Here is a 66,923-nt window from a genome sequence, read left to right as displayed (position 1 = left end):
TTTCTTTCTTTCTTTCTTTCTTTCTTTCTTTCTTTCTTTCTTTCTTTCTTTCTTTCTTTTTTAAAGAAAATATACAAAATAACTTTATAAGAACCATTAGACGACCTCCAGACAACAACATTTAAACTTCTCTATTTGGCAATGAGAAAGTCAAGATTACCTTTTCAAACCTCATGCTCTGCTGAATCATAATAGGGAACACAGAGGGAAAGCAGTCCGTCTCCAGGTACTGATTTAGGAGGTACACCCCAAGGTACACATCTTGTTTGTCAGGAAGGAATACCCCTGGGCAAGAAATCTTAAAAACAAATGAAAAATAGAGAACAAGGTTTGTGTGGTGCCGCTTTTCTAAACGGAGCTGTTTTTTCCTTAACCCCCACAGACGACGTCAAATCCCCCACCCCCACCGCGCCCCTGCCCCTGGAGCCCCCACACCTCCACCTTCCCCCGTCCTCTCCTTCCTCAAGTGCAAATTCCAGTTTCCTCCCACGTCTCCGCCAGGTGTCACAATCGTCCTCCCGCCCGCTGCTCTCCCCGCCCCTCCGGGATGGCAGTGCGGAAGCGGAAGAGGCTGCAGGGCCGGGAGCCTCGCGCTAGGCCGGCCGGCTCCTGGGGTCCGGGCCCCCCGCCGCGATGCCGAGCCCCCGGAGGAACGCGGACGGACGCCCGCTGGCCGCCTCGGCATCGAGCAGCAGCAGCCCCGGCAGCCCGGCCCACGGCGGCGGCGGCAGGTTCGAGTTCCAGTCGCTGCTCAGCAGCCGCGCGCCGGGCGCGGACCCCACCTGCGCCCGGCTCCGCGCGTCCGACAGCCCGGTGCACCGCCGCGGCTCCTTCCCCTTGGCCGGGGCGGGCCCCTCGCAGGCAGCCCCGGCCCCGCTGCCCGAGGAAGACCGCATGGACCTGAACCCGTCCTTCTTAGGCATCGCCCTGCGCTCCCTGCTAGCAATCGACCTGTGGCTGTCCAAGAAGCTGGGGGTGTGCGCCGGGGAGAGCTCGTCCTGGGGTAGCATGCGGCCCCTTATGAAGCTGCTGGAGATCTCGGGACACGGCATCCCTTGGCTCCTGGGGACCCTCTACTGCCTGGCCAGGAGCGACAGCTGGGCCGGGCGCGAGGTGCTCATGAACCTGCTCTTCGCCCTTCTCTTGGACCTGCTGCTGGTGGCCCTGATCAAGGGGCTGGTGCGCAGGCGCCGCCCGGCTCACAACCAGATGGACATGTTTGTCACCCTCTCAGTGGACAAGTACTCCTTCCCCTCGGGCCATGCCACCAGGGCCGCCCTGGTGTCGCGGTTCATCCTGAACCACTTGGTGCTGGCCATTCCGCTGAGGGTGCTTGTGGTCCTATGGGCTTTCATCGTGGGCTTCTCCAGAGTCATGCTGGGGCGGCACAATGTCACTGATGTGGCTTTTGGCTTTTTTCTGGGCTACACGCAGTACAGCATCGTGGACTATTGCTGGCTTTCGCCCCACAATGTCCCGGTCCTCTTTGTACTTTGGAACCAACAATGACACCATCTCATTCATTATGGCACCCGGAGTTCTGAAGGTTTCCTCATGCGATGAAGCCAGCGTAAGCCAGAGGCAATCCCGCTTGTCCCTTTAAGGACATTTCAAGCTTCGTTTGGGATTTCAGGTGTCATTCCGTCTTGATGGGTTGCTAGGCTGGAGAACATGCTGGCCATTATGACCACAGCCATATTACAGAAAGCAAAAAAAAAAAAAAAAGCCCTCTATTACATATTTATTCAATAACTGCTTATATCTCCAGGACAACTGCAAAGAAAACAAGCTGGGATGACTGTAATCATGCTGTTTTTTAAAACTTGACAAAAGTAAATTTGTGTTTTGTAGTAATCCTCTAAGTATCACTTGTAAAGTGAACTTTGGAAAAAAAAACAAAACCTATGATCTTCATTCTGTAAATATACGTGCAGATATGCCACCTACTAATACTAGGTTGAGGTAGATTTTAAACAGTATTTTAAAAGTCTAAGACATAGGTTTTTCTCATTTATTCCCTGAAAGTCTGTTGTCAGGGTGTCTTCTTAATCCTGATTTTCTTGATAAGCTTTCTTAGTCTCTTCCATCTTTGTGGCTTGGGTAGTGATAAGAGAGATTATAGTACATATCTTGCTTTCCTTTCCCTCTACCTCCTCAAAAACTCTTTAAATAGATATTTATTTCCCATTTCTCTCTAATAGTATTTTTTTGCATTTAGAGAACAAGCCAAGAACTTACTTGAAGAAGAAACACTTAAAGATGGGCATAACACAGTGCTGATAGAAAAGGAAGGATGGAACTATGGCCAAATGTTTAATTCTGTTGATGACAAATAGCGTGGCATGACAGAGGACAGAAAAGCTAACGAAGGCTGTCAGGAACTAAGAGTCTGGGGGTGGGCTTACCATATACTATGTCAGTGGGCCAGTATGGCAGGAGATGGGGCTCTGCTGCCCATCATCTCTACTGAATAAAGATTACCTCAACTGAGGTAATAGGAAAATAACGGTTCTTTGCAGTGCAAGGGCATAAACTTTCTCAGAGCCACCACAAGGATGACCCTGTATATTAGAGTTTTTCATATAGAATTCCACTTCCCTGTATACAGCACACTTCAGGTAACAGTATTTACTTGAAATTCACCAGGGGAGCCCACTGCTATACCAGGCACAAGGTGTAACTAACTCCTAAATTTCCCTTTACATTGACCTTCACATTTAAAGCAGTTTTTCCAGGATGCCTCCCCAAATCACAAGACCAAAGACCACCAAATTCAGGATGGACTTTACTCATTATTCTTTGACCAGGGAAGACCAAGAACGGAATGTGCTTTAAATGCTGTTCTACCTGAAAAATGAGAACTTTTGAATTACCTCTGGAACTGGTGTTTTCAGATAATGACAAAATTTTGACATGTATAAAGAGAGAGGATTATGGCCTTTGATCTATCAGGTAGAGGGCCACACAGGAATCTGGAGAATGGTGTGACATGTGGGCTCTGACTGGGTAGAAATGTGAACTTTCTCAGTGGAAGAGGCACACGGAAGAACAGCTACTCCTCAAAGTAAAATAAAACCATTTGTATTCCCATAACATCCTGAACACAGACTACCTCTTCTCTCGCTGAATCAAACTGTAAAGCTCTAAGTGATTTGCTTTATTGTTTAATCTTAGATCTTTTGTTTTAATCCAGCAATATTCAGGCTGGATCTTTTTGAAAGTAATGATACTTACTTCCTTTTGCAGTGTTCATAAGTCTGAATATTGGGGGCTCACAATTAGTTTTATCTTCAGGTTCCTGGTTATACTTCTGGAACTCCCTGTCTTAGCTGATGCGGACCTGAGTTTGCAGGCTTTTAAAGCACAGATAATTCAACTGATGTCTCTGAAACACTCTACCATAGAGTAGAAAATGATTTTACTGTAAATTAATTGTACACTGAAGAATGCCTTTTAAAAATTAAAATAAAATAAACCAGTAATGTTGAATGAAGTGAGATGAAAACTTGTTTGATTTTTGCCTTGATTAAGAAGAAGACTGCTTTATCACTCAGCTTCTCAAGAATTCCTTCCCCTTACCACAAAATTTTGAGGGTCAGCACTTGATGTAGCACAATTTGATAGAGTCTGGGCCTATTTGCTCTCAGCGAAATGGGACAAATTCAGGAAATTTTTTTTAAAAGACTTTTATTTATTTATTTGACAGAGAGAGATCACAAGTAGGCAGAGAGGCAGGCAGAGAGAGAGGGGGGAGCAGGCTCCTTGCTGAGCAGAGAGCCCAATGCGGGGCTGGATCCCAGGACCCTGGGATCATGACCTGAGCCAAAGGCAGAGGCTTTAACCCACTGAGCCACCCAGGTGCCCCAAATTCAGGAAATTTTTTTCTTTCAGAACTGCATAAATGATGAAGCCCCAGCACTTGTCTCTTGTATGGAGGCTAACCAGATTTTCCGTGACCGTAACTTACTGACATTGTGCTTGTAATCATGACTGGTAGAGAAGCCCCTATAGCTGGGAGTATATGACAGTCTGTCACCAACTTCAGATGGAAGCTGAATTCAGAGTAGTGACTGACCCCAAACAGGAACAATGTAATCATTCTGCCACAGCACCTCACTTAAGCAGGATTCTTATAAAACAGGTGTTGACTAATTGACCCCTTTTGCAATTAGCAAGCCAGAGCCATCTCTAGGGAAAATACTTAGGAAATATTCAATTAGGGGACACCTGGGTGGCTGTCGGTTGAGCATCTGTTTCCGGCTCAGGTCATGATCCCAGGGTCCCCGGATCCAGCCCTGCATTGGGCTCCTTGCTCAGTAGGGAGCCTGCTTCTTCCTTTGCCTGCTGCTTCCCCTGTTTGTGCCTTCTCTCTCTGACAAATAAATAAAATCTTTAAAAATATATATTCCGGGGCGCCTGGGTGGCTCAGTGGGATAAAGCCTCTGCCTTCGGCTCAGGTCATGATGGTCCTGGGATGGAGCCCCGCATGGGGCTCTCTGTTCAACAGGGAGCCTGCTTCCTCGTCTCTCTCTGCCTGCCTCTCTGCCGACTTGTGCTCTCTGTCAAATAAATAAAATCTTAAAAAAAATATATATATATATGTATATATATATATACATATATATATATATTCCATTAGTTCATAGAGGTGGCAACTTATTAGGAAGTGATTGGGCTTTCTGAAATTGAATTCTTATTTAAAGAAGGGTGGGTTTTTTTGTTTTTGTTTTTGTTTTTAATTATTTCACAAATCTTCATCCTGGAAAAATAATAAAATTCTTCTTGGACTTAATGCATGGTTATTTTAAAATAGTAGAAAATTTTACAAAGCTAACAAACAAGTCCTATGAGGGGGGAAAACGCTGAAAGAGGTTGGGCTGAACTAAAGGTGAAGAAATCAGGGAAGACCAATGTAGAGATCTTAGGGACACAGAGATCCGATCTGTCCCAAAAGATAATGATGTGTGTGGTGAGGAGGTGGTTTAAGTGGTCGCGACCATTTAGGAATCCTGGGGAAAGAGTCTGATTTAAAGCAAGGTGTGGAGATTCGTCGACTTCTCTTACCGCCCGGATCTGTAGTTCCACCACCACTTCCAGAGGCATCGTTCCCTGCGTGGGCGAAAGGACGGGAATGAAAAGATCCTTTTGTGCGGAGCCTTGGACCACTTTTCCTTAGTTTAGCTCACTCCCCGGGGCAAACGTTCCCAGCGGCTTCCCCTGCCCCCTTCGCCCTCGTCCCCCCATCTGTCCCCCCGGACTCAGCCCAGGTCCCTCGCACCCGGACGGGTCTCACACTGCGGGAGCTGGAGCCAAGGCTTCCAGAAGGCGGAAGCGCGGCGTTGCCATGAACACTCAAACGCGCAACCTTCCACCTGGAACGCGGGCGGCTCGGCGCACGCGCAGTCCCGAAGCGGCTTCCCGGGCTGGGCGCCGGCCGCACAAACACCGGGTGCCGCGGTTGGCGCTGCTGGCTCGCCGGATGCAGGAAGAGCTCCAGTTTCCCTTCCCATCACCTTCTTTAAGGCCCCCGTTGCTATGTTAAAATGTTTACAGCGTGCATTCTGAAAGGGAAATAGGATCATTAGCTCCGTTATCATTTAAGTGCTTCCCATTTTTAGTAGCTCTATGGCCACCGAGCCCTGGAATTTCTTCAACAATTCCAGTTAATAGAGTAGCTTGTCCCTGAAGGTACTCTCTTGCTTGTGAAATGTTAGGTCCTTGGGTTTGGTTTGGAAAACATGGCCCCTATCAATAAGAAACCAACATGTGTGCTAATTAGAAATACAAAGATAATTCTGAGATTAAAACTTTTGGTTTCCCATGTTAGCCACAATGGAAATATTTGTCCGTCTCTCTTTTCTGGCGTTTAGTTAACCTGAGGCAAGCAGGGAATTACATTACGTCCCAGGGGGTAATAGTTAAAGTGGTTGCCAAAGCCAGGGCCACAGTGTGAAAATCATCAGAGGTGGCAGGCAGAGCAAAAGTTCTTAACCAGTAGGGGACAATGCACTTTTGTCCACTCACTGTATTTGATAGACAAAAAGGAAGGAAAGAAGGAGGGAGTGGTTGCTTCTAGCCAATCTGAAAAATCTGGGAGGGCTAATGCTGTCTCCAGAAAGAAATCTGAGATTGTGATGAGTCATTCATTACTAAGCTATCGGAGGTTTCTGCATTTGCAGGAATGCAAGTGCACAAACATGCCCTGAGACAATTAGGCATTAACTTTGGTAATTGGAGTTCTTTTCCCTGGAACGGGAACACTCATGATGAGGGAGGGTATATTTTGTCCTTACACGATCCCTGTTGCTTTGGCTGTCTGCACACCAAGAGGCACACGCGTGCGTGCTTGGCTCCCTGCCACATCCAGAGAACTGATTCGTTGACTCACAACAGCTTGCTGGTATCCAGGTGAACGGTGATATACAGGAACAGGACCAGAGTCGACCCTCACAGGTAAGTCACCAAAACCAATACTAAGTCATCAAGGAGAGTAACGACCAAAGCAAGATGACTAAACAAGTGGACAGAGACATAGGGGAAGGGAGAAATCAATCTTGATTGAGAACCTGCAAAGCGCTAGACACTTTGCATATGCTCATTTATTTCATCTCCACAATAACTCTTAGAGGAAGGTATCATCTCTGTTTTACAGATGCAGGATCTGAGGCCAGACAGCCTTTTCCCCAAAGCCACACAGCTAAAGAGAAACAGCCACACTTGAATTCCGGTGTGCCCTGCCACCTCACAGCCCCTGTGGCATAGAAATCCTGTTGATGTGTACAGACACACTGTCCCATCTCATGCTCTTACTGGTCTTAACTGCACTCTCCTTGCTTGGCTCTTAGGGTTGGATACAAGTCTTATCTGGTTTCCCTTCAACCCTCTGCCCATTCTTTCTCTCTCTTCATCCTCCTCTACCTGGCTATGCATGTTTCTAGGTACTTTTCTTTACTTGCTCTATGCTCTATGCCCTTTACCTATGGTGGCATACGATGTTGGTAAGGACAAAAACACAGATCTACATATTTCACCTAGGCCTTTCTTCTGCTCTCCCTCCCAAGGAGGACTCTCCTGACTATGAATACATGTGTCTCTTCTTTGTAGCAACTATCACCATAGCAGTTTCACAATTGTTCCTATGATTGTTGATTGTCTGTCTCCATAAACAGCGAGTTCTGCGTGGCTAAGAGCTTGTATTCTAAATACCTAGCATAGCAGATGCTCAATAAATATCTTTGAAGAGATGTTAAATGCAGAGATGGTCAAGCCAGTCTATAGGGTTCAAGGTATATGGGTAAGTTGAAGAAGGTCATCAAGAGGACATGACCACTGGTTGACCCATAAGCTGAACCAGAGAAATTGGAAGCCTGTCATCCCCTTCCACTGTCCTTGGATATACGTTCTGCCCACCATTCCTACAACAGGAGTCATTTCAATAACACAGGCCTTGAGAGAGCAAAATGCTGTTGAGACCATCTGGATGGTATATGTGACTGAACCCAGTTAAGTCCTCCAGATAAACCTTTAAGTTTCTGGAGGGTGGGTGCAGAGATCTAGTCATCTTGTGGCTGCCTAAAACAAGTCTCCTATGTTCCTAAGTACCCTTGCTTATTAAAACGGCCACCTACTGGTCTTGAGTGGCCTGCCTCTTTCTTCAGTCTCTCACTGTCCTCCACATCTAGGAACCAGCTTCAGATTTCACCCACTGAAACTGCTGAGTTTGGGAATCAACACCACATCAGGGCAGACTAAATTTGCAGAATGAGGAAAGACTGGGTATAGCTACTACTCGTCTGCCATGGACGTATTAAATGAGGTGATGATGAATATTTATGCTTGTTCATTTTACTCACCATGGTCACCTGAGCTACCATGGAGTTGTAAAAGTTTCTACGTACACAAAGTACACAATGCCTCTGGCCCATATTGCAAAGTAGTGAATCACTGAGGCTGCCATCTGGGTGGCAGAAAACAAATCCCACTGACCAGCTTGTGTTCCCAGTGTTTCTGCAGGGCAGACTGGCCAGCAGTGATATCAGCACTGCAGAAATGACACATCAGCACATCCTGCTCACATCCTGGCCACTGCCAAAAAAAAAAAATGGCACATGTCCCACATGGGAATTTTCCAAACACTTAATTGGCAAAGAACAAAAGTGTAACAGATAATTATGGTTGCAAATTTTCCATTTAACCAAAGACATGAATGATAAGACAATAAATTGTAAACATTCCACAAATAAGGTAGAAAGGAGTATTCATATGGAGAGGGAAACTAAAAGAGAGAGAAGGCTCTAATGGCTTAAAATAAGACAAATCTTCATTTATTATTATTAGTTTTGTGGGTCAGAAATCGAACACAGATCTCACTGGGCTAAAGGCAAAGCTAGAAGCAGGGCTGTATTCCTTGGCTTTTTTCCTTTGTTTTTCCAGCTTCTAGGGGTCACTACATTCCTCAGCCAGGAGCTCCCTCCCTTCATCTTCAAAGTCCGCAATTTGAGCGAAGTCCTTATCACACTGCTATCTCTCTGGTTCTCTCTTTAAGGATCTTGGTGATTACACTGTCGGATCCAGATAACCCAGGATCGTTTCCCTATCTTAAGGTCAGCTGATTAGCCATTTAATTCTATCTGTAATGTTAATTCCCCTTTGCGGCGGAAGCTAACATATTCAAAGGTTCCAGTAATTAGGACAGGGATATCTTTGGGAGGCTATTATTCTGCCTTCCACGGACCTCTTTAGAGAGCAATTTGTTAATGTCTATCAAAATGTTTCATTGGACTCAGCAATTCCAATGCTAGGAATGGGTGTGTGGATATACTTTCACACATACAGAAGAATACAGGCTGCAGTATTATTTGTAGTTTAAAAAGATACGGGGGCAGGGGGGTGGGGGTGCCTGGGTGGTGCCGTGGGTTAAGTAACTGACTCTTGGTTTCAGCTCAGGTAGTGATCTCAGCATCGGGCTCCCTGCCCAGTACGGAGTTTGCTCAAGACTGTCTCTCCCTCTCCCTCTGCCTCCCCCCTCCCAAATTAAATAAATCTTTAAAAAAAAAAAAAAAGAGAGACTGGGGGCACCTGACTGGCTCAGTCAGTACAACATGCAACTCTTGATTTCAGGGTTGTAAGTTCAAGCCCCACGTTGCAGAGTTTACTTTAAAAAACAAACAAACAAAAACTAAAAAAAATAAAATAAATTAATGACCTTAATGGTCATTAAGTACGGTCAGATTTAATCAATTATGCTTAAGCCTTAAGATGGAACACTATGCAGCATGGAAAAAGAGTAAAGCAGAGCTGTACATCCTAGGAATAAATACTCTCTAAAATACAGGACTAAGGGGGGCAAAAAGCATTGAACGACAACAAAAAATGTGTTAAGTATGCTTCCATTTGGAAGAGACAGGGAATATATGTGCATACATGCTTAGAATATTCCTGAAAGGATACACTGGAAACTGTTAGTAGTGGATGCCTCGGGGGAGGGGCCCTAGAATAGAGAGAGAAGAAATTTCCTTTTCATTGAATATCCTTGGGTACTTCTTGAGTATTTCTGCCAAGTATTTCCATTATCTAGTCCAAACAGGAAAACAAATTAAAATAAGTAGAATAGGGGTGCCTGGGTGGCTCAGTGGTTTAAGCCGCTGCCTTCGGCTCAGGTCATGATCTCAGGGTCCTGGGATGGAGCCCCACATCAGGCTCTTTGCTCATCGGGGAGCCTGCTTCCCTCTCTCTCTGCCTGCTTGCCTCTCTGCCTACTTGTGATCTCTCTCTGTCAAATAAATGAATAAAATCTTTAAAAAAATAAAATATTCTGTAAAAAAAAAAAAAAACCAAACAAAAAAAAAAACAAAGAACAAAAACAAGTAGAATACATAAAAGACCAAAAAGGCCCAATCTGGCTAACTAGGGAGGGCCGAGAACGGATTCTGGAGCTTTGGGGGCGGCATCCTATATGCTGCATGCCTTGAAAAAGTTTGCTTTTCTGCTTCCAGTGCAGTGGGTCTTGTCCTGTGACCCTGGGCATCTCAGGGATCCTAAAGCCCCTAAAATAATGGGCAACATTTCCTGCATGTGTATATAGGCATTTTTCTGGGAAGAGAGGCTGTCGTTTTCACCAGAGTCTGGAAGGGATGGAGTTAGTCAAACCAGGTTTTAGATCCACTGTCCTGTCCTCTATCCTGACATTAGTTCCTCTCTAGAGGACAAAGAAGGGCCACGTGGGTGATCTGACAAAGCAGCAGGTAAGGAAAGAGGGGCTATTCTCTGCAGCACTTAAGTGCCACTTACGAGAGCAAACTGTCTCTCCCAGGGAAGCTGTATTCAATAATAAGTGAAAAAGACCTCCCCAGGTCCTGTTCTGGGACATTAGTTTATGTCTGGACTCAGACTCCTTTTTAGGCCTACAATCTTCTGAGATAGTGAATTATTCATTAGCACATGTAAACAATACCAGCAGATTAAGTTTCCAAAGTGAGCTGTTCATTAACATTTGTGAGAAATGCCTGAGAAGGAAAGATTAAAAAAAAAAAAAAGATCCAAGTACAGGAAACAATCCGGATTATTTCAGCAACAATGCATTTTCAGATCACTGATTTTTTTTTTTTTCAATTATTTATTTGAGAGAGCGAGTAAGTGAGCAGGAGCAAGGGGAGGGGCAGAAGGAGAGTGAGAAGCAGACTCCCCGCTGAGCAGGGAGCCCTAGTCAGGCCTCTGTCCCAGGACCCCTCTATCATCACCTGAGCCAAAGGCAAATGCCCAACCAACGGAGCCACCCAGCCCTGATTTTTTTTTTTTTTTTTAAAGCACAGACCCAGGGGCCCCTGGGTGGCTCAGCTGGTTAGTTGCCCGACTCAGTTTCAGCTCAGGTTGTGATATGGGGGTTGTGGGATCAAGTCCCGCATGGAACCCTGTGTTGGGCTCTTCGCTGGGCACAGAGTCTGCTTGTCCCTCTCTCTACTTCACTCCTCAATCACTCTCTCTTCTCTCAAATAATTTCTTTTTTTAAAAAGCACAAGCCTAGGCTTGAGACCCAATAAATAATTGTTTTATATCTGCCTTCTCCTAAATCTTTCTCTGAAATGTTCTTTTAACAGTTTAGTTTTCTCACAGTTTGATATACAGAAAAGTTCACCTTTCTCACTCTTACTATGAAAGTATAAAAAAGCTCAGTAAACAATGCTAGACTCTTTCCTTGATTCTCATAAACGGCATAAAAATGAAGTTTAGGGGTGCCTGAGTGCCTCAGTTGGTTAAAGCCTCTGCCTTCAGCTCAGGTCATGATGCCAGGGTCCTGGGATCGAGCCCCACATCAGGCTCTCTGCTCGGCAGGGAGCCTGCTTCCTCCTCTCTCTCTCTGCCTGCCTCTCTGCCTACTTGTGATCTCTGTCTGTCAAATAAATAAATAAACTTTTTTTAAAAAATGAAGTTTATATTTTTTAAAAAGTTAATGAACCCACTGATTAATCTTAACATTACTAAAGGTGGCATCCTGTCTCCCTATGTGATTCACAGAAAGGACCTATGAAACGCTTGTGCCAAAAAGGTGAGGTTGAATCTAACCAAGCCACTTGAGCTGCACTAACAAGACAGCTGCATATAGTTATTTACATTTAACTTAACTAAGACTAGGGGTGCCTGGGTGGCTCAGTGGGTTGAGCAGAGAGGCCTCAAGCAGAGGCCTTCGACAGGTCATGATCCCAGGGTCCTGGGATCAAGCCCCGCATCGGGCTTTCTGCTTGGTGGGGAACCTGCTTCCCCCCCTCTGCCTGCCTCTCTGCCTACTGTGATCTCTGTCAAATAAATAAATAAAATCTTTAAAAAAATATTAACTAAGACTAAATAAAATTGGAAATTCAGTTCCTCACTCACACCAGTCACATTTAAAGTGTTCAATAGCCACATGTGGCTAGTGGCTACAATACTGGCTAGGCAGGTAGAGTATTTCCAACTTCACAGAATCTTCTATTGAACGGTGTTGCTCTAGGGCTAACTCCACTTAAAGGAAAAGTGGAGGAGAGAGAAACATGTCCGTGACACAAGGAAGCACACGGACATACTGGAATATGCGACATTCTATAGAACAATTGATGCAGGTAATCTGCAATAAGTCAATGATGTTAAGGGATAAAAAAAAAAGAAGGGAAGGATCAGGGGAAATGCTCTATATTAAATAATACTTCAGAAATCGAACAACCAAATGTAATATGCAGCCATTACTGGGATGGGACCTTGATTCAAACAAACCAACTTAAAGAGAATATTTGAGATTATTGGGGAAATGTGATATGGGCATGAGTTAATTTTGATAGGTATGATAATGTCCTTATGTTTATGCGAGGTAAATATTAACTCTGTTTCAACAACATGTTTACGTATTAAAGTATGTAGTAGTAAAATGATCTGAGGTCTAAGATTTGGTTTTCAAATACTACAACAAATTAATAAAAAGAATGGATAAGGCAAATGTAGCAAAATCTTCATCATTATGATCTGGGTGATGGATATATGGTGTTTATTATAATTCTATACTTTCGTGTATAAAATAGTCATAACAATTTTTAAATGTTTAACATATACTTAACTAAGAAAACCAATCCTTATATCCAAAGTATCCTTATGTGAACCTCCTCCTGTCCTAAAATAGTCCAATAAGAGGACCCTTACTGGTATCACTATGAAATGCCCTTCAGTAGAATTCTTATAGACACTTTAAGAGAACACATGGTGGATCTACTTACCTCAAATGCAGATTAAGAAAATTATTGGGATACATAACACTTTCCAAGTGATTCAGAGGGAAACCCACTTAAGGAAGAAAGAAGCAGTGTATTAGAAGAGTGGCCTCTGCGTGCATATCCAACACAGGAGCTGGCAAGCTGAGTATTTCTGTAAGTGCACATACTTCTCCAGAATTTTCCCCAAGTATCAGGAAAGCATCCAAGGAAGGAATTAAATTGCAACTGAACAGCTTTTAACAATCTTGGAGTCATCTGGGATCTGGACTCACACATGGGATCTATTTCACAAACTTTATTAGAGTTTATGAGTCAGACTCATATGTTACTCTGGCTTCCACTTTGATTCACCGGCTTTTGTAGGCTCAATACTACACAGACCCTTCCACAAGGACTGCCCTTGGGCGTTCTGGACTACATAGTCCATAGCCTTTCGTTTTAAAGTAATTTCTACTAAGAAAAAACTAATTTGCTCCTTTGAGTGTCAGCTGACTAGTTCCATGACCATGGGAGCAGTAGGATAATTATGACCCAAAGCAGTTTCCAAAGAATTATATTTATGGTCCAATATAAGAAAGTGTAAGAGTCTGATTGAGTTCCAAGACTTGTAAAAAGTATCCACTGAACTCCAGCAAAGGATTTAGGCCCCATAGTCAGCAATGGCTAAGATGATGTCATTATATCCACCCTTTATTCTCCTACCAAAATATACCTCTTTCCATTCCTTTTTCACCTTTTTCTTTTTAAGGTTGTTGTCCGAGGTTTATTGAAGATATTACAGCACAGCAGAAAGATTTGAATGGCTCCACGTGGTGTTTTGAAATTCATCCCAAGTGCAGCCTGAGTGACCTGCAGGTTGGACGGGCTGCCAAAGTCCAAGAGTTTCAACATTTCCTTAGTGTCGGGATCTCCTGATCCAGGGCTGAGATCTTGGGAGTGTAATTATCCTTCCTTTCTCTCTCCTCTTCCTGCAGCTTGATGGAGATTCCTGTCCCCAGGGCCCCCCTGAATCTGCTTCATCAGGTGTGTGATAGAGCCTGTGATCCTGCTGAGCTCCTTGCTGGGCTTGATGGTGAGCTCCTTGCACATGCGCATGTTGGTGTGGAAGTCATGGCCCAGGCGAGTGTAGTACTTCTCAGTGATGACCTGGGCCACCTTCTTCATGGTTTTGGTACAAATGCAGCCCAGGCTGGCCAGGATAGTCTTCTGTCTTTACATTATTACCACACATTTCCTTTTATCCTTGTTTCCACTAATTCATTCATTCCTTATTCATCAATTCAGTATGTATTTATTGAATACCTACTGTGTGCTAGATACTGTTTTAGACAATCAAGGTACAAGGGTGAACAAAAAGACAGTCTATGCCTTTGTGGGCTTTCCATCCTAGGAGGGGAAGATAATAAGTGAACATAAGATAGTTACAGTATGATAAATACTAGGAAGGAATCCAGGTATTGGGGGTGAGAAAGAAATTTATAGGTTGGAGAAGGAATAAGAACCTAATTTAGACCCAGTGGACAGAGAAACCTAAGGGGATGACATCTAATCTACGATCTAACAAGAAAAGCAGGACCACTAGCAGGACTTTTAAAGTACTAGACAGAAGATATCCCAGTGAAGGGAGCAACAGAATGTAGAAGGCCAGGAGTCAGGGAGGAAATTGATTTGTTTCAGAAACTGAAAGGAGGCAAGTGAGCATACTAAGAGAGACCTGGGCAGGGGGCAGAGGAGGTTAAGAGATGACACTGAAGAGTTGGCTGGCATTAGACAGTATAGGAACTCAAAGTTAGAGCAAACAATGTTTGCTTACCTAATAGCCATTACCTAATAGCCATAAGCTTTTCTTCCTGGCTACTGGAGCTCCAGGTTTTTTTGTTTGTTTGTTTGTTTGTTTTTAAAGATTTTATTTATTTATTTGACAGACAGAGATCACAAGTAGGCAGAGAGGCAGGCAGAGAGAGAGGCGGAAGCAGGCTCCCTGCCGAGCAGAGAGCCCGATGCGGGGCTTGATCCCAGGTCCCTGGGATCATGACCTGAGCTGAAGGCAGAGGTTTTAACCCACTGAGCCACCCAGGCGCCCCTCTAGTCCCACTTATTGACAAGACTGTCTTTCCCACTGAATTTCAGTGGTGCCCTTGTTTTCCAATCAATTTCTACAAAAAATAATCTTCCTGGGATTTTGATTGGGATTGCAGTTAAGCATGTGTTCCATTTACTTACCCCCATAATCTCAGCAATATGAGACTTCCAATTCTATAACATGGTATATTACTTGATTGATATATATATCTTTAATTTCTCTTCTTGAATATATATATATATATATATATATTTTTTTTTTTTTTAATTTTATTTATTTATTTGACAGACAGAGATCACAAGTAGGCAGAGAGGCAGGCAGAGAGAGAGGAGGAAGCAGGCTCCCCGCGGAGCAGAGAGCCTGATGCGGGGCTCGATCCCAGGACACTGGGATCATGACCTGAGCCGAAGGCAGAGGCTTTAACCCACTGAGCCACCCAGGCGCCCCTGGAGGTCCAGTTTTGCTTGGGTGGCAATGCATCTTACTTCAGGGAGTGAATCATAATTTATTTAAGCCAATTCTGGACAATGAGATATAAGGGGAAATCACTGGAAGGTTCTGAGAAACATTTTTATTTCTGATAGTAGAGCCACAAGTAAATATAGCTGTTTGCCTCCTCTCTTCTTGCTTTGGCTGTTGTCCTGTTTTGCTGTGATATCCAGAGCTATGGCAGCCATCTTGCAACCATGACAAGCCTGAAGATGAAAGTCAACAGACTTAGGATGGTGGAAAGGATAGAAAGAACTTGAGTCCTTGAGGACATCAACAAACTGCTAAACCAATCCTGAGAACACTGATCCTTTTTTGTTAACACTGATCCTGAATTTGCTAAAAATAACTTTCCTTATAGTTTAAGTTTCTACTAGCTGGGGTTTCTGTTATTTGTATTGGAAGCATTTAATTGACAGAGCAGGTGTGTGGCATGATCTGATTCATATATATTATATATATATATATATATATATATATATATATATATATATATATATAAAGTCTCTTTGGTAACTGTGTGAAGAGTTATGAGCAAAAATGGAACAGAGACATTGAAGACTACTGTAGTAGGCCCAAGGAAGATAATGATGTCCTGGGCTAGGGAGGAAGCATTACAACTGAAGAGAAACAGATTCAAGATGTATTTGAGGGGCGCCTGGGTGGCTCAGTGGGTTAAGCCGCTGCCTTCGGCTCAGGTCATGATCTCGGGGTCCTGGGATCGAGTCCCGCATCGGGCTCTCTCCTCGGCAGGGAGCCTGCTTCCCTCTCTCTCTCTCTCTCTCTCTCTCTCTCTCTGCCTGCCTGTCTACTTGTGATCTCTCTGTCAAATAAATAAATAAAATCTTTAAAAAAAAAAAAGATGTATTTGAGTAAAAATAACAAAATTTGGGGGTGCCTGCGTGGCTCAGATGGTTGAGTGTCTGCCATCAGCTCAGGTCATGATCCCAGGGTCCTAGGATTGAGCCCCGCATGGGGCTTCCTGCTTGGTAGGGAGCCTGCTTCTCCCTCTCTCTCTGCTGCTCCCCCTGCTTGTGCTCTCTCGTTCTGTCAAATGAATAAATAAAATCTTAAAACAACAACAACAACAAAATTTGCTTAGGTTCAGACATGGGAGAGGAAGGAGGAGGATAAATTAAGGTTGACCTCTTTTGGGATTGGTGGTGGGGCCATTTATTGATATGGAGAAGACAGGAAAAGTTTGGGAAAGGAGTGGAATCAAGAGGGGTTTTTTGAAATGTTAAATTTAAAATATGTATTCAAAGAGAGATGTCGGGGCGTGGACATTGGACTCCACATTGGGTGCAGAGCCTACTTTTAAAGAGAGAGAGAGAGAGAGAGAGAGAGAGATGTCAAGTCCGCAGGTAGACAAATGAGTCTGAAGTACTTTAGGTCAAGGCTTGGATTTCAATTAGGAAGCTGTCAATACACAGATGTTATTTAAAGCCACAAGAACAGATAAGGTCCTCCCCACTGGCCAAAATTTGAGGAATTCTAAAATTAGAGGTCTGTTAGAAGGTGAGAAGCCTGCCGAAGAGCCTGAGGGGAAGTAGTGAGACAGGTAGGAGAAAAAACAATGAAACAATTACTTAACATTTATATAGAGCTTACTTCAAGCCAGGCACTGGTCAAAGCACTTTGTGCCTTCATGGAAAGAAAGAGGAAAAAAAGTGTTTTCCTTTTCTTCCCACCCTTTCTGTTTTAACTCCTGTGGCTTTCCCTAATCCCAAAGGTTTAGGCACAGTGCTTCTCAACTGTCATTTTAACTAATTATTAATTAGTTATTTCACTGAAAAATATTCAAACCATATAATGCACGAAAGCTAAAAATGGAAAGCAAAGAAACTCAGAAACTCTCCTCCTCGCCTGATCTACCATCATTACGAATTCTTGCTCACTCTCCAGGAATTTTCTATACACATGCACATATTTTTACACAGATTGGATCATTCGCTCTGATAGCCATAGATAGATATACACACAAATATATCTAATTCTGTAATTTTTAAAAACACATTCTGGAGATTTTCTCTATCAGCACATACATAACTACTCTTTTTAAAGACTATCGTATTAATATGCCATAATTTAAGTTCCTTTACTGATGGACAACTAGTTTCCTGTTTTTTGGCTGCAAACTGCTGCAATAAACATCTTTGTAGGTAAGTCATTGGATATTGTTACAAAACCGTTGGATAATTTCCTGGTAGTGAAATTGCTGAATCAAAGCCCTTAAACCACTGATATTGTCAAATCACCCCTCTAAAAAGGTGACACAAATCCCATTCTCTTCAACAGCATTTTCCTCACATCTTGTCAACACTGTGTATTGACAAACCTCAAAGTTTGTCAGTCTACGAGACTGGGAAAATGGCGTCTCGTTTTTATTCGGGTCTCTGTAATTATGAGCAGGGCAGCAGCGTGGTACTGCTGGATATACACGGTTTGAGGTTAGACCCTCGCATAGGGTCTGATATTAGGCTGATCGCATGTCTTCCCCTTAAACGTGTGACCTTGGGCACGCTGGGTGTTTCTTCTCAACAAAGGGCTCAACGAAAGCGCACGCCTTCAGGACTAGAGGTCCGTGGGATGCGAGCTGCCCGGGCTTGGACCGTGATCCCCCACCCTCGCAAGCATTTCCGAGCCGCGCTTGCTCGGGTCCTTCATCTTCCGCGCCCTCCCGGCCAACTTTCGCGAACTCCTGTAGCTTGGAGCTCGAAACGGGAGAACACTTGGCCCTGCTTTTCAAAATTCCGCCCTATCTTCCGCCCACCAATACTAGGCAACAAGGACTTGCGCCTAAGTGACTCGCAGTGCCCTGAAGGGTCAACTGGCAGCACTCAAACCTTTTAGAGAAACGCAAGCCCCAGACCCAGCCCCCGCCCCCGCGGGTGGGCGCCCAGACTTGCCTCCGCGGCCCCGCCCACCATACCGGAAATGACGATACCAAGCGAGTCCGTCTTCTTCCGCTCTCCGCGGCCCAGGCTAGCGCGGGGTGTGCGTCGGCGTCGCGGCCAGCAGAGGGATTCTGGGTAACGGCCCTGGCCGGCTGGGGAGGCTGGCTCCGCGCAGCAGGTTCCACTCACGCCAAGTCCGTTGGCAGTGGCGGTTCTAGGGCTGGGGGCCACCGGACATGGAGCAGCCGTGGCCGCCGCCAGGACCTTGGAGCCTCCCTCGGGCCGAGGGTGAGGCTGAGGAAGAGAGTGACTTGGACGTGTCCCCCAGTTCTCCCCGCTGCCCGCAGCTGCCGGGCGGCGGCGCGCAGGTGAGAGGGGTCCCGCGTTTGGCGAGGGGGATGGGGAGGTGTCGCCAGGCCCCCGGAGTCCCCTGTCTCTGCGACCCTCCCTGTGCCCTGTTCTGCGCTCCCATCTCTCCCGCGTGTCCGGAGCTTGATGCCATTCCACGGCTATTGTAGCATCTTCTGAGGGCTTCTAAGAGGTCTGGCCATATATATATTCCCAACCTCCTCCTCCACGCACACCTTTTCACCTTGGCTAATGCCTTCCCATCCGTGGAAGACGTTCCTCCCCCTCCCCCACCTTCACCCCACTCCTGACAGCACCCAGATTTGGGGCGGCTAACGTTATAACGTTGACCCTTTGTCCCCTTGTGCGTGTCTGTATCCGAGCGCGTTATTCTGCTGAAGGCTTTGATACTTGTGCGCGATTAACAGGAACGGTGAATGGTTGGTTGTATTTCAGTAATTCACCGAGCTTCTGACTTTAGGCAGATTTAGGACCCAATTTCACTGACTTCTGACACCTGAATAAATTCTGTAAACCTCACTTTTGGTGCTGGTGTAAATCTGTCTCTTTAACGTGACCATTTTTCCCGTCCAGTTATATTTTAAGTTTTGCTTCATATCGTTTTCCATTGACAACATACAGACACCCGTTTGCCTTTTCCTTCAGGCTTTTTCCTCAGATTCCTGGTGCTACTTGTGGTTTTCAGTCCAGCCTTCTTTCCGACACACCATTTAAGATTTTTCTGGGTCCTGTCTTAGGAAGTGCTTACATACTCTCATCACCTTGTCCTGGTGTTTCTCCTAACTTGAGTGTGTTTGGAAGTATATTTCAGGAAAACAGACTAAACACTAACATGTTCAGTGACATGTTATGGGTTTCTCTCTGCCTTCTAGGCTTCTTGCAAAACGGGGTCCCTAGGAGCTTAACTGAATTAGCAGCTCTTCTCTAGGCTCATCTTGCTAGCTGTTAGTGAATATGAGTTATTTACATCGTTTGCCAGTAAGTGTAAGGCCATCGGTCCTGTGCCCAGCTCACTGAGTTAGCTGGCTTCACTGAAAAAAACGCTGTTTCATAACCATAGACTGTACTTCGGCCAGCCAGTCTCTGGGAAAGTGCAAGACATTTTTTAGGAGGCCAGATTGAGAGTTGATAGGTCAGTAGTCACCCCCTAATTATGGATTGCTAGTGTCATCTTTATATACAAAATGTGTTATATGAGCATATAATGAATGTGTTACAGAGGGGAAACAATGAACAGCAGCTGCTGTTGTCAATTTTGAAGGCATATGAAGAGAATAAGAGGTCTCCGGAATTTCAGTGCGTTGTGGTTGAATCACGAAAGTCTAAGAGAAACTCTGAACTTAGAAAATATCTAAGCTGAATAATACCTGGCTGGCTAAGTCGGAGGAGCATGTGACTCTTGATCTCGGGGTTGTGGGTTCGAGCCCCATGTTGGGTGTGGAGATTACTTAAAAAAAACCAAAAAACCAACAACTTAAAAAAAAAGTACTTTTTACTGGTGCACTTGGAATTGTAAGCTTATATAGCTGAAAGTGATTTTATGAGTAAACAGGCTTATCTTCATTAAAAATGATTTCTCTGAGATCTTGTTGCTAGTTAGTGGCAGAATTAAAACTAGAACCCACTTCTGACTCCTAGTAGTGTTTTTTCCTACCTGCTGCACTTCCCATTCTGTGATGTAATGTAAAACCATATGCCAGACGCTACCTTTCGTGTTAAGATTTGCAAAGTGATTACTAATCCTGAATTAGTTCATGTGTTTAAACCCACTTACTTGTCTTGCTGACTTTAGGACTTAAGTTTTTGGATTGCAATATTTGGAAAGAATAAAATGTTTAATTAAAATTATAAATATTTTATAATTTTTTTTCAAAAACAGCTCTGGTTTAATTTTACTAGACATGGGAAATCTAGATCTCTTAGTGTCATATGTGATGTATAGTTCTGATACCCAGTTAAAGTAAAAGGAATTCAGAATTTAGAGATCCTATATGAGCATTTTTTTTAAGAGTTTATTTATTTATTTAACAGAGAGATCACAAGTAGGCAGAGAGGCAGGCAGAGAGAGAGGGGGGAAGCAGGTTCCCTGCTGAGCAGAGAACCCGACTCAGGGCTTGATCCCAGGACCCTGGGATCATGACCTGAGCCGAAGGCAGAGGTTTTAGCCCACTGAGCCACCCAGGTGCCCCTCCTGTATGAGCATTTTTAATATAAAGTATTAATAAACCTAATGCCAGCAGTATCTTTTTGAATTCATGTTCATTAAAATATTATTTTGTTTAATGTTCTTCTAAAACCTTGGTGTGTTCACAGGTAAAATGTGATTTTTTTTTTCCCCCTAATCATCTCAGTGTATGTTGGATAGTTTGCTCAAATGGCCAGATGCTGTCTGTGTAGTCTGTGGAGAAGAATTTAAACATGAATTATTTTTAGAATTTAGAAATAGGATTTCTTTGTTTGATTTGAGACATAAATATTTGTTCCCACATAATTTGAAAATGCAAGGTATTTTCATTTGTCCATATTGCTTTCTGAGTGTATCTTTGTCTTACAAAACAGATTTTATAGCTTCATTATTCTCCTTTTTCTGGCCTCTTCTTAGCATAGTTGGGCTACAGTTATTCTTGATCCTAACTAAGAGAGCAAAAAATAAAAATAAATATTTTACTTGGTTGGTTAGGGCCTTGTGGTACCTGGGCTCCAGACCTGCTAAACTAATAAGCCACCTGAATAACAACAATGTCCACATTTGCCACAACATAAATCTAGGATTCCTCTGAAAAGTTGAGGCCTTGCATGCTACTTGCCTCAGAATTCTTTGCTACCACTGGTCTGTTCCAAGAAGTGGAGAATCATTTATGCATCTAAGATTGATGGAATTCTAGCCTCTTGAGAAGCTGCTGGTTGAGTAAACAAATAAGCACAACATTCTGTGAAAATACCATTAAGGAGTATGTAAACCTTGGGTGGGAAGGGAAGGACTTGGAGGAAACTTAATGGAAGCGATGCCAGAGTCTGGAATGGAGATCGGAGTTAGGGGACGAGGAGTTGTCACATTGAAGAGTAACTAGAACTGACTCTAGAGAGATAATGGAAATGAGATCATGAAGAACCATGCCATGCCACAGAATTTGTGCTTTATCCCAAGATACTAAGAGTGTGTAGAATTATCAGATTTGTTTTTTGGAGAAATTACTCAAAGTCTAGTGGAGTGGAGAATGGCTTCAGATGAGAAAGATTGTATTTCCATAGCTGAAGTATGAAATTATAAAGGCTTGAGTAGTGACGCAGATTAGGGAACAAATCAAAGTAAAATTGTTCCAAATACTTAGTTTGAAATTGATACATTTTGGCTGAGAAGTCATAAAGAATGTGCCTTCGGCTTTTGTTTTATGGAGTTGAAGAATATAAGAAATTAAAGACCCATCACAGTACTGTCAGTGTAGTGGTTCAGTAAATATTAAAACTAATTACTCGGGGCGCCTGGGTGGCGCAGTGGGTTAAAGCCTCTGCCTTCAGCTCGGGTCATGATTCCAGGATCCTGGGATCGAGCCCCGCATCAGGCTCTCTGCTCGGCAGAGAGCCTTCTTCCTCCTCTCTCTCTCTCTCTCTCTCTCTCTCTCTCTGCTTCTCTGCCTATTTGTGATCTCTGTCTGTCAAAATAAATCAATAAAATCTTTAAAAAAATAAAAATAAAAATAATTACTCTTGCTTCTGAATGGAACAGAGTCAGTCATGAGGATGGTCCAGTTTTTGGTTTTGTTTTGTTTTTTTAAATAATTTTGCCTATTTTGATTAGGATTAAGTTAAAGAATGTCTGACAGAGTCAGTTGTGAACAGAAACTCCACATATAAGAACTTCTCAGATCACTAGGGATTGGGATAGTAAAGAAAATAGAAACCAAGAAGTAATTCCTCCAAATAAAAGGTTCTTTGCAGTGAGGAACTTCCAGAACAAAACTCTAAAGATCTGGTTTTCAGCATGTTCAGTTTTAAGGTGATGGGCTAGATTGAAGCTTTTGTTCTCATTCTGCTGTTTCAGGGCTAAGAAGCTATAAATCAAATATTCCTTGAGCACCAGCTATAGGCAGAACACTGGGCTAATTATCAGGCTTTTTGCTGCTGTTAGTTGTCAGGAGAGAGGCGTAGATTAACAAAGAAGCTTTTAGCGTCTAGTTGATGAAAGAAGACCTAGAATATAAAAGTATAACTGCATACACAGAAGGCAGAACGCGTGTGTGCCACAGATACCATACAGCAGTCCTTGACTAAAAGAAAACTGAGTTGTGCTGCATAAACATACCATTGCCTTCTTCATTTCTTCCAATATTGTTTTTTATCCAGATGTATAGCCATGGGATTGAACTGGCTTGTCAAAAGCAGAAAGAGTTTGTGAAGAGCTCTGTGGCATGCAAATGGAATCTCGCCGAAGCTCAGCAAAAACTTGGTAGCTTAGCCCTGCATAACTCCGAGTCCCTGGATCAGGAGCATGCCAGAGCACAAACAGCAGTGTCGGAGCTAAGGCAACGTGAGGAAGAATGGCGGCAGAAAGAGGAGGCCCTGGTACAGAGAGAGAGGATGTGTCTGTGGAACATGGATGCCATTAGCAAGGACGTTTTTAACAAGGTACGACTTTTTATGGGATTATAATGAAAGAAGAGAAAACGGAAGTGTTTGTACAAACCAGTTGTGCGCATTTGGTAACAAAGCAACAGAACCTGTGAACAGTATTCAGTTTTGACAGTTTTTGAAAAGTGTTTGTTACAGAAACCTGTCTCCCCGGTAGTGCCAGTGTGGGTAGTCGTTACTATAAATCTGTGACTGTAGCATAGCGCGCTGAATGTAAGGGTGGACTCTGGACTCACACTCAGCTTTGTCACATGCTGCTGGCTTTGTCACCCTGGGCAAGTCACTTAACATCTCTAAGCCTCAGTTTCTTCAGCAACATAGGGTGAGTATAAAGACTGAGCTAACTCCTTAAAAGCCCACAGGATAGGGCCAGGCACGTGGTAAAGCTTAGATGCTACAAGAGCTTTCCCATGTTGCTGCCAGCTTGCTGTCAGTTCCGTGACACTAATGTGTAAGTACTGGGTTTGTTAGAGTCTTACACCCTTGCTTACCAGAATGTATTTAGTAAACCTCAGGTAATAGTCCAGATTGGGCATTACCAGCATTACAGCACTTTTGCCAACTTAGTAGTTACTAAGAGTAGTTTCCAATTTCTCACTGGATTATGTCGGCTTTATTCTTTGTGCCGTATCTAAAGAAGAACTGGGCAGTGAAATTCATTTTTACTAATGTGTGAAGTAGCACTTCTATCTGTACTAAATTCTCGAAGCTGCAGGGAGAGATTGCTCCTTCTTGTCTAAGTCCACATTCGCTTTATCTTTAACCATCATTACTCTCTAGACTTCTCGGTCCATAACATTATTTGTTTCTGTCCTAGCATCTGCTCTCAACCCATCCTCTTAAGGGCTTTCAATTTCCTTTCCCTGGACCAGCCCTCGTTTGGCTACAGCAACAAGGAATACACATAGGTTAAATGTACAACAGCAGTAGCTCCATCAGTGCTACTTAAATTGAGAAAAATTATGAGTACAGCATGCTTACTGTAAAAAAAACAAGTATGTAAAATCAAATTGAAAGTCTTCCTTCACTTCCAGTTTCATTCCCAGAGATAACCACTGTTAACAGTTAGTTATATCTTTCTAGACTTTTTAATATGCCTGTGCCAGTTTGTATTATTTCTGCGCTGTGCACGCACACGCACCAAGATCATTCTTTATCTGAATGATTCACTGTATCTATATATATTGTTCCAAGGGGGCGTGTCTTCTTAGCACTTATTTCTGGTTTGCGTTTTTACACCATAACTACTTAAAATAACTTTTTTTTTCCTTCCAGAGGGAATGGTCAAAGTAGTGTTTCTTTGTTTTATAAAGTTAATGTCTCTTAACACAGTGGTCACAAAGGAAATATTTTCATTTGTCTGCTTTTAATTATTTTTATGTGTGTTGTTTTTTTTTTAACTTAGGTTCTAACCTAGCCTACATTTATACCACAAATTAATTAGGATTATCTTTATGTTCCAGTCATTTGCTCAAAATCGTACATTGATTTTGTCTGGGAGCTTGAGACTTGAGAGGACTGGTCTAGATCTGCGCTGTCCAACTCGATAGCCACTAGTCACATGTACTATTGAGCGCTTGAAATGTGGCTAGTCCGAATTGAGATGTGCTGTAAGTGTAAAATACACACCAGATTCTGATAACTTAGTACCAAAAAAAGTAAAATATTTCATTAATAATTTTTTTGTCTTACGTGTTGAAATGATCATATGTTGGATATGTTGGGTTAAATAAATGTGTTACCGATTTCATCTGTTTCTTTTTGCTTTTTAATGTGGCTAATACAAAACTTTTTATTTGTGACTTGGATCATGTTTCTATTGGACAGTGCTGGTCTAGATAGCAGGATATATAAAGGAAATGTTTCTATTTTGAAATATATAAACTTGTGTGCTTTTGAGTTGTAAACTGGCAGAGAGCTAGTTTGTGATTTTTGTTTTTGGCAGTGATGATCACAAGGTTTAAATGCAATCACAGAATGTTCTGAGAAACTGTCCTGCCAGTTTTTCTGGCTACATAAAAACTTCATCTTGGTCTGCTTTATGGCTTCTTAGCTCAAGATAAGCATCTACTTAATAGAAATCTGTACTTGATTTCAGAATCAAACTGACCTCTCCTAAGAAAAGTTTATGATAAAGGTCCATTTTAGTTTTATGTCTTAGCGAAGAAGTTATAATAAATACATTTTACACACTTTTGAATGTCTAAGTTTATTTCCAGAGAGAACTCCAGAGATTAGGCTAGAGTTGAAAATATTTAAAGGAAATGAATAATGTAAAATATATATTATGCATGTAAAGGATCTTTCTGTATACTTTGGTAGGGAAATTCCGTTTAACAAAAAGGTTAATTGGCACTTGGATTTTCTGGTATGATTTCTAAAATAATTCTATAATTTTCGCATGTACCATTTTAAAAAATAATGAAACTAATACAAGAAAGTTTTTATTTTTTTAAAAGAGTTTAACAGATGAATTTGATGGTATAATATCAGTATAATACTATACCACCTTTTTATAGTGTCTGTAGGAAGCATTGCGAGACATTCAGTATCTGAGAAAGAATATTTGGTGAATATAAAATCTGATTTTAACTGCAAGAATTTTTTTCTTAGAGTTTTATTAATCAAGATAAAAGAAAAGAAATAGAAGATGAAGATAAATCAAAATCATTTATGCAGAAATATGAACAAAAAATCAGACATTTTGGTAAGTCTACTGCTTAGTTCCCTTCTTTTATAAAGTGTTTGATATCAGGGCGCCTGAGTGGCTCATTCGGTAAGAGTCGACTATTGATTGCAGCTCATGTCATGATGTTGGGGTCGTAAGATTGAGTCCTGGGTAGGGCTCCGTGCTCAGCAGGGAATCTGCTTGAGATTCTCTCCCTCTGCCCTCCTGCTTGCTTGTGCTCTGTCAAAATAAATAAATCTTAAAAAAAAAAAGTGTTTGACATCATAAATATGTGTATAAAAAGTGTATTTATAAAATGGGCGGTCAAAAAGAAGATAAGTGGCAAAATTCCAGTTTTGTGGTACTTTGGCACAGTCATACAGCTCTTGCTGCAGACTGTTTTTGGTCATAAATAGATTGACAGTAAACTTAATTGAGAAGAGAAGCAAAATTCAATCTATTATTAATTAATGCTGCCATCTTAAGGCACAGTCTTTGCTTACTCCATAGCCTTTTTCCATTCCCCAACTAGTCTTTGCTTTTGTCATTTTCCCTCTTTGCTTCCATGGTATCTGATTATTTTATGGTTATAAGATTCACATTCATTATTTTCAGGGTTTGGATATGTTCCTATATAATTCCTGCAGATCCTTCGACTGCAACTCAGATAAACATAGTCACAGACAGACATATACAAAGTACTGAGAAGTAGTTTTCTCTATGGGAGAAAGATGGTGGGCTGAGGGTTGATGTGGTGAAGACTTTCCATAAGAGAGAACATCTGGGGCGCCTGGGTGGCTCAGTGGGTTAAAGCCTCTGCCTTTGGTTCAGGTCATGATCCCAGGGTCCTGGGATCGAGCCCTGAGTCAGGCTCACTGCTTAGCGGGGAACCTGCTTCCCCCTCTCTCTCTGCCTTCTTGTGGTCTCTGTCTGTCAAATAAATAAATAAAATTTTTTAAAAAAGAGAGAGAGAGAGAATATCTTAGCTAGATTATGAACACGTAGGAGTTCTACCTGTAGATAAGGGAACAGCAGCATCGTGTGCAAAGGCAGAGTCAGGAAACAACATGCTGTGATGGGTAAGCAGAGTGGTGCCGCTGGGGTCAAAATGCCACTGGAAAATGTTAGGGGCTAAGGCTCAAGGCGTAATTTTTTTTAGGCCAAGTAATATGCTAATTTCATAAACATAGTTTTTATTTGTAATATGTTAATAAGCTTATTAAGTGGCATTTTGAAATACACTCCCAATGGTGTTTTCCCCCCTAAGTATTTAAAATTTCGTTCATCCTTCAGTTTTAGTAAGACAGTAGATAGATTTTTTCTCCCTTTTTATATAGTTTATCCATAAAGGATTTATTTTTCTCATATTTCTTGTTTTAAAAAAAGCAGGCTGTGTATTCAGGTTAATTCAAGGATAGAACCCGAAGAAATGAACAAAGTTTACTTTTTTATTTTTAAAAGATCTTATTTATTTATTTGTGAGAGAGAGAGAGAGAGAGTGTGCACACACAAGCAGGCAGAGTGGCAGGCAGAGGCAGAGAAGCAGGCTCCCCACCAAGCAAGGAGCCTGATGTGGGATTTGAACCCAGGACCCTGGGATCATGACCTAAGCTGAAGGCAGCAGCCCAACCAACTGAGCCACCCAGGCGTTCCAAAAAAGTTGACTTTTAAAAAGTCTTTATTTAAAGAGTCTTGGTTGTGATAATGTGATTTGCCCCTCCCACCTGTAGCCCTTGCTTCCTACACCTGTGTGTTCCACTGCCTCCAGGGAATAGCATCCTGCAGGTGGTCATCATTAGCTGCCATTCTGTAAGCTTGTTGCTTTGGAGCCATGGGACACCTAGCAGGTGCAAAACAGTTCCCTCATTTTTGCTGTAAACTGAATGTCTCAATAAGAAACAATTTTGTGTGGGGAAAATAACCCAATCTCAACAAGGTGTTGTAACCCACCTGGCAGTGTAACTGTATTTAAGTCTTCAATAAAACATTTAACCATTCCATAAAATCTGCTTCTGGGTAATGATGTGTGTAAGACCATTGAATTTCGTGAGCCTGTTGTCTTCATGTCTTTTGCTGTAAAATGAATTTCTGGGTCAAGAACTAATGTGGTATGGTACTGAATAATTCATTTAGTAAGACCACAGATGTATTACTTGTAGAAGCATGGCAAGCAGGGAGGGCAATACCAGATCTAGAATGGGTTTGATCAAGTGAGGAACCACTGCTTTCTATGGGATGAAATGGGACCAAGATAATCACTCTGTTACTTGATGGCTGACTGGTCCATCCAGCATATAGTGCCATATTTAGTTTTCAGCACTGGTTTCTGCTACTGGCACATTAGGTATTCAGAGGCTATACTGGAATCTCTTAATGGGGAGATCCCATGCCGTTGAATCTCTGCATAATCTCAAGTCTGGCACCATGACCCCTGAGCTTATATTTTGCGAGCAGGGAGATGGCTGAGGAAAAGGCTGACTTGACATCCACAGGTGACTAAGAAACAGTGGTTTTGCCATTGCATGTTGGGGCCTTCCAGAGTCTCATCCTGTAATACTAACCAGAGCCTTCTGTCTTCAAAGCCAACCAGACCTGATAGCTACTCCCAGATTCACGTTGTGCCTATTTCTTAATGGAAATGTACACTGGCTTTTTACTTTGGAGGAGATATCCTACTTGCCACAGCTTCTTGTATCCCCAGAAACTTCACTACAGTAGTAGGCTCCCAAAAGTTCATGTGTATTTTTTCCCCCACTTTCTGGCATGAGTGTATCTTACCAGGACACCTGGATACCTGCTGTTTCCTGCTCACCAAGTTCATCAGTATGAAATGGGCCAGCTGGTAATCACGTGGGATGATGATAAAAAGTCTTTGTGGACTAAATTGTGGCACAGAACTGATAGACCTTAGGCGAGATAGTGGAAGTTCAGTGCTGTTCTTGCTGTGTGGAAGCAAATGTTTCTGGTATTATATGCTTATTATGGTAAAGGGGAAAAAGCATTTGTCAGAATTATGACTACAATAATATACTCTGAATTAAACACATCTGGAATAGCAACTGTAATTAAAACTTCCATCTGGAGGCTTTCCAAACTTAGATTGCATTCCAGACTCTTGGAAGACAAGGGCCTGATACATGGGGGGCTGTAAAGGGCTCCAGGGGCTCAATACCGGTACTTCTCTGTGGTTTCAAGTGTACTTAACATTAACATTTCCATTATGGTATTTGTTGACTATCTTATGTTACTTACGCTCTTATAATTAGGTGGACTTTACCACTTAATGATAAATGGTATGAACATACCATGGAGTATTTTGAAGCAGTGATGTCTTGATTTTTCCCCTTATATTTGTATTTATTACTTTATTTAATTCATGTTTTATAAACATAACATATCAATTTAGCAACAAAGTCTTTTCTTTTAAATTTCTCTAAGTTTTAAATTTAAGTTTTAAAATTTCTTTTAAATTTCTTAAGTTTTATTCAATGTCATATACATCTTTGACATCACTTACTTTGTGATCATGTGAGTAGGTTTTTCATGATGTAGCATAGTTTTTCATGGTACACCATCTGTTCACTTCCAGCCAAAGTTAGCTATGATTTTATGTTTTTGAGTCTGTAGAGTGCTGTCACTGGAAATTTTATCAAAAACTGTAAATGTGGGATGCCTGGGTGGCTCAGTCGGTTAGGCTGCTGCCTTCAACTCGGGTCATGATCCCAGAGTCCTAGGATCAGTCCCCCAGTGGGCTCCTTGTCCAACAGGAGTCTGCTTCTCTCTCTGCCTCTGCCTGCCATTCTGCCAGCTTGTGCTCTCTCTCTCTGACAAATAAGTAAATAAAATCTTTAAAAAAAAAAAAAAAGCTGTAAATGTTTACATAAATACTATGATGGATCTTTCTCATTTGTATGGAAGGTGGATATTTAGTCTCCTCAGTGTAAGCACATACATACTGCTTTTCAAAAATACATTAATGTACTGTTTTTGAAAAACATTTACTATAAAGTACTCCTGAATAGAATGTGGAATGACATGAATAGAAAATTCATATGTATGATAGGATTCTAGTTTTTAAGTCATTAAAAAATAAGCCCAGAAATAAATACAATTCAAGTGTTAACTAGTTTTCTCTTATATGATTGCAGATGATTTTTCTGAATTTTTTCAAATTCTCCACAATGAATATACATCATTTTTATAATAGGAAGAAAATATTTTAAAGGGGTTTATCCTAAGAATTCAAGGATGGCTTAACATTGGAAAATTTACTAATGTGATTTACTTTATTAACAGTTTATGATAATATACCCACAGGACTTGGTGATCAGTTTGATGTGGGAGGCATGGAAATGTTTAGAGGAATTTCTAGAATTTTTGAGTGGGTGACATGGAGCCTAGGAAGCACCATAGATGGCAGGGAGGGAAAAATGGGCTTAGTTTCAAATAGATGAATTTTTGTGCAAGTCTGTGTAGAAATAGTTGGCTGGTGGTAGGTAATTGAAAATACAGGAGCCCTGGGCCTGAGAAAATACAGAAAAAGAGGTCATTTATCTTTCATTAAGAAATTTACAACCTGGGGCGCCTGGGTGGCTCAGTGGGTTAATAAGCCTCTGCCTTTGGCCCAGGTCATGATCTCAGGGTCCTGGGATCGAGCCCTTCATCGGGCTCTCTGCTCATCGGGGAGTCTGCTTCTCCCTCTCCCTCTGCCTGCCTCTCTGCCTACTTGTGATCTCTTTCTCTGTGTCAAATAAATAAATAAAATCTTAAAAGAAAAATTTACAACCTTTTGGGGAGATTTTTTGCAGATAGAGACATTAAAGTGATTAGTATAATTTAAAAGATTCAAATCTATTACTCCATAATTATAACACAAAGAAAGGGAAATCAGGAACAATGTGTATTGGAGGACCATTTCAGGAATTAGGTGGAGTACTGAGAGTCAATGGATGGATTGGGATTTAGATGTTGAGGAAAATACATAGGTGAAAGCACATAATGGAAATATTTTAATTTGTCAAAGTAAGGTTTTTCAAGCATTCAGAGATTGGTTGGCTAGTTGGAATGGCTAGATTAATCTTAACCAAAGTATTTGCTATTTAATGAAAGAATGAATTGTTTCCTTTTGTGTTGATACTACCTAATGGTTACTCTGCATCAGCCACTGTCCCAAGTGCCTTATATGTATTAACTCATTTAATTCTCACAGAAACCCTGAGTGAGATACTATTTTTTGCCTTATTTTATAGAAGAGGAGAGGGAGGCATAGAGATGCCTATCTCTATGGTAAGTGGAAAGGCCAGTTTTCGGACCTAAGCCGTTGATTTCCAGAGTTGACTTGTTTAGTCACCATGCTAGATTGTGCTACCCTCTATTTGTTTATAAATTTGTTTGCAAATTCCAAAATAACATTAGTAATTTCAGTTATGTTCTGTTCCACTAAAGCCATTCATTATCTTTAAGTGTTTTGTTCATCAGATTCCACGCTCTTTTCACAAAGGAATGTGTGGACTACCTGTAATCTAACCTCAGTTTCATAATTATCGATACACATTTTTGAAATCAAGTGATGACAGGTATTTCTCAGATAAAGAAAAGCTGTGGTCAGCCTCAAGTATTAATTTTGTCTTGGGTATCAAATGGATAGCTTAAAAATTGCAACATTTAATGATGCCCCTATGATCCCTGTAAGTGTCACTAACCATTTTATACTATCCTTCCTATAAAAGAAACCAAAATGGATAGGATTTTGGTGCCTCAGTAAGTGATGATGCTGCCGTGGAGAAGTAAAGAGAAGCAATGCTCTCTCTGTTGGGTGGTGGATAGAGTTGAAAATACTGCCTCTTCAGGAGTATAACAAAACTAATGCAAAATTGCTTCATAGGATTTATTTTATGGCTTCAGGTATAAGAAAGATTTATGCCTTCTTTAGATCTTAGCCCCAGAAGTTATTAGACTCTTTAAGTATACCTTGAGAAGTAGTTTTAAGTAACTTTGAAAATCATTGTTTCTCAGTATTTGAAGTGCCTTAATTGCTGTATCTAAAGTGTTGGGGAAATGCTTTATAAAGCTTGTAAAACTCTTTATGTGAAAATGCTAAAATGATTACTCCCTTGTTTTTTTGAATGAGGAAATCATTCACTTTCAGTTGATTCCCACGTGTTGCGCTAAATGTGTATTTCTCAGTAAGACATTTGTTCTCAGTTTTGTTCTTGTGTTCTAATGTGGAACTTTAATATATAGGAGTTCAGTTTGTGTCTAGAGGAAAGCCAAACTGTTGAGACCACCTTGCGAAATCTCTGTAATGATTCAGTGACATACAGACTTCTTTGGATGAGTCTTTTTTTTTTTTTTTCTTTTTAGTATTTTATTTCTCTATTTGAGAGAGAGAGAGCATAAGCAGGGGCAGAGACAGAGGGAGAAGCAGACTCCTCACTAAGCAGGGAGCCTGATGCAGGGCTTGATCCCAGGACCCCAGGCTCATGACTTGTGCCGGAGGCAGACACTTAACCAACTGAACCACCCTAGAGCCCCTGGATGAGTCTTAAGAATCTAAAGCTAACATAGTTTAATTGGCTCAAGTGTAAGGCTTACTGAACAAAATTTAAAGCTGAACACTTTGCTGGTTCCATGATGTCATTGAACTTTGCACCAAATTTCTTACTAATTTGGATAAAGATGAAGATACACCTTAAATAATATTTGGATTAGCTTGATATTTTGAAGCAAAATGGTATCTGCTTTCAAGTATACGTAACTGATTTCGTTTTCTATATGTTATAAATACGACTAAATGATTAACATGACTGAAATGGTTAAAGTATATTTACTATTATAATACCTACTGGTTTTCAGAAAACCTATTGGTTTTCTATGCTGTCAGTGTCTGACCATATCACCTTAGACATTTTATTTACTTTTATTTTTTTAAAGATTTTATTTATTTATTTGACAGAGAAAGATCACAAGTAGGCAGAGAGGCAGGCAGAGAGAGGGGGGAAGCAGGCTCCCCACTGAGCAGAGAGCCCGATGTGAGGCTCAATCCCAGGACCCCGGGATCATGACCTGAGCCGAAGGCAGTGGCTTAACCCACTGAGCCACCCAGATGCCCCTTTCTTAGACATTTTAAATAAGTTAGAGATAATACAGTTTTTCTATTTTAGTAAGTGTTTGCTAAATGCAGTTTCTTGAGGTTTTGCTTTCTTTGCCATCTTTCTAGTAGAAAAATTTGTATTCTGTGGATAAATAATACTGAGTTTCTTTAAATAAAGACTGTACTCAGTTTAGCTTAGGATGACTAGTCATCTCAGTTTGCCTGGAACATCAGGCATTTCCCAGATGGAGGGGTTTTTGGCTTTAAACCCATCACCCTACTTTAACCTGACTAATTATCTGGAATAAAACTTAATTTGTGAACTCGGGAAGCTCTTTCCAATATATTGGGTATTGCTTTAAAAGAGTTTTATCACCACACCTGGGTGGCTCAGTTGGTTAAGCGTCTGCCTTTGGCTCAGGTCATGATCCTGGAGCCCTGCATGGGGCTCCCTGCTCAGCAGGGAGTCTGCTTCTACCTCTGCCTCTCACACCCTGCTCCTGTGTGGGTGCACACGCGCGCGTGTGCGCTCTCTCTCTCTCTCAAATAAATAAGTAAAATCTTAAAAAATATATAAATAAAGGAGTTTTATCCCTCTTATTTGCTCTTTTATCATAAACAAATTGCTGTGGTGATACGAATTGTCTTTAAAGAGAATCATTTAAAATACCAGTTTCTTTGTTTATAAGAGTATTTGACAATTGTGGTTTAATTCTTTTTTTTTTTTCTTTTAGGTATGTTGAGTCGATGGGATGATAGTCAGAGATTTTTATCTGACCATCCATATCTTGTATGTGAAGAGACTGCTAAATATCTTATTTTATGGTGTTTTCATCTAGAAGCTGAACAGGTATTGTGTGAGTCTTGAGTTTCTGGAACCTTAGTGGAATTCTGATTTGCTCTTTTGGTTTTTTGTTTTGTCTTTTATGTTATTTCAAATGAAAGCAGAAAGGTTATTAAATGGTAATAATAAATTTTTTGTTTTTAGATCTACTTGAGTTTACTGTGGGAATATTTTCAGTTGTTTTAGTTAGCATATGGAAACTTTTCTCCAGTGTACTTTCTTTGCCACCTCATTTCTCTTGTTCCCACATACTATAAACCCTTTTCTTTTTTAACCTGTTGGAAAATCATGTTTTAAAATCCAAACAAGTAATCACAATATTAAATACATTGTCAGAGGTATTTCTCATAATTTTAATCTCTCTGTTTTCAGAAAGGGGCTCTAATGGAACAAATAGCACATCAGGCTGTTGTAATGCAGTTTATTATGGAAATGGCCAAAAACTGTAATGTGGATCCAAGAGGGTGTTTTCGTTTATTTTTCCAGAAAGCCAAAGTAAGTAACTATTTAATATTTTTAAATGGGAAGCTTAAGCCTTAGCTGAGACCTCTTTGGTCCATATACATCAAAGACAGCCGTCCAACCAGAATGCCACAGACTAAACTCTCCATAGATACTATAGTGGGAAAAATTATATTGCTGATTTCATGCTAATTTAGAGTTCAGGGAGCTCTGTAAGAGGCTGTACTGTAGCATGCACATGAAATTGAGGCATGTTTAAATGAATGTGTTCAGGGAAATTAGAGTGTTGCATCATTTATTCAGCCAATAAGTCTTGACTGTCCACTAATGCAAGGACTGTTTTCAAGATGCTGAGGATACAGTATTGAATGAAACAAATAGTGTATCCTCCATGTATAAAACTCACAGTTTAATGAGAAATGACTTTTGTAATGAAATAATAGGAAACCACCTAAAATTTAAACAACCAGAAGAATGGTTAAAAACAACATGTGGTACAAAGAATATTAGGACAACCATTAAAATTATATTTAAGAAAAAAAACTTTTTAAGATTTTATTTATTTATTTATTTGACAGAGAAAGAGATATCACAAGTAGGCAGAGAGGCAGGCAGAGAGAGAGGGAAGCAGGCTCCCTGCTGAGCAGAGAACCCGATGGATGTGGGGCTCGATCCCAGGACCCTGAGATCATGACCTGAGCTGAAGGCAGAAGCTTAACCCACTGAGCCACTCAGGTGCCCCTAAGGAAAATTTTTAATGATCTGAGAAAATGCTTTGCTGAAAGTCGAAAGAAGTGATATATAAATAGGATGATGTTGGCCATATTAAAGAAAAATAGATATGTCTGGATTAAATACCATTTCACACTCACTAGATTAGTAATAATTGAAGAGTTATACAAGAAGTAGAGCAGTAAGATTTCACATTCACTGCTTATAGGGATATAAATTGGCACAACCACTTTGGGAAATTTCTTAGCGAAGCTGAACAAGTGTTTGCATCCAGAAATTCTCCTAGGTATATGTACTAGAGAATAGATTTCTCAGCATGTGGTCCAGGGACATCCAACGGTCTTCAAGACCTGGTTTCAGGAAGCCTTGAGTCAAAACCGTTTTCATAATAACATGAAGATGTTACTTGTTACAGAAAGCAGATGTGTGAATCCAGCTGTCTTCTGTTCAGCCAGACTTGGCACTAAATATTTTTTGTTTCAGAAATAGAGTTTTTTTTTTTAAATAAAAATGTTATAAATGTTAACATGTAATGAGTTTGTTGTTAGATAATATTTTTCAAATTCCTGGGTTTTAATTTCTAAAACAGGAAACATTGACAAATAATAGCCTCCATAATCAGGAGCTCTTAAGTTTCCTCAGTAATTTTCAAGTGTGAAGGGAGTCCTGAGACCATCAAGTTTGAAAAGAACTGCTGCCTTCGAGAAGCTCTTATACACGTACACCACATACCATAATGTTCATAGTAGAATTATTCATAGTTGCAAAAAAGCTGGGAGCAACCCAGGTGTCTGTTGACAGTGGGATGAATGGGATATTCATTTGGGTAAATATTAACCAGCATTACTGTGGATGAAAAAATGGAGTGTGGGGGAAAAAACAAGTCACAGAATGATTTATCTAGTATCTTTTAAAAAACATTCTATATTCTTGGGGCACCTGGGTGGCTCAGTGGGTTAAGCTGCCTTCGGCTCAGGTCATGATCTCAGGGTCCTGGGATCAAGCCTCACATCAGGCTCTTTGCTCAGCTGGGAGCCTGCTTCCCCCCTCTCTGCCTGCCTCTCTGCCTACTTGTGATCTCTCTCTCTCTGTCAAATAAATAAAATCTTTAAAAAAAAATTCTGTATTCTTTATGAAGTTGCAAAACAAGCAGAACTAAATAATATTTAGTTGAAGGGTACATAAGTAAGCAGTAAAACCAAAGAGGCAAGAGAGTAACTTTTTAAGAAGAAAGTAACCTCAGAGAAGGGAGAAGAAATGAACTTGGGAATTGATTTGTGAGATGCTAGTAATGATCCATTTCCTAATTTGTTATGGGTACATAGTGCGGTTTTGCCTAGTAAAGTACGTATGTATTTTACATTTTTTTGCATATAATATATTTTGGCATACACAATTAGACATTAGAAGGAAATTTACCAAAAGTTTAACTTTATTATTCTTGGGTGGTAGAATTACACGTGATACTCTATTTTATAAAGAGGAAAAAATGTATGAAGTTAAATGTATTTTAAATTTTAAAAAATTGGGGCACTTGGGTGGCTCAGTGGGTTAAGCCTCTGCCTTCGGTTCAGGTCATGATCTCAGGGTCCTGGGATCAAGCCTCGCATTAGGCTCTCTGCTCAGCCGGGAGCCTACTTCCCTCTCTCTCTCTGCCTACCTCTCTGCCTACTTGTAATCTCGCCCTCTGTGTGTCAAATAAATAGTAGCTCTACCTTAAATGTTGTAAATGCTTCTAAAGTGCAGCCTAAATATGAAACTTTCCCAAAACAGTAAGAGTTTTAATGAGTAAATGATTGACTTGGTATTTTAGTTAAGGCTTCTAATGACTATTTTAAATGTTCACTTGACACACAGGTGTAATAAAAACCATACTTAGTTCTTCACCTTACATGATTGGATATGTTTGAACTAGTGCTTATTAATAGGATAATGGAACATAGCCAACCTATGTCTAGGCTTTGAAATTTACTTTGTCAAAATAGAACTGAGAAGTCTTTAATCTTAGCATTGTGTTCTTAACAATTTTTTAAAATTAAGGAATAACTAACTTTCATGGTACTTATTACTTTGTGCCAGGTACTATTCTAGGCAGTTTACCTGGATTAAGTCATTAAATCCTCATATGATTTTATGAGGGTTATTATTTCTATTTTACAAGTTAGGAAATTAGCATAGAAAATAGGTTACTTAAAGCAAAAATTAGTCAGGTCTCTAGATGTAAATCCCAGGCCTTCAGCATGCAGTAAGGCTGGGAGCTGTGCCCCTTGGCTCCTCTCATGGTTTGTTGCAGAAGGATTACTTCTGGACTTGAAGGCCAATATCCTGTATGTCTATGCAAGTGCCATATATTGATTAAAGTGAAATGCTATAATATAATTAAGGAAACTATTGCTAAATTCATAAAAGATAGAATGCAGCACAGAATATTGTCTGTGTGATTTGTATAGATATTGATGTTAATAACCAACTCACAGGTTTTAATTGATTACATAATCTAAACTACATTAAAGAAAAAATAGCATTCCACACAAATGGGCCCAGCGATATTATGGAATGAGATTTTGACAAAAATCTCTTCCATCACCTGAACTTAAAGCCTGAAGTCCTATTAGTGTAGAATAAGTGTTGTATCATTCCTTATCTGCAGAGGAAACTAAGTGGAGGCTACTGCCAATTAGGTGTTTTACATCAAGAATCTTGATTGTGTTATACATCATTGGAGGGAGGTCCCTTCCTGCAACATAATACTCATTATACCTTTTTCTCTCCATAATGCTGAAAAGGTATTTGCTTCACTAAAACACTAAGGTACTTACAGAATGGAATAAAATGTTAAATTTTATTTGGTTTTCATGGTTTTACAAATAGGGAGTATAGAGCTGGAGATTTATAGAAACAGCTAATAGTGCCCTATCATTATTTGATGGAGAATTAGAAAGTTTTAAGAATATCCTGTGGTTGTTGCTTGACAATGTGAGAGGTGAAATGAGAACTATTTTGGATCCTGTCAAGAATCAAGAGAAATTCGGAGAATTCCTACTTTTGTTGTATTTGTGTGTATACATATGTATTTGTGTGTGTGTATATATATTTGTTTTATCTTACTGGAGCAGAGGGAAGTGGAGCAAACCAATAATTTTCCTATAAAACAGGGAGTATTCACAAATCTGACGGGGATCTTGGTGGTGTCTACGGACATGTAAACTATTCATCTTATCTTTACTTCCTCCACTTCAGATCTGATACGTTTGTTAGAATTTACTGTGTGGTCTGAAGTCTTGAAAAAGAGAGTCTTGTCTTGTGTGTTTTCCAGGCAGAGGAAGAAGGTTATTTTGAAGCTTTCAAAAATGAACTTGAAGCTTTCAAGTCAAGAGTCCGACTTTATTCTCGATCACCAAGTTTTCAACCTATGACAGTTCAGAATCATGTGCCCCATTCTAATGTGGGATCTATAGGTTTGTTAGAATCCTTACCACAGGTAAGTTGGAAAAGTAAATACTTGTTTTGTTTTTAAAGATTTATTTATTTATCTGTCAGAGAGAAAGCTAGCGACATGCACAAGCAGAGGTGCAGCAGGCTCCCCGCCAATCAAGGAGCCTGATGTGGGACTCAATCCCAGGACTCTGGGATCACGACCCGAGCCCAAGGCAGATGCTTAACCAACTGGGCCACACAGGCGCCCCTATTATTTGTTCATAAATTTATTCACATAATTTTTGTTCTTTTATACTACTCTTTGCTCTTACATGGGATGTATATGGGATTGTTCTAAATATTCTTGCCTCAGAAGAAAACTCTTTCATTTCATGCCGTGTTTTGGCACTGAGTCTCTTGCATCTCTTGGGTATTTAGAGAGGCACCAGATTCCACTCATGTATTATAGAAGAGCTGAGTTGTACCTAAGCACTCTCAAATGCAGGTGTTACCTCTTGATCATCTCAATCATGAACTTTTTAAGATGGCTCCTGGGGAACATCTCATTCTTAGCAAACTATACTGTTAAGTATTTTCTGGGTTGGGGGCGCCTGGGTGAGGCAGTCAGATGAGTGCCCAACTCTTGGTTTTGGCTTGGGTCATAATCTTGGGGTCATCGGTTGGAGCTGGATGTCAGTGTGGAGTCTGCTGAAGTTTTTCTCTCTTTCTCTCTGCCCCACCCCCTAACCCACTGTACACTTGCACAAGCTCTCAGTCTTAAATAAAAAATTTTATTGGATTTTTTTGGAAAATCCAATTTGGGAATCCAAAAAATTGGAGGGAAAAAAAATTTTCTTAGGATGAATTCGCTTCAGAGCATATATCCAAGTGGGAACCAAGGTAATTTGTTCCATGAGTTTATTTAGTATTACATTATGAAATGTTGGTGTTGCCTGCCAGAGGTAACATGTTTAATACATTAATGTACCTTCTGCTAAGCTGCTCTTGCTAGTAATGTCCACCAACCATTTGAGCCTCTGCTGCGAGATCTAGATAAAGCTGTGTTTCTAGCATGACAGGGGTTTTGTCAGAAGATTTAAATTACCACTAGAAAGTTGCTACCCATGTTGATTTTAGTAGTGTTTTAACTGAGCCCAGTCATCCCTCATTTCCAGACACCAAGATTCTGAGACTAGCTTTAGCCAGTTCAGTCTGTTGCCTACACAGTGAAAAGGGCAGACTCAATCAGGAGACAATGTGAGGAGAACCCTGTAGTTTTAAACTCATAAAATGGTAGGATTGAGATTTTCAGTATCTACAGCTTATGTCTCTATAATTTTACCATTTGCGTTATATAAGTCATAGGCCAAAGCGACAATTAAGAAAAGCAATTGATAACTCAGAAAAGAAATTGATTCAACTCAGCCAAAAACCCTAATTCTCAAGGATAGAAATAATCAAGGTCTTGATTTTTACATAATTAGTGATACTTCCCCTCAGTTACATATATTAGTGGTATTCCCCCTCCATTTATCCTACAGAGTATCTCTTAATGCTCTTTAAGTATAGTAATGATTTTCTTTTCCATTCTGAGAAATAACCCATATATAACTAGTCTTTCCAAGGGAATTTTATGACAGTAGGACAGTGTCAAGTCCAATATATAAACCTATAATTAAGATATCACGGAATGAATACAAAGGGAAAAAGAGACTTTGAAGGATGTTACTGGCTCTAAACATAAGAGGGAAAAGATACCCATTGAAATATCCCAAGCGGCCTGTATTATCAACAAGTTGCTTCTGGTTTGAGAGAAGTAAGTTCTTCCTGCACACGTCCGATAGCTGCTGAGACTGCTGCTTGGCCGCCCTTGGCGAAATGGGGTTGGGGCTATACAGTTTTGATGCTTTAAAGTGGCTGGTATTTTCAGGATTGTTCGGACTTAATTCATTTGGGCTAATTCCTCGTGATTGGAGAAGTTGAGCATCCTGGTCTAGCCCTCCTGAGGGAGAGAAGGGCTGGGTAAAATTTCAGCTAGATGAACAGAAGGACTAGACGGGGTGATGGGAGGCTTTTGGGAGAAAAGCTTTACCATAATTATATCCCATTTTTATTATATCACTTTATAGATTGTAAAACACTTTCATATGTTGTTTCATTTCATCTTCTCAAAAGCCCTGTGATTCATTTTCATTCATTTTTATGGATGAATAAACTGCAGCTCAGGGAGGTTAAGCAGTTTGCCTGAATGACGAGGCTAATACTGCAGTCCTGGATTTCTGTCCTCCTTCGCTGCTCATTCACCTGCACTAAGATTGTTGCTGAATCATGTGCTAGAAACAGGACAGGAGACACAGTCATGTGCTCTTACAGAGAACCAGGGACTGGGATGAGAAATGTGTTGAGAATGCTACTAGATGAAAATAATGGGGGTAATTAGTGGCATTTAAGTGTACACTAGGTTAGGCATGTTGATTGCTTTTTGCTTTTTTAAGTCTCCATGTTGAGGTCTTAACAGTTCTCAGGGAGATGGATGATAGTTCTGGAGGACTCCAGTCCAGTCTTGGCAGAGTAATTGTGAGCTCTGTTCTGAAGGCCTTTGGAATTGGGCTTTCATTGTCAGAAAAGGTCTTAGCCCTGTTTCTTTGGAGAATGGGATAATGTAATGAGAGCTTAGTAATTTTTTATAAAACTTAAATTGGCATAACACTTCAGCTTTTTTTTTTTTTTTTTCAGTTGACAACAGTCTTATGAAATAAGCAAATACCATCATTCTTAGTTTCAGAGAACCAAAGCAAGGCCTCTTGGACAGAGGTGTTGTAACAGTTACCTTAGGTTTATCCTACAGACCAGCTTTCAATTTTATTAAATTGTGATGAGGAGGGGCACCTAGGTGGCTCAGTTGTTAAGCAGCTGCCTTCAGCTCAGGTCATGACCCTGGAGTCCTGGGATCCAGTCCCTTCCTGCTCAGCCAGAAGCCTGCTTCTCCCTCTCCCCTCCCTCTGCGCCCCCCAGCCTGTGTTCCTGCTCTCTTTGTCTCTGTCAAATAAATAAATAAAATCATTAAAAAAAAATCTTGGGGCGCTTGGGTGGCTCAGTGGGTTAAGCCACTGCCTTCAACTCAGGTCATGGTCTCAGTATCCTGGGATCGAGCCCTGCTTCGGGCTCTCTGCTCAGTGGGGAGCCTTCTTCCCTCTCTCTCTCTGCATGCCTCTCTGCCTACTTGTGATCTCTCTCTCTCTGTCCAGTAAATTTTTTAAAAAAATCTTTAAAGAAAAAAATCTTGAGTAGTTTTCTCTGTAGGGACTACATACATTGATGGTAGAGGTAGGGTTAGAACTGAGGTCCGGGGCGCCTGGGTGGCTCAGTGGGTTAGGCCTCTGCCTTCGGCTCAGGTCATGATCTCAGGGTCCTGGGATCAAGCCCTGCATCACGTTCTCTGCTCAGCAGGGAGCCTGCTTCTCCCTGCCTCTCTGCCTGTTTGTGATCTCTCTCTTTTAAATAAATAAATAGAATCTTTAAAAAAAAAAAAAAAAAAGTAAGAGCTGAGGTCCAGCATTGCTGTAGTATTCTCTACCTCAGTTATTGGGACCACTGCCTTCATCAGGACTTGATGGGAAATAATCTGGCTTCTTGTTAGCTTCTGGACTTTTACAAATAATGGAATCACAATGTATTATACTTGATTAAAAGAGAATCTTTTGAAAACCGTGCCTCCCTTTGCGATGGGAAAGTTTAAAACATCTATCCCGTTTGGACTGTTTTCCTCATTGGTATTCATTAAATACAATAAACAAATGAAACCAGGTGATAATGGTGGTAAAACTGAGTAGCTAGCAGATATTCGGAATAATTGAATAGATAAAATTGAAGGTCCTGGGTATTAAGGGCTTATGTCCCTGGTCATGGTGCTTTAGTAAATAATAGTTTTATTCCTAGCTTTAGAAATACAGATAAGGTATTTATGAGTTTAAAAAATAAAGAAAATCCAAATTAAAATGTTCTTTTAGTCTCAGTTTTTAAAATAATGGATCTGAGTACCTCTCAAAAGATTAATTTCTCACTTGAGTTTGTTTTTAACCTTTGAAAAACCAAAATAGACTCTGAAGGTAGCTGTAATTTTTACTTGGTAAATGCATTTTTTTCCTTATTTTTCAAGTGTTTTGCATTTTTATATTTACTGTGGTAATTAGATAGTAATTTTTAAAATGCATTGCCACCTTAAAGCCATATTTATCTTTTAAATTGTCAGTTGCTTTGTACATATAATTATATGGAAGTTGTACCCTTATATGATTAAATAATTTAAATTGCAAGCTTTGTTAAAAGGAAGAAAAAGTGTTTATCCCAGTTTCATTTTTTACATATATCTTTCTGTTATTGTCACATCCTCTTTGATCAAGTGGTCCAGTCTGTTTTCTTTATACTTGGGTTTCAACCCAAGTTTGTCTTCGGGGTCCATTTTCTTTCCCTCCTACTTTACTTTTGCCATACTGCTGAGACAGAGACCGTGTGAAACTGAGTATGTAATTGTGTACAGTGGCATAAAACTATTATCCATTGCTTCTTCCTTATATTCTTTTTTTTTCTTTCCAGAATCCAGATTATCTTCAGTATTCTGTCAATACAGCTCTCTGCAGTTTAAACTCAGTGGTACATAAAGAAGATGATGAATCCAAAATGATGGACACTGTGTGATTTGGTTAAGACTGCTGAGGCCAAGTGCTATTTTGTTACAAGAAAGGAAGAACTTGGCTATTTTCTTGACACTTTCATGGGTGCTGCACTTTATTTTTGTTTGGTTTTGATGGGAGGGGAAAAAAGAGTACTGAAACGTTTTGTAAAATTTTTTTATGTGCTGCTAGGTTTTTTGTTTGTTTGTTTGTTTGTTTGTTTTGGGAAGAGAGGAGTGGTCCCACATGTTGCAGGAAGTCAAACTGGACTCTTTTTTTTTTTTTTTTTTTTTGTTTTAAATTTTTTTTTTTTTTTTTTTTTTTTTTTTGGCTACTAAATTTGCCTTTAATCTTATTATTCTCAGTTTTGGAATCAAAGTATGAAAATCTGCACAAATGCAATGTTTACAAGAACTGGTTGATTCTAGGAGGCATCTGCTACAGTCTCTTTTTATGTGGATATGTACATGTCCTACTCTACAAAAATGATTAAAGATAAAAATGTTCTTGTATCCTCCTGCAAATTTCGCTGTCAGGTCTGGTGTTGCATCATAGTAAAAGCAATAAATCAGTAGTTGATAATCTACTTTACTAAATAAGCTGGGTGGTAAAAATTAAAACAAAGTCTTTTCCCTTTAAAATAATACTACATTTGTATTTTCGACACCTTCAGTTAAATCCTTGACTATAATATCATTTTTATATGGATACTGACTTTATCCCCTGTGTATTCTCAAAACTGTATTACTTAGAAGTTAATTTTACTCTGTTGACTTTTTAATATTAAGGGTTATAGTAATATAAAAAGTGATAAAGCTAATACAGATTTTTTTTAATAAGATCAAGTTCGAGCTCACTCTTATTTTCTTTACTTGACATAGTCTGGGATTTCTCAGGGAACAAGTTTTAAAAAGAATACTAATGGCCTGTAAGAAAAAATAGAAAGCATAATCTGATTTTTAAAATCGTGGTTGTTTCATTCTGATGTAGCCCAAGGACATTTTTAAAAGGCAGGAGAAATCTTGGAAGACCCAACTGCCTCGAGCTGCCAACTCCTTACTTCTAAGAATTTGGTGATCGTTTTCAGTAATGATGGCTTTTACTACATTTGTCATTTCTGTCATTAGATCAGTTACCATAGAATGCTTCTGAGCTTTACTACTTCCCATAGAATTCATTTCAGATGTGCCAGGGTGTTTGCGGTTTCATTTGGAGTTAGATGACTGTGCTAATTATGCTATTATCCTTATTACTGAGGGTTCATCTTCTGACTTAGGGGAACATGGGCTTTGGTATAGTCTTTGGCTCAGTCCCATTGAGAGTAGCAGCACACATTTGGAAGACAGCTCACTGGGATTGGGAATACATGTCTCAATTTGAGAAACCAAATAATGCTAAGGGACCCATATGGTGATCAGACCTATGACCGTGGCCTCATTTGCACCTTGTGTTCACTGAGGTGATACGGCACGTGATACCCATAGAAATGGACTGGAATTACTGAATCATACTTCTGTAACATCACAATTTTCCTGGTTTTCAGAATAAAACTTTTTGTGCTTTTGATAAAAATATATACTCTATAATAAAATGTTTGACTAATTTATATGGTAGTATTCATCAGCCTGTACTTTTTTTTTTAACTAATGACCCAGTTATAGAAGGCTTGTTTTTGTTTTGTTTTCCTGTTCTGGAGTAAGCTCTCGTTTTTCCTTTCCTGTCAAATAGAGATTGGACACAGGAGTGAAATCCCCAATTTCACAGAAATGTTACTGGAGACATTACTTTCCATTCCTCAACTTCACCTTTCCCCAGGATCTTCCTGGAAGCACCCAAATTGTTTTGAATCTCTTTTGCCTTCTCTAAGTTAGAGGTATGACCAAGTACTGGGAGGAAGGAAATGACCAACAAACTGAGTAAATTACTCCTGAAGGGTTTTTTGGTTGTGTTCTCTGAAACAGGGATTACTGAAGAGCTGTTTAAGAAGTCGTTATATTTTTTTACTTTCAAAGGGAAGCATTCTGTGTTGTGTATGTACGTGCAATTGCATTGACTCTGGAAGCTCCGGACTAATGCCGTGATCTGCACGTAGAGACTCTGACGTATTTAGCAGTACTTTAGCACTGAGAGCAGTAAATTGACATCCTTTTTATTCGTGTTTATTTTTCTTTGGTACTAAACTGTCCCTTTTAGAAAAATATCCTCTTTTCTGTTTCTTTTCTTTTCTTTTTTTTTTTTTAAGATTTGATAGACATTTGACAGACAGAGATCCCAAGTAGGCAGAGAGGCAGGCAGAGAGAGAGAGGAGGAAGCAGCCTCCCCGCTGAGCAGAGGGCCTGATGCCGGGTTTGATCCCAGAACCCTGGGATCATGACCTGAGCCGAAGCCAGAGGCTTTAATCCACTGAGCCACCCAGGCGCCCCGTCTCTTTTCTTTTTCTTAACAAATAATAAGAATCTTACACTAAGCAAAGGGATAATTCATATTTCAGATTGAATTTTGCTGGGCTGTCCAGACAGATGAAATGTCCCAACAGATGAATGAAACATCTTTGATATCAGAGTAGCCATCAAAGATTCCCATTTCTTTTGATAAAATTAATCTTCTAATAAAAGATTTTTTTTAAGTAGCTACCACTTCATCTATTGCCTGTTAACTTGGTGTCATTTTATCCATGAGAGTGGAGACAATTCTGATCTAAAAATCAGGGCTTCTGGGTGACTCAGTCATTGGGCATCTGCCTTCGACTCAGGTCATGATCCCAGGCTCCTGGGAGCAAGCCCCGCATCGGGCCCTCTGCTCGGGGGAGGCTGCTTCTCCCTCTCCCACTCCCCCTGCTTGTGTTCCCTCTCTCTCTCTCTCTCTGTCTCCCTGTGTCAAATAAATAAAATCTTAAAATACTGATCTAAAATTAGTCTCTAGGAGTTAGATGGGCAACATTCTCATCCAGTTATACCATTAATGGGCTCTTATCGGTTTTGCATAAGCTCATAATGTCCTGTAACTTCTCTTTAGGAAAATTGGATGTTCTTGTAGATTAACATTCCTGTTCCCATTTTAAAAGTGAATTAATATGCTGTCCAAAGAACATGAGTCTGGTTTAATAAGTGGATTTACTTACAGGATGAAAAAATTGTGGGTTTAGGCAGAGCGATCCTGAATTTAACCTTGGGCCATTTTCAGAGAAAAAGATGTCAGTATACTGTTCTCAAGATCCGTCATGTATTTCAGTTCTTAAATTGATGGGGGACGGAGATGTGTTTGTGAGATTTAAGGTCAGACTGTTCGTTTCAGCTTTATCACTGTATCATATACATTTTAAAAATTCCTAAAATCCTTTGCATCCATTTCCTGTCTCTAATAGATACTGTGTACCATTTCGCAGGTCTCCAAGAAATGGACTCATGGAATAAGTATTTGCTTGCTTACTCCGTAAGGTGATGGGGGCATGGTTACAAAAATGAATAAATGTTGATTATGAATTGCTTAGCATCTAATAATGAAGTCAAAACCATTCTCATAAGCCTTGAAGAATTAGACTTGAAGTTTTTTCTGAGTATGAAAATGATAAAAAAAATTCTTGCATCTTTCCCTTGGTTTCTTAAAACAGCATGATTCTTTTCAAATACTTAAGAGTCCTTTGGTAAAATACGAAACATCACCAAGTTGATTTACTTTGGTAAATCAATTTGTTAATCAGTTTGATTCTGCCAAAGTGCAATTTGGCGTTAACAGTTTAACTTTACTCAGTGCTAGATCTATGGAAAAACTGTTGATTATTAGTGAGTTAAAAAACCAAACAAAACACCAAACAGAGTGGGGTGTGCACTCTACAAAGCATATTGGCTTTTACTGTGTATTAAAAATTTTTTTTTAAGATTTTATTTATTTATTTGACAGAGAGAAATCACAAGTAGGCAGAGAGGCAGGCAGAGAGAGAGGAGGAAGCAGGCTCCCTGCTGAGCAGAAAGCCCGACGCAGGGCTCGAACCCAGGACCTGGGATCATGACCTGAGCGGAAGGCAGCTGCCTAACCCACTGAGCCACCCAGGCGCCCTAGTAACTTCCAAAATCAAAATCTTGAGTCACAAAACTAAGAAAGCTATTTCTTTGGTTGATGAGAAGACACAACTTACATGTTTTGTTTTGTTTTGAAAGATTTTATTTATTTACTTGACAGCACAAGTAGACAGAGCGGCAGGCAGGAGAGGGAGAAGCAGGCTTTCTGCTGAGCAGGGAGCCCAACGCGGGGCTCGGTCCCAGGAGCCGAAGGCCGCTCATGACCTGAGCCGAAGGCAGCCGCTCAACCAACTGAGCCACCCAGGTGCCCTACAACTTAACATGTTTTAAACATGTTTTAAAACACAAATTGGTTTTTGCTGTTGGTTGCAGGTATTGCAGCAATTTAACCTTCGGTCTATAATTACCATGATTTGTTGTTAACAGGTAAGTTTTGTCACAAACTATGGAGTGTCCAAAATAGTTTGCTGGGTGCGCCATTGTGAGTACCTGGGGGAGAAGTAGCTGTGGGCTGGGGCTCAGAAACTTGAGCATCTTATCTATTTCAAACGAAATTAAGAAAAATTGTGGATGGTTCTGCTAGTTTGCATTTCCCACAGCACCTTCTGTTTATGCATAGTGCACCAAAGTAACTGTGGTGTTCTGGAAAGTAGGAAACGGTTAAGGAACTGTCCTTAGCCTTCCAGGATGGTGGCTCTGCCGAGCCACGGCATTCAGCTCTAGCAGATTTCCAAGTGGCGCCTAAATCACGATGGCATTGAGCCGGATGAGCCCCCAGCAATGACAGCCTTCATCAGAATGCTCTGAGAACAGCTCAGTCAAGCATAAAACAAGTTTTCATTTGCTTTAATAAAGGAAAAAATAGTGCAGGCATTACCCAAAGTAATAGGTGTATGTGCATAACTTTGGGTGACGTGTTTTGGGGGTAGGGAGGAAACGGTCACAGGGATGAAGTCTTTAATTTTCAAAGCCATGTTCTTCTACCCCTCTTGTTGATTTTCAGATCTGTGTGTGTTAAGGCCAGTGTGCCGGCAATCTTATAGCAGGAGATAACAGCTTTGAATGAAACCAGCCTGTGTGCTGCTGTACGACAGTTAGTAGAGAGCAGTCACCAGTTCAGAAGTCAGGGAGACATCATGGCATTAGAACAGAGGCTGGGATGGAATGGGCCCTGTAGAATAATGGAGGCAGAGTAACACCCACAATTCTCAAGGGTAGTTTTATTGTAGTATATTAATGTTCATGTATGCCTGGTAACCCAGTAATAATTCATGAGCTTACTAGTTGACAACAGTTTTAGAAAGCACATTAACATTCAAGTAAGGCATTACAGAAAGTTTTGTAAAGAATTAAATGTGTCCTATAATCCTTTTTTAAAGGCTTGGTCCTTTCTGAAAGATCAACATTAAATTTTTTAAAAATAAAAAAAAAAAGCTTTTCCCCCACAAAATACATAACCACTTGCTGGCATTTCATTTTAAGTGCCCGGGATATCGTGGGCCGGACGTTCAAAGGCCACTATTAACAGTTTGTACGAGGACTTGTTGTGCTGGATTTAGCACCAAGGAAAGGAAGAGGAAATAGGCCAGTGAAGATGTAGTTGCGTTTCTCCTCCACTTCTTGCCCCACTCTTCTTACCAAGCCACAGGACAGAAGCCTGCATCCTTGTTGCCCCACTAAGAGAGCAAATCATCTTCACTTTTAAATGGCTACCTACGGTACCACACAGGCAGAGGTCTCTCCCTGCCGGAAGTTGAGGTGGTGGGGACACCAGCAGGTGTCCACTGCTTTGATCAGCAAGGGGATTAGTAAATCCTTTTAACTGCTACTAATTTGATTAGTTTACTACTTCTGATTGTTTACTAATTGGTTGTTATGTGTCAAGGGAATTCTCCCCAGGCGTACCTGATTCTACTTCTGAGGACCAAGAATGCTTACTTTACTTAGGACCATGGGTTTTCTTTTCTTTTCGTACTTTGTTACTCATCACTCATGAGATCTTACACAGTGATCAAAAAGAGAAACGGGCAAGTAGATCCCAAAGCACATATTTCTTAACCTGAGAATTTTCCTATATGCTGATGTAATATAATTTTATAGCAGACTGAAAATTCTGAGTAAACTGAAGGTTTAACAACACAAAAAATACAGTATATATGGCCAAGCTTATAAGTTTCTTAGTGTAAAGGCAGCAGTGAATTTGGATCCTGAAGCTAATCTGCATATCTAGTTGTTTTTCTAGAATTTGAAAGACACAGTGTCTCACAAAACCATGTACCACAGTGCTAACAATGCTGGGTTTTTGGCATCAGCCTATACACATTTCTCTAATAAGACGCTTTACCAAGTGACATGAAAATTTTTTTTAGCTTTTCCAGAAAAATAAGAAAAATTTTATTAACCACTTTTCTGAACAAAAGTTACACTACTACCAATTGCTCTTTTAATTATCCTCTAGAAGATTTTTCCAAAGTTAAGACATCTGATGCTTTTTTTAATTGCACGCCGATAGAAGTTATCTGGGTAAAACACACTAGACCAAAAGAAGAATCTTAGTATTAGACTCATTTGACACATCCTTAGTTTCCAGAATAAAATCAGTGGAAGTGAAACTAGTATAATTGTCAAAGAATTCATACATGCCAGACTCAGAACAAGGAGCTTCTAAATGCACAGGCGAGGAATCCCTGCTCGTTTTACTGGTCATGTGAACTTTTCCTCATGGAGTAACTGATGCTTTCTGGTTCATCTGTGGAACTTTTGTTTGTAGGAAAGCATAAACATAGGGCCAGATCTTGTCAGTTTCTGTTCCAGAGAAGGTTTCCAACACTCCCTTTTTCCTAAAGATGACAAGAAACAAAACAAAACAAAACAAAACAAAACACAAAAACAAACAAAACCAGGTCTTTGTCTGATGAGCTCTTTCAAAGTGATCCCCCCAACCCCTGGAGAAACTACTCAAATCTTGGGTCATATTAGAATACTTCCAAAATCAAACAGAGTATTAGTCAAATGTTTAACTAGACAGACAAGGCAAAAATGTCAGAAACAAAACAAAAAATTTGAAGGTGTTACTGCTAAAAAAGCCAGGCCCCTAAGCAGCATTGTATTATATACTTGTCATAAACCCATACTTTTCTATTTTAATTTTTTTCAAAGAGTGCTAATTTTTATTTTTATTTATTTTTTTAAAGATCTTATTTATTTGACAGAGAGCACAAGTAAGCAGAGCCTCAGGCAGAGGGAGAGGGAGAAGCAAGCTCTGCTGAGCAGGGAGCCCGACGCAGAGCTCCATCCCAGGACCCTGGGATCATGACCTGAGCCAAAACCGAGAGTCAAACGCTTAACTGAGTCACCCAGACACCCCAACAGTGGGAGTTACTTAAAATTAAGTCTTAATTAATTAGTCTCTTAATTAATCTCTCCAAATTTTATAAGGTATCATAGAGGAATGCTTTTGTCCTCAGGGAAGCCTCTGAAAATCAAGTGAAAGTTTGCAGAGCAAAGACTGATTCTGTTTGTGGAAAGAAACCAGAGTTCCTCGGGTGCTCTTGGACACACTTAAAGACACTGTGTGTGAGTTGGGGGAGGATGGCAAGCAGGAGGAGGAATGCCAGAACCTCTGGAGGGAGAGTGTGTTCTGAAAAGCAGCCCTGGGATTCTGATTCTGCTCACCACCTTACCCCCAGGGGTAGAGACATTGACAGCTGGTGTGGCAGCAACACATACCAGTCTGCCTTGGGGAAAAATGGAGAAACACAATAGGAGACACCATAAAAACAGTTTTTATTGCCATTTCCCTCAAAATTCAAAAGAGGAAAAAAATAAAGCTAAGCGAAAAGCAGGAAGCATAATCAAGCATTAGGAAGTGGTCTTGCAAGTGGGTAAGCAGACAAAGCCTAGGGCCCCGTGTTTGGAAGCCTACTACCAGCTTGGAGATCCGGGCTGTTACTTTACTTTCAAATATACAGTGTTGTCAGTGAAATAAGGAATCTGAGCTTTAGAAAGGATTACGTGAGCTATTATATTTAAAACACTGAGCACACACTCAATAAGCGGTCCTATTTTGCAACTGACCATTTCCATAAGCCACAGGACACAAGTGAAACTAAAATCTAGGTTTACCATTGCAAGCCAATGCCCTTCTCTACTGATCACAGACTGTGCTTACTAGACCCCTAAATCCACATTATCATTTTTTAAAAAAACTCTCCTCTCCCACCCGCTGTGTGGGGTTTGAACTCAGGACCTTGAGATCAAGAGTCGTGTATGCTCCACCCACTGAGCCAGCGAGGCGCCCCTCACATCATCATCTTCTGTTAAGAGTCACTTAACAGTGATCCTCAAGCCACGAGGAAGTCGTCGTGTGGAATGTTCCAAGGGCCAGCACAGCTTGCCCATAGGTCACCACTGCATCTATGCGGGAAGGACCTGTGAAATGAATCTATATAAAGAAGAATTTATAGAGAATAAAAAGAGATGCCATTTCATCACTGACTTTGTTCTCTGAAGAACAATCCCGAGCTGGAAGGAAGCACCATAATGCTTCACAAGATCACGTCTCAGCTCAAACCGAGAAAACCTACACCCTGAAAGGATTTACTGTTGGATCCAGATGTGTTGTGTGGTCAAGTCTAAGAAACACATGGTCTAAGTGTGAGACTCTGGAAATGCCTGAAGGAGGCACAAGGGTTTTGAACCTTTCAAATGGCATGGAGGAGACCGTGAACCCTGAGAATGTCTGGAATGGCATACCCAAACTGAGTAAGAGTCCATTTGAGGCTATATTCCAAATGGGGGTGGGGGTGGGGGGAGATCTTTACTTCATGTCATCGGACGACACTACAACTGAAGGAAAGGGGTCTGCGGGTGATACTGATTTAACATGGACCCATGGATGGCGCCAGTCAGCCAGGAGCAGATCTTAAACAAGTGGCGTCTCACCCAGACTGACAGAGCATTTGAGCAAGTTGAGAGCATGAAATCACAAGAAGCTGTCATTTTTGAGAACTTTGATATGCACTGAAAACAAAACAGATCGCAGGGTGACTATGCGATGTATTTATAGGGCTTCTGCTGTATATGTGGACCTGGGATCTTTCCTCTCCCTCTAAATATGTTCCTTATCAGGAGAATTTATTTTGCTAAACAATTTGCTAACGTATTACTCAAATTACAAAAAAAAAAAAAAACCCCAAACCAAAAAACCCAAACCCTATTTTTGTTTCTTTTGAATATAGTGTTTAAAATAGAAGTGCAAAGTCACAAGTGAGTACATTACTGAGGGCACAAGTGCAGGAACCTATCCGATCTGAAAGCTGTCCCTGGATGGACATCTGTCATTTTCATTTCTCTGTAATAAAACCAGTCTCACCTACAGGTCCCCGTAAGAGTAACAACCTCGTGCTCTTTGTTAGCACAGACCTAATCACTCTGTCTCACTGCTGAAATGCTAAATGTCTTAAAATGTTTTAAACTAACAATGCTGATTACCACCGAAATTGTTGCAAATACCACTTTTCAGTTTTTGGGTAAGCCCAGCCTTAGCTCTACATGCCGGAGTTTAGAAGTTCATGGCAAGAGGGAGCAAAAGCTGGAAGCCTGGAAAGACTAGGGTTTCTCCTGGGGTGCCTGGGTGGCTGAGTCGGTTAAGTGTCTGCCTTCAGTTCAGGTCATGATCCCAGAGTCCTAGGATCGAGTCCTGCCATCAGGCTCCCTGCTCACGGGGGAGTCTGCTTCTCCCTCTGCCCTTCCCTCCCCCTGCTCATGCTCTTTCTCTCTCTCAAATAAAATCTTAAAAACAAACAAAAAACCTAGGGTATCTCCTAAGATAGGGACCCGGATCATAACGCTTCCTCTCTGTGGCCTTCCCAACTCTCCTCCCCACTCCTGGAGAGAAATAACCCCCATTTCCGCTGGTGTGAGTTGATAACCTCTATGAATAGCCTTGCACTGTTCAGATCAGCCCAGCTACAACGCACTCTCCCTTCTGATTCCTTTTGAGTGGGTAACAAAACCATGTTTGAGAAACAACACCTTCACCAAAATTGATCCGTGAGATTGTGTGGAACTCTCCGCACTCCCCAGCTTCCAGGATGGACGTGATCAGAGGGAATGGGTACCAACTCCAAACTCTTCCTGGCAAACAGGCCCTCTTTTCTGCTCAGTAGCTGAAGTGGTAAGAGACAAGCTGGGATGCTGGGGGGCTCACACAGGGACAGCCCAACCGAGATTGAAGCCAACACGGAAAAGAAGCTGACCGTGACCAAGGCCGGAGGACGCCCTCTGAACACTTGGACCCAGGGTCTACCTTTGGACTTTGTAGTTAGAATTAATTCCCCTTTGCTGAGGTTAGTGTGAATGAGGCTCCTGACAGATAGAAGCACATAGCCCATGGTATGGAAACTATGATTTACCCAGCTCTCTGCCTCACCCTGGGGCGTGAGGTGAATTTCCTGGGGCCTGGCCTTGACCCGTGTGGACCCATGTCCGCAGAGTAAATAAGAACAGCAACCACCACCGAGTGATTTATTGGTACTGGGGCTGTGGTAAGCCTTTATGTGGATTCTCTCAATCCCCTTTACAGCCCTATACAGGAGGAACTGTTTAATACTGCTCTGGACTTCACACGTGACAAAACTGTGGCACAAAGGTTGAATGAAGACCGAGCCCAGGGCCACACACACAGCTCGTCACCTGCAGAGCCTAGCTCGTTACAGAAACCACAGACGCACAGTAACAGCCACTGGAGAAAGCGAATTGCCAACTCCCTTGTAATTTCACTGTCCAGAAAGTACTACTCTAGAACAGTTTGGAGACGATGGCTTCAGAGGTCACGGCATGTGTACTCATCACACCACCACCAGTAGCGGCTAACAGTGACACAGCGTTCACTCTGCATCAGGCCCAGTTCTAGGAGTCACTCCTAGGAACACACTCTTCCGACCCTCTATCCTTACCCCCAGTTAAGCAAGAGGTTAAGACCGAGTTAACCAACAATGAACTGGGATTTGAACTTGGGCAGTCAGGAGCCAAGACCTGCTCCAGCCACAGCACTGGGCTGTCTTGACATGGAATCACTGTTCAGTTAGTGAATGTTATGAAGGGAAAGGGGGATGCAGTCACTCCTCCATGAACAGAGGTCAAGACTGAGCAGGCAGACTGCACTGAGCCAAAGAATTATTCACCATCATTTCCTATTTGTTGTGGGAAACAAATTCTCTAACAAGCAGACAAAATTGTGTTCAAAGACAAGTTCTAAAGACTATTAGCCAAATAAAGGATGTGAGGCTAGGCTGCCATTTGAGGCTTCTGTACCTCCAATGGCACGGGTGGCGGGCGTTAGCCGACTTGCCTCCCCACCGTCCGCAGCAGCCCTCCCTCTATCCAACAGCAGACTCTGGAGGGACTCCCTACTCCAGAGGGTGACCAACCAGCCTATTCCCTCCCAACCAGGAGCTGGTTCCAGAACGGGCAGTAACCTAGGCCTACAACAGCCAGGACAAGGCATTCCCCGCCCACAGGGGCTGGTTTGTGTCGGTGCCACCTTCATGACGCGTGGGGCTTTGCTCACTTGGCGGAATGCTGACCCCTCATCCCCCCCATGAAAAACAGCCCCCGCCTGTTCTGGCGGCCGTCTGCAACCGGGCAGGGAGTCGAGGACACAGCCAATGCAAAGCTCCAAGTACGGCAAAACTCTGACCAAACCTAGCGGTGACTGAAGTCCCATCAACCTTCTGGAATTCTCTGTTACACAAGCTAATACTCTTCCCATACTGTTTAAACCAATTTGAATTGGATCTTCTGGTGTTTCGCATTTCAGCTTCAAAGCACGGATAATCGAAACCTAACTTAGTGCTTCATCACGCAAGAGAAGCTCTGAAAAGCGACAAACTCACTGGTAATATTCCAGGACCGGCTGAGTTTGGACTTCATAAGCCTTCAGTCTCTTGACAACGGTCTCTGGCTTGTCATCGTCACGCTGAATGAGAGGCTCCCCAGTCAGGTCATCAACGCCCTAAACAGGAGTTACAAGAGGCTGGGATCAAACGTCTCATCTTCGAAGCATGTTTTTAGACAACCCTCTGCAGGCACCAAGCACACAAGTGTGCTTCTAAGTAAACAGAACCAAATCCAAACACAGACCATCATGACGCAGAGCCCTGAGAGCCTAAGTCTTTGCCGGTATCGGTGCTCAGAGTTAAAAGGTTTCCTAAAAGCAGCCTCTCAATAATCTCAGATGTATACAAGATGACTCAGCGGAGCCTGGGAATCCCAACTGTAACCCCTAAATGAGCCACAGCTGTCACTAATCCTTCTCACCCCAACTCCCAGCACACTTCCCGGCAGGGAGTAGGAAGTCCGTAAATGCTTCCCAATGAGTAACAAACCCCCATTGTTCCCGCGGATTCCAGGACCAACAAGCTGAGCGCCCTGGACTGGTCCACCGCACCACGTGACCTGAGAACATTCCCCCTGGAGCAGATGTCCTAACACGTCTGCGAGGGCAAGAGGAGTCGGAGGCCGTCTGTGCCAACACAGTGACTCACCACAGCTTTGGGAGGGTTGAATTCGATGTTGTAGACGCGGCCGCTGGCTGGATGAATCCAGCGCGCGGTGAGACGCTGCTTAATGACCTCAAAGGGCACGTTCAGATTAATCACTGTGTCTATCTGATAAGCTCTATCCAGGGCTTCTGCCTGTGGAAGTGTCCTTGGAAAACCTTTACAAATAGAAGAAGAAGGAGGAGAAGAAGGAGAAGAAAGGAGAAGAAAGAAGGAGAAGAAGAAGAAGAAAGGAAGGTTGAGAGGGGGGAGAAGGAAGAGGATTAATGAATGATGAACAATCCGAAAAAAAGCAGGAATACGGGGCAGGCAGATCAGAGCTGTAGGGCAGCTGTGATGGTGGTTAATTTTATGCGTCGACTTGACTGGACCCGTGGGATGCCTGGATACTGGTCAGACATTATTTGGGGTCTGTCCGTGAGGCTGTTTTTAGGTGAGAGTGACATTTAAATCAGGAGACTGAGGGGTGCCTGGGTGGCTCAGTGGGTTAAGCCGCTGCCTTCGGCTCAGGTCATGATCTCAGGGTCCTGGGATCGAGTCCCGCATCGGGCTCTCTGCTCAGCAGGGAGCCTGCTTCCCTCTCTCTCTCTCTCTCTGCCTGCCTCTCTCTCCGTCTACTTGTGATCTCTCTCTCTGTCAAATAAATAAATAAAATTTAAAATAAAATAAAATAAAATAAATCAGGAGACTGAGTGAAGCAGATTGTTCTCCCTGATGTGGGTGGGCCTCCCCTAATCCGGGGAAGGCCTGGACAGACCAGAAGGGGTGACCCTCCCCCCGTAAGGGGCAGTTCCTCTGCCTGACTGCCCTGAGCTGAGATACTCAAAAGTCTGAGGCTTTTCCCACTTCAGATTCAAATGGAAGCCAGTTCCGCCTAGGTCTCAAGCCCGCTGGCCTTCAGACTGGAGCCTGACTGACCACCCAGCAGTTTTCTGGGCCTCTGGCTTGCACACTCGTCCTGAAGATCTCGGGATCTGTCAGCCTCCACCATCCTGTGAGCCAATTCCTTAAAATAAATACCTCGCTCTCCAAAAACTAAAAATCAACCTCTCCTAAAGGATCCCACCACAGCTCTGGCTGGGGAAAGTTTACAGCTTACTGCAAATTACTTTCCACCCTTCCTTCTCCCTCCTCATAAAATATACTCCGAGGAGGGGGAAGGAACAAGTCACAGCTGGAGGGAGTGTAGAAATCCTGCGGTTCACCGCTGCCTTTTGCTTCAGAGGAAGAAGCAGGCCCAGAGAAGGCGACTGGCCTGAGGCTTCAGGGTGGTGAATGGTGGCACTCAGGCCCCCCAGCCACCAGATGTGTGTCTGTAGCCACGAGATGCCCTTGCTCTGCCCACACACATCATCCCGCCGGCTGAAATGCTCTGACACCACTTACCATCCAACAGCCAGCTGTGCTGTGCGAGTCTCTTCAGCTCATGAAGTGCCAGCCGAGTCATGACATCATCTGGGATGAGCTTCCCTTGGTCAATGAACGTCTTGGCTAACACACCAATTTCTACAGCAGAAGAGGGAGGGAAACACTATCAGCAAGCGTACTCGTCTCACCCCATTCCAGGCCCCTAGCAAACCACCGGCCTGGAGAGGACCTCCGGACAGCACCATCATACAAAAACGTGCATTGTCAACTTTTATGATAAAAACAGAAGTTACGAAACGATCTATACCTATTTCAAATTCCCAATTTATAAAAATATGTAAATGCAAATGTAGAGACAGAAAAAATAATAGAAAGCTACTGACACCGGGTTAACAGCCGTCACCTCTGTGTGACAGAAGTGATTTTTTTAATCTATCTGCACTATTCTGTATTTTGGTAAATTTTCTAATCAGAAAAAAATGTACAGGATACTAGAAATTATTTTCTTTTCAAGTAAGGACCTGAAATAGTCATTATTTATAAGTGGCTCAGTGTAAGTGCCGGCTATCATGTTACTGTAGAGATTCTTCTAATCCTCTAAGACAGACGCAGATGTCACATAATTCAGTTTTTGGCCAGATTAGCACTGTGTTCATAGTACGTTTTACTGAATGCCCTGGAAAAGACTTAATGGACAGTTTAAAAGTATTACCCACAATCTGATGTCATTCTTACCCAACAATATTTTGATTTATTCATCAGTTTTCACCAAACTATTTAAACTGTATTCATTAGGAATTGTGATACTATTGTAATCTATGTGTATATAGGGTTGTTGTTGTTGTTTTAAGTAAGCTCCACACCCAATGTGGGGCTTGAACGCACGACCCCAAGGTCAAAAGTTGCACGTCTACCAACTGAGCCAGCCTGGCGCTCCTGGTGTATGTATAGTTTTATGTCCTTTTTCATTTAGCATTATTTTGTAAATATTTTTCAGTGATTTTATATAGTCATTTTTGGTTAACTATATAACACTCCATCAACATATACCCAAGTTTGATATATAAAACATTATCACAGCGGGACTGTTGGACATTTAAATTATCTAAATTGGTCTTGGTTTTGCCCTACTACTGCTACTTTTGAAGATCTTAACACCCTTTCTTCTTTTTTCTGTTTTTTGAATTTTTTTTTTTTAAGATTTTATTTATTTATTTGATAGAGGTTTCAAGTAGGGGGAGAGGCGGGCAGAGAGAGAGAGAGGAGGAAGCAGGCTCCCTGCTGAGCAGAGAGCCACATGCGGGGCTTAATCCCGGGACCCTGAGATCATGACCTGAACCGAAGGCAGAGGCTTAACCCACTGAGCCACCCAGGCGCCCCATGTTTTTTGAATTATTTCTGATGGATAACTTCTTAGGAGTCAGATTAAAAGGTCAAAGTATATGACTGTTTCCATAATTCTTGGTATAAACTGCCACACTGACTTCAGAACAGATACTAAATTGTCATATGCATGAAACTTTGGGTTTTCACTAAGCACATTAACTGCCTGGAATTGACAGGCGTGTGGCCAGGGGTCAAAGTCTGAATCAGGAAGAGGGCCTGGTTCCTGGGACAGCACTCAGGAACCTTTCAATACAATACCCCACTGTAAAGGGACACACACTTAGTATGGGAGCACCTCTCTGTTGCTTTGACCAGGCTCTGACCACTGCTCTGGGGAAGCAGAGGTCAGCCTCATCACCAGTGTTTGGGGGAAAAAATGTAAAAACTTGCACTGCTTCGGGGCTGAGTCCCTAAAATGGGGATCGGCCCCTTTGCTCACCTCTCACTCTTTAGGCCCAGCCCTCGTGTAAGCCCTCAACTAATGACATCAAAGGGATTGAGAGGATGGGGCTTATTTTTAAAGTTCTGAATTTCATCAGTATAAGAAAAGCATTAAGAAAAGATCATCTGATCTTGCCACTTCTGCTCAACATTGTATCAGAGATTCTTGCCAGGGCCCTTAGTCCAGAAAAAGAAATTAAAGACATCCAGAAACGAAGAAGTGAAACTATCCCTATTTGCAGAAGAGATGATCTTCTGTACAGAAAATCCTAACGCACTAAAAGAACTGCTAGAACTCATGAGTTCAGCAAAGTTTTAGGACACAAGATCAATATACAAAAAATTTAGCCTTGAACGGTCTGAAAAATAAAATTAAGAAAACAATTCCATTCACAATTACATCAGAATATAAAAATAAAAATCTTAGCAATATATTTTTAAAAAGAAGTGTAAAATGGGCCATCTGAAAACTCCAACATTGTTGAAAGAAATTAAAGACCTAACTACATGGAGAAACACCTCATATTCATGTATTAGAAAAGTTAATATTAAGATGGAAGTAGTCAGGGTGCCTGGGTGGCTCAGTGGGTTAAAGCCTGTGCCTTCAGCTCAGGTCATGATCTCGGGGTCCTGGAATCGCTGCTCATTAGGGAGCCTGCTTCCCCTGCTCTCTCTGCCTGCCTCTCTGCTCACTTGTGATCTCCGTCAAATAAATAAATCTTAAAAAAAAAAAAAAAAAGATGGAAGTAGTTTTGGGACACCTGGGTGGCTCAGTCAGTTAAGCACCTGCGTTCAGCTCAGGTTCTGATTGATCCCAGGGTCCTGGGATCTAGTCCCTGCATTAGGTTCCTTGCTCAGTGGGGAGTGTGCTTCTCCCTCTGCCTCTGCCTGCTGCTCTCCCTGCTTGTGCGCTCTCCCTCTCTCTCTCTCTCTCAGACAAATAAATAAATAAAATAGTTAAATAAATAATAAGATGGAAATAGTCTCCAAAAATTACTAACAGATTTAAAGCAATCCTATCAAAATCCCAGCTGGTGTCTTTGCAGAAACTGAGAAACTGATCCTAAAAGTCGTATGAAAAAGCAGGGGACCCAGAACAGCTGAAACAATCTTGAAAAAGAACAAAGTTGGAGGACACATGCTTTGGATTTCAAAACATCAATCAATAATGTGCAGTACTGGGAGAACAGTAGATGTACAGATTAATGAACAGAATTAAAACTCCAGAAACAACCCCTTACATTTACCATCAACTGGTTTTCAACGAGGATACCAAGACAATTCAGTAGGGGAAAGAATACTCTTTTCAACAAGTAGTGCTGGGACAGCTGGATATCCAGACAAGAGAGAATAAAGCTGGACCTCAACCTCACACTGTATGTAAAAATTAATATCAATCACAGATCTTAGGGTAAGAGCTAAAACTACAAAACTCTTAAAAGAGAACATAGGCATAAATCCTCATGACTATTCATCAGGCAATGTTTTCTTAGACATGAGGCCAAAAGCACAATCAACAAAAGAAAAAATAGATGAACTGCATTCATTAAAATTAAAAACCACAGGGGCGCCTGGGTGGCTCAGTGGGTTAAGCCTCTGCCTTCGGCTCAGATCATGATCTCAGGGTTCTGGGATCGAGCCCTGCATCGGGCTCTCTCCTCAGCAGGGAGCCTGCTTCCCCCTCTCTCTCTGCCTGCCTCTCTGCCTACTTGTGATTTGTCAAATAAATAAATAAAATCCTAAAAAAAAAAAATTAAAAAAAATTAAAAACCACAAAGAACATGTGAATGGTGAGTGCTGTGAAGTGTGTCAGCCTGACGAGTCACAGACCTGTAACCCTGGGGCAAATGATACATTATATGTTAATAAAAACAAAACAAAACAAAACAAAAAACACAAAGAACACCACAAAAGTGAAAAGACAATCCACTGAATGGAAGTAAATTCTTTATTTACTTTTATTTACTTTATTTATTCTTTATCTGATAAGGAACTTATATTTAGAGATATTCTTTTTTTTTTTTTTAAAGATTTTTTTATTTATTTATCAGAGAGAGAGAGGGAGAGCGAGCGAGCACAGGCAGACAGAATGGCAGGCAGAGGCAGAGGGAGAAGCAGGCTCCCTGCAGAGCAAGGAGCCCGATGTGGGACTTGATCCCAGGACGCTGGGATCATGACCTGAGCCGAAGGCAACTGCTTAACCAACTGAGCCACCCAGGCGTCCCTAGAGATATTCTTTAGATAAGAATTCTTACAACAATAAAAGACATAACCCTTACACAATAAAAACCCATTTTTAAAAACGGGCAAAGGATCTGAATGCAAAATGCAGATATACCTAAGGCCAATAAGCCCATGGAAAGATGCTCAACCTGACTAGTCATTAAGGAAATACAAATGGAAACCACAATGAGATACCATTTCACACTCACCAGGATGACTATAATCAAAGAGACAGATAATAACAAGAATAGGCAAGAATGTTAAGAAATGGAAACTCCTCTCTATTGCTGGTGGGGTTTTCAACGATGTAGCCAAATTGGAAAAATACTGTGGCAGTTTTCAAAAATGTTAAAAAGAGTTACCACCTTACCTAGCAACTGCATGTTATGCCAAGGTGTACGAACACACACACACACACACACACACACACACACTCACATCCAAGACAAATTAAAAGACATGTACACAAAAACTTGTACACAAGAGCCAAAAAGTGGAAACTCAAATGTCCGCCAAGTGAGGAATGTACAAATAAAATGTGAAGTATCTAGACAAAATTATACCACTCTGCCATACAAAGAAATGAAGTACTGATATATGTTACAAAGTGTATGAACTTGAAAACAAGTCCACCAACTCATGAATGGATAAATAAAATCTGCTACATCTATTTGATGAAATACTACTCAGCAATAAAATGGATGGAGAACCAATACACACTACAACACGGGTGAACCTTGAAAATGTCAAGCTAAGTGAAAAGAAGCAGACACAAAAGACCACATACTGCATGAGTCCATTTGTCTGAAATGTTCAGAAGAAGCAAATCAATAGAGGCAGAAAGTAGATTGGGGTTGCCAGGGGCTCAGATTGGGGAGTGGAGGGGAGACAGGAGTGACTACTAACGGGTATGAGGTTTCTTTAGGGGGTAATGAAAATGCTCTAAAATTGACCGTTGTAATGGTTCCACAACTCTGGGCATATATTAAAGTCCAATAAATTGTAAACTTCAAATGGGTAAAATAGATGGTATATGAATTAGATCTCAATGAACCTATTAAAAATGAGGCAATCCTTACAAAAAGCGCTATTATGAAAGGAACAATACATATGACAGTTTGCTGTCATTTATGTAAGAGAAAAACAGGAAAGAACAGGTAACATTTGGTTGTATACACATGAAATAGCTCTAGAAGGATTTTTTCACTAAATGCTCTTTTAAATTTTTTGGAATTCCAAACCATGTAAATATACTGCCTCTTATAAATTAGGCTTTTGGGGTTTTTTGCCTCTACAAAAATAATTGACCCTACTGTCAAAACCATTAGGGGTGCCTATGCTTGCACAAGTTTTATTAGGGAATCCCGGGAGCTGACAGAGACTTTGACTATCATCTACTGAGTTCAACTTCCCCAACGTACAGATGAGCACAGAGGACATTTGAAAAGATCAGCTCTCTAGTGCAGGGTTCCGTCTCTGAGAGGCGCTAAACCACAAGGCAGTTTCTCAAACTTTGGGCAATCCCACAGCAACCTCACGATTTCTGCCACAGCCAGACCATTACCAGTCCAAAAGCGACCGAGCTTTTCAAATTCACAAATTCTGATGTTCATAAAATGAAGGCTTGGTGTGTTCACTGCTTTTCAAATAGCCTTTGAAATAAAGAGATTAAACAACTGTCCCCATCAAAAATGATCTCCCGACCGTCAACACTGCATCAGCAAAGTGTCTAACTGGTGCTCGAGGGGACCTGAGTGTTCACCCCTGTCTCCAGGTAACTGCTGTTTACAAATGAGCGAGTTCTTCAACCCCTCCTGCACTCAGTTGCTCATCTTTAAATCAGCGGGCTGGCCTAACGTCTTAAGAGTCAGGCTCCAGCCTCTTGACTCTGGGTTCGTGCCCGTCACCATGACTCCACGTCTGGTCCTGCCAACAGGTGGCCTCGCGTATCCAGTGTTCTTGTCACATCCTCTGGATTGATTTTTAAACTTTAGCTCTAAAATACAGCTCTAGGTTATAAAACACAGCACCGTCATGAAATAGAGGCTGGAGAGTAAGCTAGTGCCCTCCTTCTTCAACCCTATTTGACAGGACCACGTTTACAGAAATGCCACGCTCAGGATTTCATATTGGAAGGAAGTAAGCAGGGATGCTGCCAAGTGTTGATGAATAAAGATGGTCATAACAGTATTTATTATAGCAAAGAATGGTTAACAACATAAATGTCCAATGACGGGAAAACGTTAAAATTAAGTATCATTTTTGGGGCCCCTGGGTGACTCAGTCAGTGAAGCTTCTGCCTTCGGGTCAGGTCACGATCCCGGGGTTCTGGGATCGAGCCCCACATCGGGCTCCCTGCTCAGCGGGAAATCTGCTTCTCCATCTCCCTCTGCCTGTGCCTTACCCCCGCTTGTGCCAATGCTTGCTCTCTCTGTCAAATAAATAAATAAAATCTTAAAAAAATATATAAATAAAAAAATTAAATATCATTTTTATGACTGCCTCATGGCGTGTGGCCATGCTCACAGTAAGTGACAAAAAAGGTATATGAGCAATCATTTAGAATGCAACAATTTTGAAAATACATACAAATGCAACAGAGAAAAAAGCATCTAAGGCACTAAAGGGTTAATTGTTATTGTCTCCCAGTGGTGGAATTATGAGGATTTTAATTCTCACATGTTTTTCTACCTTTATAATAAGTATACTTTACTTTTAGTATCAAAAAACATGAAACAGTATTTTTTAATAAAAGACTACAATGCTTTTTCGGCTCTGATCCTGTGGGAAATATCCAGTTCCACTAAAAAACAAAACAGAACAAAAGAACAAAAGAACAACAACAACAACAAAAAACAAGAAGAGAAAAATGTTAGAAGAGAAAAATATTTATTGAGAATATATTCTTAGTCCTGAGATACAGAACATCTGTAATAACAATCTTCTGATATCTCCCCAAACTCTACTTTGTTTTCTTTGTTAAAGAACTGCTGTTTTTAAAAACCTTTTAAAGAAGGAGCAGGCACCTGAGGCTGAGGCGAGCTGGACTTCTTACCAAGGGATGCTCCCCTCCAGTCCCTCCAGCCTCCCTTTCTCCACTTGGGAGTCAGAAAGAGAATAGTGGGCCTGTCTGCGGATATTAAGGATAAACAGGGCATTGTTTCTTAATTTTGAAAGAAGTTCACATCATTGGCTTTCAATTTAATTTTTTAAAAATGCTTGGGTGAGCCTGGAGGTGGGTATTAAGGAGGGCAGGTATCGCGTGGAGCACTGGGTGTGGTGCATAAACAATAAATCTTGGAACACTGAAAAAATAAAATTAAGAAGAAAAAGCTTTATGTTTTCACAAAGCAATGGAACTTTAACTTCCTGCTAAAAGTGTTCTTTAGGGGCGCCTGGGGGGCTCAGTGGGTTAAGCCTCTGGCTCCGGTGCAGGTCCTGATCTCAGGGTCCTGGGATCAAGCCCCACATCGGGCTCTCTGCTCAGCAGGGAGCCTGCTTCCCGCGCTCTCTCTCTGCCTGCTGCTCTGCCTACTTGTGATCTCTCTCTGTCAAATAAATAAATAAAATCTTAAAAAAAAAAAAAGTGTTCTTTAATCACACAGTGATACCTCACTGCTCTGTTATTTTTCAGAGAACCTCTTAGGCATTCTTTAAGCCTTCCCACTTTGCATAAACTTACCCCCACCAGGTGCCGGGTTGGAGGCTGTTTACTGTTACCAAACTACTTAAGAATGTTGCATCAAGAACATTTAGCAAGCAGGCCAAACAATTTAACCTTCTGAAGAAGTGTTAACTGATCACAGAAGACAGTATACACTGTATGTTTCTTAAAAGATCAATGTTAGAAGAGAAAAATAAAAGCAGTCATTTGCTAGACTCTGTGCCGTGTGGATTGAAAGAACTCCAAGAGACAAACTAAAACCACTGAGGTCGTTCTTTTTCTCGCTTGTATTTTAAAACAGACAAAAACTCCACCTAGAAATGATCTAGATTCAGCAAACAGATGCCTATACAACCATGAACAGGATGCAAAGGATTTTTATGTTCTGATGTGGAAAAATATCCTAGATACAAAGTGAAAATATGCTGGTGCAGAATACATACACAGTGTGATTGCATACTGCATAAAATAAGGGCGAGATACGTGTGTGTTTGTACACAAATATACATTTCTAAAAGGAAACACAACGTCCTGTTCCCCTGTGAAGAACTGGACTGAGGCAGGGAACCAGAGAGGGCTTTCCTTTTCATTTCAAGTACTTCTGTCCTTTGTCCAATCCTTTTTTCAACTTGTCCAGGCAATACTTCAAAAATTTTTCAGAATGAGGTTCAAAATGAGTTCCGTTTTGGAAAATAAAGGTCAACACCTTTGAGGAAAAATGCCTCATCTTACTGTTGACTTCTTAAAAACAGCTTTTTTGGGGCCTTGGTTGGCTCAGACGGTAAGTGTGAGACTCTTGATCTCAGATCTCCCTGTTGTGAGTTCAAGCCCCACGCTGGGTGTAAGAATTACTTTAAAAACATATTTTTAAAATCATTATTAGAAAAAATTTAAAAAAAATAAAAACAGCTTTCTCAACATATAATTTGCTTAACATAAAATTCATCCACTGTAAAGTATAGAGTTTGTTGACTGGATTTGGTGCTGAGTTTTAAGAATTTATTTGGCACGAGAAACTAAACAGTCAGGGGCCTGGGTGGCTCAGCTGGTTGAGAGCGACCTTTAGCTCAGGTCAAGATCCTGGAGTCACAGGATCGAGTCCCGCATCGGGCTCCCTGCTCGTGTCCCCTTTCGTGCTCGCTCTCTCTCAAGTAAATAAATAAAATCTTAAAAAAAAAAAAAAAAAAAGAAAGAAAGAAAGAAAAGAAACAAAACGGTCTTTCAGATAACTATGCACAAGAATAGTTTTCCTGTCTAAGAAATCTCTGGGGTATCAAAGTTCTAAGCCAATTTTGTGATTGCAGCGAGCACAAATAATAGCCAGCCTTCAGATTATGGCAGAATGGGTGGATCCAGAAAATCCCAGCGTTTAAACAAAGCAATAGGAAGCGCAAACCCTTCAGGTCAAACTTGAGCTCTCCAGGTGAAAGGGCAGGTGGAGAACAGGCCACAGATCCTCAGGGAGCAGAGCGACTGGACCGGGACGTGCCTCTCAAACGACGCCCAGCAGTTTACTCTAAACTCTGAACTTCGAACTCGTCCTAACTCTCTAGTCTTTTCCCCCAAAGACCCGCCCAAAGCTGCCCCGGAGCCTGGAGCATTCGGGGCGCAATTGCTCAGCTGCCTAAGATCTCTCCCCTGGGCGGCGGGAGCGGCATCCCGCCTCCGCATCCCTGGTCCCGCATCCGGGAACCCGCACCCCGGGCCCCACTTTCCCCAGACCCGCATCCCCGCCCGCAAATCCCGGCCCGGGCGCCGGCGCCCCGCCACCCCTCCGGCCCCGGCTCCCACCTGTGCCCCGGAGCATGTTGTCCCGGAGCAGGTCCCCGCTGGAGAGGTGCTTCAGCGCGAAGTGTTTGGTGATGCGCGACGACACGGTGCCCTTGCCCGAGCCCGGCGCCCCCATGATCACCGCGCGCAGCAGCCGCGCCGACGCCCCCATGGCGGGAGGGAGCGGCCCGGGCCGCGCGCGCTGGGGACTCCGGCCTGGCTGCGCGCTCGCCGGGGGCGAGGTGCGGCTGCGAGGTGCGGGGCCGGCCGGCAGGCTGCGCAGCACGCTGGAGGCGGGCGCGGCGCCCAGGCGCTCCCGGAAGTGAGGCGACGGCCACCGCGGCCGCCCCGCCCGTCCCCGGCCGGCTCCCGCGCCCCCTGCCCGCGCCCCGCCC

The 66,923-nt window shown here is 41.6% G+C and overlaps 4 protein-coding genes and 1 pseudogene across 5 annotated transcripts in view; 2 read left to right on the top strand and 3 right to left on the bottom strand.

The window, feature by feature from the left end:
• LOC111153569 (spermatogenesis associated 6 like) overlaps positions 1–5,310 on the bottom strand; it is a 51,026-nt gene extending 45,716 nt beyond the window's left edge. The window contains exons 1-3 of the mRNA XM_022512677.1: positions 5,294–5,310; positions 5,065–5,109; positions 161–298 (exon numbers count right to left, since the gene is read on the bottom strand). Coding sequence (XP_022368385.1) covers positions 161–298; positions 5,065–5,103 — 177 coding nt within the window. The 5' untranslated portion in view covers positions 5,104–5,109; positions 5,294–5,310. The remainder of the gene's footprint in view (positions 1–160; positions 299–5,064; positions 5,110–5,293) is intronic.
• LOC111153571 (phospholipid phosphatase 6) lies at positions 634–1,725 on the top strand. Its single transcript, XM_022512678.1, has one exon. It carries the CDS (start codon positions 634–636, stop codon positions 1,507–1,509), a length of 876 nt encoding a protein of 291 aa, XP_022368386.1. The 3' UTR covers positions 1,510–1,725.
• An 8,156-nt stretch (positions 5,311–13,466) lies between the features above and the next one.
• Positions 13,467–14,561, bottom strand: LOC111153519 (annotated as a pseudogene).
• Positions 14,562–18,286: 3,725 nt separating this feature from the next.
• LOC111153590 (cell division cycle 37 like 1) lies at positions 18,287–43,303 on the top strand. The gene is made up of 7 exons (XM_022512720.1): positions 18,287–18,574; positions 22,920–23,201; positions 25,818–25,911; positions 33,700–33,815; positions 34,182–34,304; positions 38,320–38,484; positions 43,017–43,303. The coding sequence occupies exons 1-7, from the start codon at positions 18,443–18,445 to the stop codon at positions 43,116–43,118; spliced, it is 1,014 nt and encodes a 337-aa protein (XP_022368428.1). The 5' UTR covers positions 18,287–18,442; the 3' UTR covers positions 43,119–43,303.
• Positions 43,304–48,315: 5,012 nt separating this feature from the next.
• On the bottom strand, positions 48,316–66,791 carry LOC111153561 (adenylate kinase 3). Of its 2 annotated transcripts, XM_022512657.1 has the most exons (5): positions 66,550–66,791; positions 57,063–57,182; positions 55,662–55,834; positions 55,011–55,129; positions 48,316–49,952 (listed from the first exon to the last, which is right to left on the bottom strand). In XM_022512657.1, the coding sequence occupies exons 1-5, from the start codon at positions 66,698–66,700 to the stop codon at positions 49,832–49,834; spliced, it is 684 nt and encodes a 227-aa protein (XP_022368365.1). In that variant the 5' UTR covers positions 66,701–66,791; the 3' UTR covers positions 48,316–49,831. The 2 variants fall into 2 exon arrangements, with proteins under 2 accessions (XP_022368365.1, XP_022368366.1); XM_022512658.1 differs by lacking the exon at positions 57,063–57,182.
• Positions 66,792–66,923: the final 132 nt, after the last annotated feature.

The sequence above is a fragment of the Enhydra lutris genome, unplaced genomic scaffold (genome assembly GCF_002288905.1).
Source record: "Enhydra lutris kenyoni isolate GAN:26980312 unplaced genomic scaffold, ASM228890v2 scaffoldscaffold33, whole genome shotgun sequence".
NCBI lineage: Eukaryota > Metazoa > Chordata > Mammalia > Carnivora > Mustelidae > Enhydra > Enhydra lutris.
Note: the sequence above shows the minus strand (reverse complement) of the source record. Positions and strands in the feature narration are given on the sequence as shown.

What these genes read in the sequence shown, in the direction of transcription:
- LOC111153571 (XM_022512678.1), top strand. Translation starts at nt 634, where the DNA reads ATGCCGAGCCCCCGGAGGAACGCGGACGGACGCCCGCTGGCCGCCTCG.
- LOC111153590 (XM_022512720.1), top strand. Translation starts at nt 18,443, where the DNA reads ATGGAGCAGCCGTGGCCGCCGCCAGGACCTTGGAGCCTCCCTCGGGCC. An exon ending in GCAAGGACGTTTTTAACAAG is followed by an intron (nt 23,202 to 25,817) that starts GTACGACTTTTT and finishes TTTTTTTCTTAG; the next exon opens with AGTTTTATTAATCAAGATAA. An exon ending in TTCATCTAGAAGCTGAACAG is followed by an intron (nt 33,816 to 34,181) that starts GTATTGTGTGAG and finishes CTCTGTTTTCAG; the next exon opens with AAAGGGGCTCTAATGGAACA.
- LOC111153561 (XM_022512657.1), bottom strand. Translation starts at nt 66,700, where the DNA reads ATGGGGGCGTCGGCGCGGCTGCTGCGCGCGGTGATCATGGGGGCGCCG. An exon ending in CAACATGCTCCGGGGCACAG is followed by an intron (nt 57,183 to 66,549) that starts GTGGGAGCCGGG and finishes CTTCTGCTGTAG; the next exon opens with AAATTGGTGTGTTAGCCAAG. An exon ending in CCGGTCCTGGAATATTACCA is followed by an intron (nt 49,953 to 55,010) that starts GTGAGTTTGTCG and finishes TGTCATCTTTAG; the next exon opens with GAAAAAGGGAGTGTTGGAAA.